Source organism: Cnephaeus nilssonii, assembly GCF_951640355.1.
Source record: "Cnephaeus nilssonii genome assembly, chromosome: 23".
Taxonomy (NCBI): Eukaryota; Metazoa; Chordata; class Mammalia; order Chiroptera; family Vespertilionidae; genus Cnephaeus; species Cnephaeus nilssonii.
In genome coordinates this window covers 19913079-19981722 of record NC_137094.1, presented here as the reverse complement: position 1 = coordinate 19981722, position 68644 = coordinate 19913079, and the positions used below count along the sequence as shown (strand labels likewise).

Genomic DNA, 68644 nt, shown 5'->3' with positions numbered 1-68644 from the left:
CCTTTACCCTGGCAGGCAGGCAGGTGCCGGCCGCCTCTACTGAGACAGCCAGGAGGTTGGAGGCTGCAGTCCTCGAGGCAGGCAGTTATACGTATTCCGCTCTTTTTTCGACAGTGGGTATCGTGCAGGCCGCCATAATTGAGGCAGCCAGTTCGTACAGCAAGGTGCTGAGTCCCATGAGACACAGCGTCCTCGCGAGAGGCCGCCATTATTGAGGAAGCCCGAACGCTGCAGGCCGACATTACTGACACCTTCTGTACGGCAGAGGCCCTCCCACCCCTCCCCGTGAAGGACACAGCCGGTGCGGGACACGGGGTTCCTATGCTGGCGCGCAGGCAGTTGCCGTCCGCCTGTACTGAGGCAGCCAGGGGTTTGGAGGCTGTCGTCCCCTTGGCAGAGAGTTATAGAAATGTGCTAATAGTAAGTACACCTCATTTTGTGATTCATCAGAATGTAATCATAGAGCAGGGTTATGCACTGCTTTTATAAGATAAATGTTTTCATTTTCTTTCAAGTAAGTTACTGATTATACTGTACACGTCTGTCTATAGAACCATATACTTATTCCACTGGACCTCAAAAGGAGGCTGTCAGGCAAAACCTGTCCTTTGCTGCCCTCTTGTGGCCTTTTCCGGAATAACACGCTGTGCCTCTGTCCCTGTTGCTGAAATTCCAGCTAAAACCCTGTGAACTCCACTGAAAATTCTACCCGGCGGGGGGGGGGGGGGGGGTGGGTGGGGGCGAGAAGGGTCACAAGATCAGAGAGGCGGGGCAGGGCGGCATGCATTCCGTCCCTGGATGGAGCAAAGTCACAGTTGTGGGTACTTCACCGCTTCCTGCTCCCTCTTTGCAAAGGGAGGCCTCGGCTGCTGCGCTGACATCATGAACCCTTTGGAAACCTAGAAGCCACCAATATTGAGGCAGCCAGTCCAAACAGAGAGGTGGTGAGACCCGCGAAATGCAGCGTGGATGCGAGAGGCCGCCTTAATGGACTCAAGCTATTCGCTGCAGGCCGCCATGACTGAGACCTTCCTTACGGCGCAGGCCCCCGCCATCCAGGCAGCCAGTACTGGGCACAGAGCCTTTACCCTGGCAGGCCGGCAGGTGCAGGCCTCCTCTACTCATGCAGCCAGGGGGTTGGAGGCGGCCGTACTTGTGGCAGGCAGTTTTACGGAGCCCGCTTGGGCTGCGGCATTGTGTACGGTACAGGCCGCCATTTTTGAGGAAGCTAGTCCGTGCAGCGAGGTGCAGGTCCTGCGAGACGCAGCGTGCTCGCCATTTGCCGCCTTAATAGACGCATGCCTGGGGCCTTTACCCTGGCAGGCAGGCAGGTGCAAGCGGCCTCTACTGAGGCTGCCAGCAGGTTGGAGGCCACAGGACTCGAGGAAGCCAGTTATTCGGAGTTTTATCGGGTTGCTGCTGAGGTACCCAGAAGGCCACCATTATTGAGATAGCCCGTCCCTATAGCGAGGTGCTAAATAACGCCAGACACAGCGTCCTCGTGAGAGGCCGCCATTATTGAGGCAGGCCGAATGCTGAAGGCCGACATTAGTGAGACCTGCGGCAACACAGAGCCCCCGGCTAACGAGACAGCCAGTACGGGGCACAGGGCCTTTACCCTGGCAGGCAGGCAGGTGCAGGCCTCCTCTTCTCAGGCATCCAAGAGGTTGGAGGCCGCTTTCCTGGAGGCAGGCTGAAAAACGGAGCCCGCTCAGGTTGTAGCAATGGGTACGGTGCAGGCCGCCATTATTCAGGCAGCCAGTCTGTACAGCGAGGTGCTGAGTACTGCGAGATACAGCGTCCTCACGAGAGGTTGCCATTATTGAGGCAGGCCGAATGCTGCAGGCCGACATTACTGAGACCTTTCATGCGGCAGAGGCTCCCGCTAACGACCCAGCTAGCAGAGGGCACGGGGCCTTTAACCTGGCAGGCAGGCAGGTGTAGGCCGCCTCTGACTGAGGCAGCTAGGAGGTTGGAGGCAGCTTTCCTGGAGGAAGGCAGAAAAACGGAGGCCGCTCAGGTTGCGGTAATGGGTACTGTGCAGGCCGCCATTATTGAGGCAGCCAGTCCGTACAACTAGGTACTGAGTACTGCAAGATGCAGCGCCCTCCCGAGATGCCGCTGTTATTGAGGCACGCCATACTCAGCATGCCGTCATTACTGAGACCTTCTGTAAGGCGGAGGCCCCGCCACCGCCCCTGCTAACCTTTTACCGGGTCACTAGTTATTGGTTTACTACTTACCAGTTGACTGGTTACCAGGTGACTGGTTACTGGTTACCAGGTTACTGGTTCCTAGTTACCAAGTTACTGTTGTGGCCATTCAAGAAATAACACTGTGTGCTCCTGTCCATGGTGCTGAAATTCCAGCTAATGCCCCGTGAACGCAACAAATAATTCTACCCCAAAACAAACAAACACCCAGAAAAAAAGAAAATCCCTCAAAATCATCAAGTCTGTCCAGGGCGGGAGTCATTCCTTCCCTGGATGGACTAAAGTTACTAGCCTGGATTTTGCACCCGTTCACAGCCCAGCCCTGCAAAGGGCTGCTGCACTGACATGGTGAACCTGTGCGTTCAGTAAGTCACTCCATACCCTAAAGGCAGCCATTTTTGAAGCACCCAGAACCGGTGAGGTCACTGTCCTCGAGGAATGCAATTACACGGAGCCCGATAGCATTGCAGCAGTGGGTACGGTGCAGGCCGTCATTATTGAGGCAGTCAATCCTTACAGCGAGGTGCTGAGTACCACGAGAGGCTGCCATTATTGAGGCAGGCCATAGCGGGCAGGCCGACATTACTGGGACATTCCGTACAGCAGAGGCCCCTGCTAACAAGGCAGCCAGAACTGGGCACGGGGCCTTTACCCTGGCAGGCAGGCAGGTGCCGGCCGCCTCTACTGAGACAGCCAGGAGGTTGGAGGCTGCAGTCCTCGAGGCAGGCAGTTATACGTATTCCGCTCTTTTTTCGACAGTGGGTATCGTGCAGGCCGCCATAATTGAGGCAGCCAGTTCGTACAGCAAGGTGCTGAGTCCCATGAGACACAGCGTCCTCGCGAGAGGCCGCCATTATTGAGGAAGCCCGAACGCTGCAGGCCGACATTACTGACACCTTCTGTACGGCAGAGGCCCTCCCACCCCTCCCCGTGAAGGACACAGCCGGTGCGGGACACGGGGTTCCTACGCTGGCGCGCAGGCAGTTGCCGTCCGCCTGTACTGAGGCAGCTAGGGGTTTGGAGGCTGTCGTCCCCTTGGCAGAGAGTTATAGAAATGTGCTAATAGTAAGTACACCTCATTTTGTGATTCATCAGAATGTAATCATAGAGCAGGGTTATGCACTGCTTTTATAAGATAAATGTTTTCATTTTCTTTCAAGTAAGTTACTGATTATACTGTACACGTCTGTCTATAGAACCATATACTTATTCCACTGGACCTCAAAAGGAGGCTGTCAGGCAAAACCTGTCCTTTGCTGCCCTCTTGTGGCCTTTTCCGGAATAACACGCTGTGCCTCTGTCCCTGTTGCTGAAATTCCAGCTAAAACCCTGTGAACTCCACTGAAAATTCTACCCGGCGGGGGGGGGGGGGGGGGGGGGGGCGAGAAGGGTCACAAGATCAGAGAGGCGGGGCAGGGCGGCATGCATTCCGTCCCTGGATGGAGCAAAGTCACAGTTGTGGGTACTTCACCGCTTCCTGCTCCCTCTTTGCAAAGGGAGGCCTCGGCTGCTGCGCTGACATCATGAACCCTTTGGAAACCTAGAAGCCACCAATATTGAGGCAGCCAGTCCAAACAGAGAGGTGGTGAGACCCGCGAAATGCAGCGTGGATGCGAGAGGCCGCCTTAATGGACTCAAGCTATTCGCTGCAGGCCGCCATGACTGAGACCTTCCTTACGGCGCAGGCCCCCGCCATCCAGGCAGCCAGTACTGGGCACAGAGCCTTTACCCTGGCAGGCCGGCAGGTGCAGGCCTCCTCTACTCATGCAGCCAGGGGGTTGGAGGCGGCCGTACTTGTGGCAGGCAGTTTTACGGAGCCCGCTTGGGCTGCGGCATTGTGTACGGTACAGGCCGCCATTTTTGAGGAAGCTAGTCCGTGCAGCGAGGTGCAGGTCCTGCGAGACGCAGCGTGCTCGCCATTTGCCGCCTTAATAGACGCATGCCTGGGGCCTTTACCCTGGCAGGCAGGCAGGTGCAAGCGGCCTCTACTGAGGCTGCCAGCAGGTTGGAGGCCACAGGACTCGAGGAAGCCAGTTATTCGGAGTTTTATCGGGTTGCTGCTGAGGTACCCAGAAGGCCACCATTATTGAGATAGCCCGTCCCTATAGCGAGGTGCTAAATAACGCCAGACACAGCGTCCTCGTGAGAGGCCGCCATTATTGAGGCAGGCCGAATGCTGAAGGCCGACATTAGTGAGACCTGCGGCAACACAGAGCCCCCGGCTAACGAGACAGCCAGTACGGGGCACAGGGCCTTTACCCTGGCAGGCAGGCAGGTGCAGGCCTCCTCTTCTCAGGCATCCAAGAGGTTGGAGGCCGCTTTCCTGGAGGCAGGCTGAAAAACGGAGCCCGCTCAGGTTGTAGCAATGGGTACGGTGCAGGCCGCCATTATTCAGGCAGCCAGTCTGTACAGCGAGGTGCTGAGTACTGCGAGATACAGCGTCCTCACGAGAGGTTGCCATTATTGAGGCAGGCCGAATGCTGCAGGCCGACATTACTGAGACCTTTCATGCGGCAGAGGCTCCCGCTAACGACCCAGCTAGCAGAGGGCACGGGGCCTTTAACCTGGCAGGCAGGCAGGTGTAGGCCGCCTCTGACTGAGGCAGCTAGGAGGTTGGAGGCAGCTTTCCTGGAGGAAGGCAGAAAAACGGAGGCCGCTCAGGTTGCGGTAATGGGTACTGTGCAGGCCGCCATTATTGAGGCAGCCAGTCCGTACAACTAGGTACTGAGTACTGCAAGATGCAGCGCCCTCCCGAGATGCCGCTGTAATTGAGGCACGCCATACTCAGCATGCCGTCATTACTGAGACCTTCTGTAAGGCGGAGGCCCCGCCACCGCCCCTGCTAACCTTTTACCGGGTCACTAGTTATTGGTTTACTACTTACCAGTTGACTGGTTACCAGGTGACTGGTTACTGGTTACCAGGTTACTGGTTCCTAGTTACCAAGTTACTGTTGTGGCCATTCAAGAAATAACACTGTGTGCTCCTGTCCATGGTGCTGAAATTCCAGCTAATGCCCCGTGAACGCAACAAATAATTCTACCCCAAAACAAACAAACACCCAGAAAAAAAGAAAATCCCTCAAAATCATCAAGTCTGTCCAGGGCGGGAGTCATTCCTTCCCTGGATGGACTAAAGTTACTAGCCTGGATTTTGCACCCGTTCACAGCCCAGCCCTGCAAAGGGCTGCTGCACTGACATGGTGAACCTGTGCGTTCAGTAAGTCACTCCATACCCTAAAGGCAGCCATTTTTGAAGCACCCAGAACCGGTGAGGTCACTGTCCTCGAGGAATGCAATTACACGGAGCCCGATAGCATTGCAGCAGTGGGTACGGTGCAGGCCGTCATTATTGAGGCAGTCAATCCTTACAGCGAGGTGCTGAGTACCACGAGAGGCTGCCATTATTGAGGCAGGCCATAGCGGGCAGGCCGACATTACTGGGACATTCCGTACAGCAGAGGCCCCTGCTAACAAGGCAGCCAGAACTGGGCACGGGGCCTTTACCCTGGCAGGCAGGCAGGTGCCGGCCGCCTCTACTGAGACAGCCAGGAGGTTGGAGGCTGCAGTCCTCGAGGCAGGCAGTTATACGTATTCCGCTCTTTTTTCGACAGTGGGTATCGTGCAGGCCGCCATAATTGAGGCAGCCAGTTCGTACAGCAAGGTGCTGAGTCCCATGAGACACAGCGTCCTCGCGAGAGGCCGCCATTATTGAGGAAGCCCGAACGCTGCAGGCCGACATTACTGACACCTTCTGTACGGCAGAGGCCCTCCCACCCCTCCCCGTGAAGGACACAGACGGTGCGGGACACGGGGTTCCTACGCTGGCGCGCAGGCAGTTGCCGTCCGCCTGTACTGAGGCAGCCAGGGGTTTGGAGGCTGACGTCCCCTTGGCAGAGAGTTATAGAAATGTGCTAATAGTAAGTACACCTCATTTTGTGATTTATCAGAATGTAATCATAGAGCAGGGTTATGCACTGCTTTTATAAGATAAATGTTTTCATTTTCTTTCAAGTAAGTTACTGATTATACTGTACACGTCTGTCTATAGAACCATATACTTATTCCACTGGACCTCAAAAGGAGGCTGTCAGGCAAAACCTGTCCTTTGCTGCCCTCTTGTGGCCTTTTCCGGAATAACACGCTGTGCCTCTGTCCCTGTTGCTGAAATTCCAGCTAAAACCCTGTGAACTCCACTGAAAATTCTACCCGGCGGGGGGGGGGGGGGGGGGGGGCGAGAAGGGTCACAAGATCAGAGAGGCGGGGCAGGGCGGCATGCATTCCGTCCCTGGATGGAGCAAAGTCACAGTTGTGGGTACTTCACCGCTTCCTGCTCCCTCTTTGCAAAGGGAGGCCTCGGCTGCTGCGCTGACATCATGAACCCTTTGGAAACCTAGAAGCCACCAATATTGAGGCAGCCAGTCCAAACAGAGAGGTGGTGAGACCCGCGAAATGCAGCGTGGATGCGAGAGGCCGCCTTAATGGACTCAAGCTATTCGCTGCAGGCCGCCATGACTGAGACCTTCCTTACGGCGCAGGCCCCCGCCATCCAGGCAGCCAGTACTGGGCACAGAGCCTTTACCCTGGCAGGCCGGCAGGTGCAGGCCTCCTCTACTCATGCAGCCAGGGGGTTGGAGGCGGCCGTACTTGTGGCAGGCAGTTTTACGGAGCCCGCTTGGGCTGCGGCATTGTGTACGGTACAGGCCGCCATTTTTGAGGAAGCTAGTCCGTGCAGCGAGGTGCAGGTCCTGCGAGACGCAGCGTGCTCGCCATTTGCCGCCTTAATAGACGCATGCCTGGGGCCTTTACCCTGGCAGGCAGGCAGGTGCAAGCGGCCTCTACTGAGGCTGCCAGCAGGTTGGAGGCCACAGGACTCGAGGAAGCCAGTTATTCGGAGTTTTATCGGGTTGCTGCTGTGGTACCCAGAAGGCCACCATTATTGAGATAGCCCGTCCCTATAGCGAGGTGCTAAATAACGCCAGACACAGCGTCCTCGTGAGAGGCCGCCATTATTGAGGCAGGCCGAATGCTGAAGGCCGACATTAGTGAGACCTGCGGCAACACAGAGCCCCCGGCTAACGAGACAGCCAGTACGGGGCACAGGGCCTTTACCCTGGCAGGCAGGCAGGTGCAGGCCTCCTCTTCTCAGGCATCCAAGAGGTTGGAGGCCGCTTTCCTGGAGGCAGGCTGAAAAACGGAGCCCGCTCAGGTTGTAGCAATGGGTACGGTGCAGGCCGCCATTATTCAGGCAGCCAGTCTGTACAGCGAGGTGCTGAGTACTGCGAGATACAGCGTCCTCACGAGAGGTTGCCATTATTGAGGCAGGCCGAATGCTGCAGGCCGACATTACTGAGACCTTTCATGCGGCAGAGGCTCCCGCTAACGACCCAGCTAGCAGAGGGCACGGGGCCTTTAACCTGGCAGGCAGGCAGGTGTAGGCCGCCTCTGACTGAGGCGGCTAGGAGGTTGGAGGCAGCTTTCCTGGAGGAAGGCAGAAAAACGGAGGCCGCTCAGGTTGCGGTAATGGGTACTGTGCAGGCTGCCATTATTGAGGCAGCCAGTCCGTACAACTAGGTACTGAGTACTGCAAGATGCAGCGCCCTCCCGAGATGCCGCTGTAATTGAGGCACGCCATACTCAGCATGCCGTCATTACTGAGACCTTCTGTAAGGCGGAGGCCCCGCCACCGCCCCTGCTAACCTTTTACCGGGTCACTAGTTATTGGTTTACTACTTACCAGTTGACTGGTTACCAGGTGACTGGTTACTGGTTACCAGGTTACTGGTTCCTAGTTACCAAGTTACTGTTGTGGCCATTCAAGAAATAACACTGTGTGCTTCTGTCCATGGTGCTGAAATTCCAGCTAATGCCCCGTGAACGCAACAAATAATTCTACCCCAAATCAAACTAACAAACACCCAGAAAGAAAAAAAAAACAACCGTCAAAATCATCAAGTCTGTCCAGGGCGGGAGTCATTCCTTCCCTGGATGGACTAAAGTTACTAGCCTGGGTTTTGCACCCGTTCACAGCCCAGCCCTGCAAAGAGCTGCTGCACTGACATGGTGAACCTCTGCGTTCAGTATGTCACTCCATACCCTAAAGGCAGTCATTTTTGAAGCACCCAGAACCGGTGAGGTCACTGTCCTCGAGGAATCCAGTTACACAGAGCCCGATAGCATTGCGGCAGTGGGTACGGTGCAGGCCGTCATTATTGAGGCATTCCGTCCTTACAGCGAGGTGCTGAGTACCACGAGAGGCTGCCATTATTGAGGCAGGCCATACCGGGCAGGCCGACATTACTGGGACCTTCCGTACAGCAGAGGCCCCTGCTAACAAGGCAGCCAGTACTGGGCACGGGGCCTTTACCCTGGCAGGCAGGCAGGTGCCGGCCGCCTCTACTGAGACAGCCAGGAGGTTGGAGGCTGCAGTCCTCGAGGCAGGCAGTTATACGTATTCCGCTCTTTTTTCGACAGTGGGTATCGTGCAGGCCGCCATAATTGAGGCAGCCAGTTCGTACAGCAAGGTGCTGAGTACCGTGAGACACAGCATCCTCGCGAGAGGCCGCCATTATTGAGGCAGGCCGAATGCTGCATGCCAACATTAATGAGATTTGCCGCACGACAGAGGCCCCCGCTAACGAGACAGCCAGTACGGGGCACGGGGCCTTTACCCTGGCAGGCAGGCAGCTGCAGGCCTCCTCTACTCAGGCCTCCAAGAGGTTGGAGGCCGCTTTCCTGGAAGAAGGCTGAAAAACGGAGCCCGCTCAGGTTGCAGCAATGGGTACGGTGCAGGCCGCCATTATTCAGGCAGCCAGTCTGTACAGCGAGGTGCTGAGTACTGCGAGATACAGCATCCTCACGAGAAGCAGCCATTATTAAGGGAGACAGAATGCTGCATGCCGACATTATTGAGGCCTTCCGTACCACAGAGGACCCGCTAATGAGACAGCCATTGGGGGCACGGGGCTTTTTCTCTGGCAGGCATGCAGGTGCAGGCCTCCTCTACTCCGGCAGCCAAGAGTTTTAAGGCCGCTTTCTTGGAGGCAGGCAGAAAAACGGAGCCCGCTCAGGTTGCAGCAATGGATACGGTGCAGGCCTCCATTATTGAGGCAGCCAGTTCGTACAGCGAGGTGCTGAGTACCGCAAGACGCAGAGTCCTCTCGAGATGCCGCCATTATTGAGGCAGTCCGTATGCAGTAGGCCGACATTACTGAGACCTTCAGTACAGCAGAGGCGCCTGCTAACAAGGCAGCCAGTACGGGGAACGGGGATTTTACCCTGGCAGGCAGGCAGATGCAGGCCTCCTCTACTAAGGCAGCCAAGAGATTGGAGGCCTTCCTGGAGGCAGCCAGAAGAATGGAGCCCGCTCAGGTTGCGGTAATGGGTACTGTGCAGGCCGCCATTATTCAGGCAGGCAGTCCGTACAGCGAGGTACTGAGAACTGTAAGATGCAGCGCCCACGGGAGATGCCGCTGTAATTGAGGCACGCCATACTCAGCATGCCGTCATTGCTGAGACCTTCTGTACGGCGAAGGCCCCGCCACCGCCCCTGCTAATGAGGCAGGCAGCTGCAGGCCGCCTTCACTGAGGCAGCCAGTATGTTGAAAGCCGACGTCCTCGAGGCACTGAGCTACACGCAGCCCGCAAGTATTGCGGCAGTGGGTACCCTGAAGGCCGTCATTATTGAGGCATCCCATTCCCTGGATGTCGCCATTTTTAAGGCAGCTGCTCTATTCAGCGAGGTGCTGCAGGATTGCAAGAAGCAGTGTCCTTGCGAGAGGCTGGCATTATGCACTAATGATGCAGGCGGCATTCAGGTCTCCTTTACTAAGGTTACTATTTATTAGTTTACAAGTTAATGGGATACTGGTTGCTCGTTACCGGGTTACTTGTTACTGGTTACTAGTTACCTGGTAACTAGGTAACGGATTACCAGGTAACTTGTTGCCAGGTCACTAGTTGCCAGGTTAGTAGTTACTAGGTTACCTTTTACCAGGTCACTAGTTATTGGTTTACTAGTTACCACTTGACTGGTTACCAGGTTACTGGTTCCTAGTTACCAAGTTACTGTTGTGGCCATTCAAGGAATAACACCGTGTGCTTCTGTCCATGGTGCTGAAAATCCCAGCTAATGCCCTGTGAACGCAACAAATAATTCTACCCCCAAACAAACACCCAGAAAAAGAAAATCCCTCAAAATCATCAAGTCTGTCCAGGGCGGGAGTCATTCCTTCCCTGGATGGACTAAAGTCACTAGCCTGGATTTTGCACCCGTTCATAGCCAAGCCCTGCAAAGGGCTGCTGCACTGACATGGTGAACGTGTGCGTTCACGATGTCAGTCCATACCCTAAAGGCAGCCATTTTTGAAGCACTCATAAACGGTGAGGTCACCGTCCTCGAGGAATCCAATTACACGGAGCCCGATAGCATTGCGGGAGTGGGTACGGTGCAGGCCGTCATTATTGAGGCAGTCAGTCCTTACAGCGAGGTGCTGAGTACCACGAGAGGCTGCCATTATTGAGGCAGGCCATACCGGGCAGGCCGACATTACTGGGACCTTCCGTACAGCAGAGGCCCCTGCTAACAAGGCAGCCAGTACTGGGCACGGGGCCTTTACCCTAGCAGGCAGGCAGGTGCCGGCCACCTCTAATGAAGCAGCCTGGAGGTTGGAGGCTGCAGTCCTCGAGGCATGCAGGTATACAAAGCCCGCTCTTGTTTCGGCAGTGGGTATCGTGCAGGCCGCCATAATTGAGGCAGCCAGTTCCCCGTAATAGCTGTGTCATTAGCAGTGGGCCTCTGCCGTAGGGAACGTCTCAGTAATGTCGGCCTGCAGCATTGGGCCTACCTCAATAATGCCGGCCTCTCGCGAGGACAGTGCTTCTCGTGGTACTCAACAACTTGCTGTACGAACTGGCTGCCTCAATTATGGCGGCCTGCACGATACCCACTGTCGAAAAAAGAGCGGAATACGTATAACTGCCTGCCTCGAGGACTGCAGCCTCCAACCTCCTGGCTGTCTCAGTAGAGGCGGCCTGCACCTGCCTGCCTGCAAGGGTAAAGGCCCCTTGCCTTGTACTGGCAGCCTTGTTAGCATGGGCCTCTGCTGTTCGGAAGGTCTCAGTAATGTCAGCCTGCAGCCTAAGGCCTGCCTCAATATAGGAGGCCTCTCGCAAGGATGCTGAGTCTCGAGGTACTCAGCACCTCGCTCTTCAGACTGGCTGCCTCAATATTGCCGGCCTGCTGGGTGCCACTGCCGCAACCCAAGAAAAGCCCATATAACTGGCTGCCTCAAGGCCTGTGCTCTCAAAACTCCTGGCAACCTCAATAGACGCTGCCTGCACCCGCCTGCCTGCCAGGGTAAAGACCCCGGGCCCAGTACTGGCTGCCTTGTTAGCAGGGGCCTCTGCTGTACGGAAGGTCTCAGTAATGTCGGCCTGCAGGGTATGGCCTGGCTCAATAATGGCGGCATCTCGTGGTACTCAACACCTCGCTGTAAGACTGGCTGCCTCAATAATGGCGGCCTACACAGTACCCGCTGCCGCAACCCAAGCAGGCTCCATATAACTTCCTGCCTCCAGGACTGCAGCCTCCAATCTCCTGGCTGCCTCAGTAGAGGCAGCCTGACCTACCTGCCTGCCAGGGTAAGGCCCTGTGCCCTGTACTGGCTGTCTCCTTAGCGAGGTGCCTCTGCCGTATGGAAGGTCTCAGTAATGTCGGCCTGCAGCATTCGGCCTGCCTCAATAATGGAGGACTCTCATGAGGACAGTGCTTCTAGGGTACTCAGCACTCTCTGTACAGACTGTCTGCCTCAATAATGGTGGCATGCACAATACCCACTTCTAAAACCAGAGTGGGCTCTGTTTAACTGCCTGCCTTGAGGCTGTGGACTACAACCTGCTGGCAGCCTCAGTATAGGATGGCTGCACCTGCCTGCCTGACAGGGTAAAGCCCCGTGCCCCATACCGGCTGCCTTGTCAGCAGAGGCCTCTGCTGTACGGAAGGTCTCAGTAATGTCAGACTGCAGCATACAGCCTGCCTCAATAATGGCGGCTTCTCGCGAGGACACTGCGTCTTGAGGTACTCAGCACCGCACTGCACAGACTGGCTGCCTCAATAATGGTGGCCTGGTGGGTACCACAGCAGAAACCTGATAAAACTCCATATAACTAGCTGTGTCGAGGCCTGTGGCCTCCAAACTCCTGGCAACCTCAGTAGAGTCAGCCTGTACCTGCCTGCCTGCCAGGGTAAAGGCCCGTGCCCCGTACTGGCTGCCTTGTTAGAGGGGGCCCTCTGCTATACGGATGTCTCAGTAATGTCGGCCTGCAGCATTCGGCCTGCCTCAATAATGGCGGTCTGCACGATACCCACTGCCACAGCCGAGCGGGCTCTGTAAAACTGCTTGCCATGAGGACGGCAGCCTCCCACCCCCTAGCTGCATGAGTAGAGAAGGCCTGCACCTGCCAGCCTGCCAGGGTAAAGGCTCTGTGCCCAGTACTAGCTGCCTGAATAGCGCGGGCCTGCGTCGTACGGAAGGTCTCAGTCATGGCGACCTGCAGCGAATACCTTGAGTCAATTAAGGCGGCCTCTCGCATCCACGCTGCATTTCGCGGGTCTCAGCACCTCTCTGTTCGGACTGGCTGCCTCAATATTGCTGGCTTCTAGGTTTCCAAAGGGTTCAGGATGTCAGCGCAGCGGCCGAGGCCTCCCTTTTCAGGGAGGGAGCAGGAAGCGGTAAAGAACCCACAACTGTGACTTTGGTCCTTCCAGGGACAGAATGAATGCCGCCCTGCCCAGCCTCTCTGATCTTGTCACCCTTTTTTCCTGGGTAGAATTTTTGGTCGAGTTCACAGGGCTTTACCTGAAATTTCAGCAACAGGGACAGAGGCACAGCGTGTTATTTCTTGAATGGCCACAGGAGGGCAGCAGAGGATAGTTTTTGCCTGACAGCTTCCTTTTGAGGTCCATGGTAATAAGTATATGGTTCCATAGACAGACTTGTACAGTGTAATCAGTAACTTACTTCAAAGAAAATGAAAGCGTTTATCTTATAAAACCAGTGTATAGCCCTGCTCTATGATTACATTGTGATAAATCACAAAAGAAGGAGTCCTTACTCTTAGCACATTTCTACAGGATTATTTTATCTTTCATTCTGAAAGAGACAGGCATAGGTATCGAGCAGAACCCCTTAAGTTACACGAACACGTTTTAAAATGACTGTATTGCAACTCCTAACTATTAACTAGAATATTTTAATCAGAAAAATACTTGTTTACAACTAATTTACTAGGATAAAAAAGTGCTCAGTAATAATAACTTTAATAACAAAGAAGTAACTTGAAAAAATATGGAGCAATATTGGAATTTACTAGGATCCTGAAAAGAGTGACTCATTTGGATGCTTCTCAAATACATAGTCATTCACATTTTGCAACACAAATTCACCTTTTACCCTTCAAATTCATCTTTAGCAAATCAAAGTCATCTTTTGCAAACCAAATTCTCTCTGTCCAATTGCAATTCACCTTTTCCACTTCTGACCCTGACCCTGACCCTGACCCCGACCCCGATCCCTCACCCTGAAACCCTAACATCAACCCTAGCCCTAGCCCCAGTCCCAGCCTTGGCCTCTGACCCATGAGTGCTCTCAAATTTATATTTTTAAAAGTGAGTAGAGGAAGCGCGAGGGGAAGGGAATGGGGTGCAGCCTGCCCAGCGGATCTTGCTGAGGGACTGGCCTGGTTGCAGGACCCGCGGTGGCAGCCGGCTGAGCAGCGCTCCCCAGGGAGCAATGGCGGCCCCTGTGTCCCTGCACACCATCTGGCATCGGACATCACGGGTCTCCAGCACGCCAGCCGCCCTCCTTAGGGCCCTCAAGATGGTCAAGGGCATATCAACCGCATGTTCGACAAGAACCTGCAGGACCTGATGCATGGCATCGGGGAGGACAAGCCCTCAATGACACTGGAGCCTCCCCAGAGACATGCCTCTCCTTTGGCCTCCATCTTCACAGCCAGCAGCACAGCCTCATCTATCTGTCCGATTCTGACCCTACTGCCTCCCCCTTATAAGGGCCACTGCAATCACCCTGGGACCTGTGGGGAATCCAGGGTGCTCCCCATCTCAGGAGATAGAAAAGGCTGGATATTCTCCCTGGAGCTTCTGGAAGGACCTGTCTTGTTACAGCAGCTGCAGGACACTTGGAGTCTCACCTCCTTCCCCCAATCAGCTCCAAACAGCCACTGCTCCTTTAGCCTAACCCCTCAAGTGTTGCAGCCACACACGCTGCTCCACAACACAACCCCTTGACCCTCTGAAACACATTAGCTTCCCTCCAGCTGCTCTTCTGCCACCATCTTGCTCACTATCCACCTCGAACAACACCAGCCCTGGGTTGTCCCCACTGAAACTGGAAAAGTCCATCACATCACTTATGAAATAAGTCATGGAGAGGTAACTGCAGCATAGGCAATAGAGACAGATGTGAACTAGACTTGTGGGGTAATCACGTTGTAAGGCATGTAAATGTTGAATCACTATGTTGTACACCGGAAAGTAATGCATTACTGTATGTCAATTAGAGTTAAAAATAAATTCAGAATAATAACAACAAAAGTGCATTCCATTAGTAGCTGGTGTTGCTCACTGGTTAGAACATTTGCTTGCCAGACATACACTCACCACTGTAGTTAACAATGGCACCAATGAGCATATTAGGCAGGGTGGGTGGGTCACCATAAGGGGAACCTCAGTGCAGCAGTCTACGGGGGCCTCCCTTTGCATAGCTGGGGCGAGAAGAGGTAAAGAACACAGAGCCGTGCCAGGGCCGGTTTAGCTCAGTGGATAGAGCGTCGGCCTTTGGACGGGGGGGGCGGGGGGTCCCGGGTTCGATTCTGGTCAGGGGCATGTGCCTTGGTTATGGGCACATCCCCGGTGGGGGGTGTGCGGGCGGCGGCTGATGGATGTTTCTCTCTCATCGATGTTTATAGCTCTCTGTCCCTCTCCCTTCCTCTCTGTAAACAATCAATGAAATATATTTTAGAAAAAGAACACAGAGCCGTGACTAGAGAATGATTGCTGCCCTGGACAGCTTCGATGATTTTGTGGGAGGGGCTTTATCTGGAATTGCAGGACCATGGACAGAGGCACAATGTGTTGTTCCTTGAATGGCCACAGGAGGGCAGCAGAGGATTATTTTTTGGGCAGGAATTGGCTGATAGCGTCCCTTAAGGCCTAACATAATAAATACATAGATCCATAGACATGTACAGTATAATCAGTAACTTAATTGAAGAAAAAATATATAAGCGTTTATCCCTTAAAACCAGTGTATAAGTCTGCTCTATTATTACATTCTGAAAAACCACAAAATAAAGGGTGCTTAGTCTTAGCATGTACCTACAGGATTATTTTATCTTTCATTCTGAAAGAGACAGGCATAGGTATTGAGCAGAACCCTTTGAATTACAAGAGCAGGTTCCAAAACCAAAGTATTAACTAGAATGTCTTATTCAGGAAAAAATGTGTTTACAACTAATTTACTAGGAGAAGAAAGTACTCAATCTTAATACCCTAATGTCACTGCAGTAACTTGAAAAAATATGAAGCAATATTGGAATTTACTAAGATCTTGGAAAGGGAGACTCATTTGGATGCTGCTGAAATACATCCAAATTCTCCATTTCCAAAGCAAATTCACCTTTTCCACTTCTGACCCTGGCCATGACCCAGACCATAACCCCTCACGTTCACCCTCACCCTAAAACCCTAACCCCAACTCCATCCCTAGTCTCAGCCCCAGCCTTGACCTCGGACTCTTGACCGCCCCTCCGATTTATATTTCTTAAAGTGAATAGAATTCATAGCTAGTGTTGCTCAGTGGTTAGAGCACAACTTGCCAGACATACGCTCACTCACTACTCTCTGGTTAAAAGAGGCACCAAGGAACATTTGGCAGGATGGTGGGTCACCTTAAAGGGAACCTCAGTGCAGCAGTCTCCGGGGCCTCCCTTTGCAGGGCTAAGGTGGGAAAACTTGAAGAACCCAGAGCCGTGACTTCGGTGAATCCAGGGACGGAATGATTGCCGCCATGGACAGCCTCGAGGATTTTGTGTTTTTTTCTTTTTTTTCTGAGTAGAATTTTTGGTCTTGTTCACAGGGCTTTAGCTGTAATTTCAGCACCATGCACAGAGGCACAATGTGCTATTCCTTAAATGGCCACAGGAGGGCGGCAGAGGATTATTTTTGTGCAGGAATTGGCTAACCGCGTCTTTTGAGGGCTGGAGTAGTAAGTATATAGAACCATAGATGTGTACAGTATAATCAGTTACTTACTTGAAGGAAAATATAAGCGTTTATCCTATAAAACCACTGTGTAAGTCTGCTCTATGTTTACATTCAAACAAATCACAAAATAGGGGATGCTTGGCCTTAGCACATTTCTACAGGTATTTTATCTTTCATTCTGAAAGAGACAGAAACAGAGATCAAGCAGAACCCTTTGAGTTACAAGAACACGTTTTGAAACCACTGTGTTTCAACACCAAAGCATTAACTAGAATCTTATGTTCAGGAAAAATGTGTTTACAACTTATTTCCTAGGAGAAAAAAATACTCAGTAATAATAACCTAACGTCACAGAAGTAACTTGAAAAAATATGAAGCAATATTGGAATTTACTAAGATCCTGGAAGGGGTGACTCATTTTGATGTTGCTGAAATTCAATCAGACAAATTCACCTTTTGCGACCCAAATTCATCTTTTGCAAACAAATTCAGCATTTCCAAAACAAGTTCACTTTTTAAAGTTAAAAGTCCCCTTTAGCAAAGCAAATACACCGTTTGCAAAGCAAATTCCCCCTTTGAAAAACAAATTCAACTTTTGCAAAGCAAATTCTTCATTTCCACAGCAAATTAACCTTTTCTAGTTCTGACCCTGAACCCAACCCCAACCCTGACCATGAGCCCTCACCTTAAAACTAACACCGAACCCAGCCCTAGCCTTGAACTCTGACCCTTGACCACGCTCAAACTTATACTTTTAAAAGTGAATAGAATCCGTAGCTGATGTTGCTCACTGGTTAGAGCATTGGCTTGCCAGACATATCTCCAATCCATAGTTTTAAAAAATGGCACCAATGAACATAGTAGCCAGGGTGGACCAGTCACCTTAAGGGGAATCTCATTGCAGCAGTCTCCCAGGCCTTCATTTGCAGGGCTGGGGCGGAAAGAGGTGAAGAACCCACAACCGTGACTTCGGTACATCCAGGGATGGAATGATTGCCACCCTGGCCAGCCTCGCTGATTTTCTGACGGTTTTTTTTCTGGGCACAATTTTTGGTGGCGTTCAAAGGGCTTTAGTTGGAATTTCATCGCCAGGGACAGAGGAACACTATGTTATTCCTTATATGGCCACAGGAGGGCGGCAGAGGATTATTTTTGCGCAGGAATTGGCTGACAGCGTCTTTTGAGGGCTAGAGTAATCCTCTCTAATAAAATGGTAATATGCAAATTAACCATCACTCCGCTACATAAGACACGCCCACCAGCCAAGCCACGCCCATCAGCCAATCCGGGCGAGTATGCAAATTAACCCCATCCAAGATGGCTCCAGCCACAGAGAGCAAGGTTTCTCAGGTAACAGAGTAAGCCAAGCTTTCCATAGCCATTGCAGGCCTAAGCCTCCACTCAAGCTACAAAGTTTCAATTACAGAAGGTAAACAAATTCAAACAAATGGCGGCAGAATGGAGCTTGAGAGAGCAGGCCAGGGCTGCCGGCGGCAACAGGGGAAGCAAAGCTTTCCGCACACCCTGGCCGGGCTCACCCGCTTAAGGCTACAAAGTTTCAATTGTAGAAGGTGAATTAACTGCCACAGAAATGGCTGCCGCCCTGGAGGGAGCAGCAGGCTTGGCTCCACTCCAGGCTACAAAGTTTCAATTGTAGAAGCAAAATAAATTCCAGATACCAGGGCCTCCCCTTGGGTTGCCAGGGGGCGTGGCCAGCCTGCAAACCACCACAGGCCCCTCGCTCAGGCCGCCCCATGCCCCAAGGGAACCCCACCCTGATCCGGGACACCCTTCAGGGCAAACCAGCTGGCCCCCACCCGTGCACCAGGCCTCTATCCTATCTAATAAAAGAGTAATATACAGATTGATCATCACTGCAACACACAATATAGCTGCCCCCATGTGGTCAAAGATCCTGCCCCCATGTGGACACAAGATGGCCACCACAAGATGGCCAACAGGAGAGGGCAGTTGGGAGGCACCCGGCCTGCAAGGGAGGGCAGTTGTGAGGGACCAGGCTTGCAAGGGAGGGCAGTTGGAGGTGATCAGCCCTGCAGGAGAGGGCAGTTAGGAGTGACCAGGCTGGCAGAGGAGGGAAGTTGGGGGCAAACAGGCTGGCAGGGGAGCAGTTAAGCATCAACCAGGCTGGCAGCGGAGTGGTTAGGGGGTGATCAGGCTGGCAGGCAGAAGCAGTTAGGGGCAATCAGGAAGGCAGGCAGGCAAGCAGTTGGGAGCCAGCAGTCCTGGATTGTGAGAGGGATGTCCGACTGCCCATTTAGGCCCGATCCTGGGCCTAAACGGGCAGTCGGACATCCCTCCAGGAGTCCCAGATTGGAGAGGGTACAGGCTGGGCTGAGGGACAACCCCCTGCTGTGCACGAATTTTGTGCACTGGGCTTCTAGTAAGTATATAGAACCATAGATGTGTACAGTATAATCAGTTACTTACTTGAAGGAAAATATAAGTGTTTATCCTATAAAACCACTGTGTAAGTCTGCTCTATGTTTACATTCAAACAAATCACAAAATAAGGGATGCTTGGCCTTAGCACTTTTCTACAGGTTTGTTTTATCTTTCATTCTGAAAGAGACAGAAACAAAGATCAAGCAGAACCCTTTGAGTTACAAGAACACGTTTTGAAACCACCGTGTTTCAACACCAAAGCATTAACTAGAATCTTATGTTCAGGAAAAATGTGTTTACAACTTATTTCCTAGGAGAAAAAAAATAGTAATAATAACCTAATGTCACAGAAGTAATTTGAAAAAATATGAAGCAATATTGGAATTTACTAAGATCCTGGAAGGGGTGACTCATTTTGATGTTGCTGAAATTCAGTTAGACAAATTCACCTTTTGCAAAGCAAATTCATCTTTTTTTAGGTATTTTTAAAATTTTATTTTTATTGGTTTCAGAGATGGAGAGAGAGATAGAAACATCAATGATGAGAGAGAATCATGGATCGGCTGCCTCCTGCACGCCCTGTACTTGGGATCAAGCACGCAACCCAAGCATGTGACCTTGACCAGAATTGAAACTGAGGCCTTCCAGTCTGTAGTCCTATGCTCTATCTACTAAATCAAGCTAGGGCTCAGCTTGATTTTTTTTTTTATTTTGTTTTGGGATTATTTCTAACTACTGATTCAATGCCTTTTAGAGGTTCCACACTACACTGAATTTCTGATTTCTCCTTAAGTAGGTTGGATCTGAAACTCTTTACCCCTCCCCACACCAAAGATCCTCCCCCTCCCCCCCTTACTCACCAGTGGGTCCCAGGGTGATGGCGACAGCACTAAAATTTTCTTCTATTTTACTCTGAACTCAGAATGTGGGTTCCCTCTTTTCAGATAAAGTTGGGGAGCTTGGTTGTCTCTCCCCTCCATCTGTCCTTCTCAAGTGGCCCTGAAGAAGGCTGGCTCAGGCTGTAAACCTGCAATTTTCCCAGAGGTTGCTGGAGTCCACCGAGGTTGTCTAATGTCCATTGGACAGTTATGAGCCTCCTGCAAAAGTTGTTCATCTAGAACCACCATCCTCACCTCCTTCCACAAAGTCCCCCAGGGATGTCCAGGCCCAGTACACTAACCCCTACACTTGCTCCTTCTTCCTTCCTCTTCCCTGACCCCCCAACCCACCAGGCAAGGCTAAAGCTTCAGAATGCCACTCTCCCAACATTGTAAGATTCTGTCCCAGGAGAGCATGGCTGAGGGAGCAGCACCCACAGATGCAGAGTGGAAAGCCATGGCCAAGCATTGTGGACGGAGCTGCCTCTGAGAGGTCGGTGAGGGTATTTTATCAGGAGTGGGGAGCAGCTAGCAGATGCCTAGGCACACCCCCCCCACCCCCACCCCCATACTTACGCTGTCCAAGCAACTACTGTCCCTCAGCACCTTAACCAGAGGCCACCTGGTCTCCCGTGCTCATCCCACTATCCCTTCCTGAGCATCAGACCCAGTTCCCCATCTTCAGAGCTTAGTGAAAAGAGGCAATAGCCAGATTCCTCCAATACTTCATTCATTCAGGCAACAAGTGTTTTCCAAACGTGTCCTGGGAGAGAAGTATTCCTTCCAAGGCCCATTGTTACATTTCCTTGGGGTCATGTCTCATTTTGTTCACCATGGAGTGGGGAGGAGAGAACATATGCCATTCCTAGCATTCCTCTCCACGGCCTCCCACAGACGGCAGGTGAGACCTTGGAACGGCCCTCCCGCAGTGGGTTCTTGCCATTCCCAGCTGTTGTCCAGGCCAATAATAACTGATGTGGCCAAGCACCCAGGCCCAGCCTTAGCCATGGACACCCTCCCAGTCCTTGCACCCCCACAACCTCCTTCATTCCTTGGAGACCACAGTCCAAGAAGAAGCACTCAGGGGCCACCTGAAAGGGGAGACATTGTAAGGAAAGGGGCAGAAGGACCCAGTGCCCACACCTCCGCCTTCATGAGGACCTGCCCTTGGCCTTCCTCAGAGGCAGAGCAGCCACGGCACTGAGGGGCCGGACCTACAGGCCGGTTGGCTGTGTTCCCTGAACTCCTTCCTGGCATATATTTGAGATCCTCAAGCTGTAGCAATGGTTCCCATAACCTTAAGTGGGCTCCCGTGAGCATGGAAATATCCACCCCACCCATTTTTAAAGTATGTTTTTATTGATTTCAGAGAGGAAGGGAGAAGGAGAGAGAGACATAGAAACATCAATGATGGAAACAATCATGGATCAGCTGTCTCCTGCCACCCACACTGGGGATCAAGCCAGCAACCTGGGCCTGTGCCCTGATTGGAAATTGAACCGTGACACCGTGACCCCCTGCTTCATAGGTTGACACGGACTAGACAACCTAATAGCCATGGGCTGCCACCACCTGCCACTGACTGCCCCTTCCCAGGAAAAAGGACAACAAGGGAGGGCCTGAGCTTGCATCTGCCTTAGGTGTCACCCCCTCACCCTGCTCCCCTAACCACAGGCTTCCTCTCAGTAGAAGCCTTGAGCTGACTATGGGGCTCGCTCCCTCCTGTCTGCCCTGCTCATCTTCAGGGGCAGCCAGAGCCAAGTCCAGCCAGTGGCTGCGCACGACGTCCAGGCTGAGTCCAGAGAATCCCTGCAGTGACTCAGAGGTGTCTGGCCTTGGACGGCTTCCCCATCTCCACTCCCCACCGGTGGGAAGATCTCCAGAGCACCAGGCCCCACATGCCTGGAGACAATCTCTTTCTAATCCTTGGATCCAGTAGCAGGAGCCATAGTCTATTAAGAGACAGTGATCTCGTGGAAAAAAATAGTCATCTGAGGGCCAAACAGCGATGTCAAGTCACTCAGTATAAGTGTGGGTGCTGCTGAGGCTTCCAGTCAACTGCAAGCGGTGGAGGAATCACTACGCACCCGATGTTTAAAGGAAGACAAAACCATCCTTTATTTATTGGCTGAGTCTGTGGATGGAGATAAATGAGAGGTGACCCACACTCAAGGCTTCATCTTCTCAAATGTATTGAGTCTACAAGGGGAGATAAGACATGCCACACGGCCTTGAGATTCGAGAGGAAGTGCGCCGTGAGCCGTGAAAAGCCAGAAACTAGACATTTCCAAAGGACGGGCAGCCACCTCTGGCTGAAGGGTCGGCGAGGGCTTTCACACCGAGGGGCCAGTACTGAGGAGGAGCCTTGAATGCGGTCATACCTTCCTTAGAGACCTAGGCAGAGCACAACCCAGGAAGGACGGAGCCAGGATGCCCAGGGCACGCTCACACGAACCAGGCATGGGGCACGCCATCAGGCGGAGGAGAGGCAGGGGCCCGACGGACCAGGTTCCTGGACTGAGTGGAGCCACGTGGGCACCGAGACCCAGGCCACAGAGTGAGCACGTTAGCCCCGCCCGCTGCCCTGAGCGCTGTCCCTGAGGTGAGGGCCTCGCCTGCAGTCCCCTGGGACTGACCTCGTTTCTCTCTCACAAACTCGGGGAGACAGATCCCTCTCTCTTCTCCAAGAGTGTGCAATGCAAGCTGGTCACCACACACACGCTTTCCCAACAGCAGGAAATGAGGCAAACTGTTTTGAGACAGCATTCTGCCTTGATGGAGGGCAAGCTCCGGGCTATGGTCGTTTTCCTGTCAAGTTTATCTTGTTTTTGAAAACAGTTTCGTTCCTAAGGGTGCTGGCCGGTTGGGGAACGGGTGGGACCTGGGTGCCTGGGAGGGGGTGGAAATGAGGAATGATGAGAGCCGTGTGGAGGGCAGGGGAGAGAGGGTTGGACTCAAGGGAACTCAGAGAGTCTTGAAAAGGATGCCAGACCTTGAATTGTTCCCCGGCTCTGCCTCTCTTCTCCCCATTGTTAACGTAAGAAACATCCAAACCTCAAAAAATATTTTTAAGAATTTATTTGAGTCAAACTGAAGACACTTACCAAGAAGATCTCAGAGAAGGACACTTCTGCAGGCCTTTTTGCATTTGCCAGACGAGGGCTGGATTACAAGGTAGTTAACAAGATTATGTGCTCGATTGACGGTGCTTCTGCTTATTTTTTTTCCTTCTTGTTCTTGTTCTTCATCTTCTTCTTCTTTTTAATTTTTTATTTACGGCTTATTACAAAGGTGAGTTAACGTAGATGTAAAAAAAAGAAGAAGAAGAAGAAGAAGGAAAAAAAAGCCCTAGCCGGTTTCACTCAGTGGATATAGCGCCGGCCTGCAAACTGAAAGATCCCAGGTTCGATTCCAGTCAAGGGCACATGCCCCGGTTGTGGGCTTGATCCCCAGTGTGGGGCATGCAGGAGGCAGCTGATCCATGATTCTCTCTCATCATGGATGTTTCTATCTCTCTCTCCCTCTTCCTTCCTCTCTGAAATCAATAAAAAATTTTTTTTTAAAAAAGTGGAACAATGGACAGGGTTTGGTTAAGGATAAGATAAGCCTCTTAGTCGTAGAGAAGTTGTATGCCTGGCTTCAGTTGATCCGAGCCTATGAGGTAATTTAGCGTGGAAACAGGAGGTGTTTCCTAACCCTGCATCCTATTATGAAAAGCTCTGTGTGCCTGCTGCTCTGTAAGAGCCCAATTGGAGAGTACAGAAAGTCCATCCCCGGTGAACCAAATGGGCGAAGAACAGTGACCATCGATGGTCAGTGTGTCAACCAAACAAGTCAGAGGCCTCAAAGTGGAGAGCGCTGACCCTTCAGTATTCACAGAGGGTGACTCGGGCCCACTGCCAGTCCAGACGAGAACGTGTTCCCGGTTTGCAGGGAGCAGATGGGAGACGAGAAGGAGACTCACAAGAGAGGCTGGGAGACTCGTGTGGCGAACTCTGATTAGGACCAAATGTTCTTGTGCAAGGAAAGGCCTGGGTTGAGAAGCCCTCTGACCCATTCCGGCACGGGCTGTTCTGAACTTTTCACTCACTGCCTATTAATTACTTTAAAGCCGGCAAAGAATGAGCCTGTCCTGGATCTTTGGCCAAACAATGTACCCACAAACAGGGCCAAGCCATGCGGAGCCTTGGTCAGAAGTTTGGGTCTTATGCTAAGAGTGATGAGGGTCAAGAGGGATTGAGACCGAGTGACGTCATTGGGCCGGGCCTTGACAAGCTTGGGAGAGAGGAGCAGCGGCTGTGAAAATCAGGAGGGATGTCCTGCTCCTGGGGATCAGGAGCCTGTACTGCTCCCTGGTGCCTCCTGCAGCCCCAGGCTCCCAACATGTCCTCTTCAGCTCCTTCCGGGGGGCATTTCCCGACTTTTCCTTCGGATCCAGCACATCCCTTGCTGAAAGGCCTCCACTCTCAGGCCAAGCTGCGGGACACAGCGTGGGGAGAGGAACGCGGAGGGGAGGAGTAGGCGAGGCAGGCTGCTGCTGGGCTCCCTGAGAACACACAGGGCAGCCTTGTTTGGGGCGCAGTGGGTTACACAACAGTTTCCACCTGGCCGAGAGCCTGGACGGATTACAGACGCTGCCAGGAAAGCCTGGTCACTGCTGCTGGAGGAGCTGGGGCGGGGGCTGCAGAGGCCGGGAGCGGAGGCTGGAAATGAGGCTGGGCGGCGGGAGCCCCGTCACCCTGTTGGCTCTTTGGCTGGCAGGTGCCTCATGAAGACCTGGCCCGAGTTTTCAAAACTGCGGGTTTCTCAATCCCCCTTGGGCCCACGGTGCTCCTCCCCACCACTCCCCAGCCTGCTGGTTCCTTCACTGCCAGTCAGTTCCCATAAATGGGATGGTTTGGGGCACAGGGGAGTGGAGGGGACAGGTATAAAAGGAAGTGTGAGGCCCCAGCTGGGCACAGGAGCACAGCAAGAGGCCACACCATGCCCCTCTCTGCTGCGGCCAGGACGGGTCTGAGGGTGGCTCAGACAGGTCTCTGGGCTGACCACGGGTCTGGGTTGTGGGTGTTCAGGCTAAGGGCCCAGACAGCCTACAGAGCCACTGCACGGAGGGGCCTGGACCCGCTGTGGGGGGGCAGAGGCCGAGGAGGGAGAGGAAGCAGAGCCAGGGGAGGGGGAGAGGAGGGGAGGAGGGGAGGAAGTGGAGGGGGCGAGGAGGGGAGGAAGGGGCTCTCAGAAGCAGGACTGACCCTGGATCTCCCACAGGCTTTGTGGTCCTGCTGGCGGTGCAGAGCTGTAAGTAACCCCCTTGGGTCCCAGGAGGCGGGGGTGGTGAGGGGAGTGGTGAGGAAGGATTGGCAGATTAACGTTTGTTAAAGGGAGGTGATGGTTATCTTGATGTTTATTTTACTAGTGTCTACTTTTCTGTATATTTGAAATTTTTCAAAATACAACTATTTCAAAGGCTCGGGTTCAGTGAGGCCTGGGGGAGCCCAGTGGCAGCATGGCTGGGAGATGCCCGCAGTCCTGCCTCCAGGACCAGGAGGGCAGAAACGCTTCCTTGGCAGCAGGAGGACTCGGGAGCCCTGCCCTGGGGCCCAGCTTGGGGGAAGGGCTGAGGGGCCTGGGGGCTGACAAGCCAGGACGCCCAGAGGAGGCCAGAGAAGAGGTGGCCAGAGCCTCTCAGGTCAAGGACCCCCTTGGGGCCTGCCAGGTCCACCCTAGAGGCCGGGGTCTCCTCCAGGAACCCTTCCCGACCTTGACCTCGCTCCTCGTTCTCAGCCTGGGGGCTCCCAGAGGCAGAGGCCGGAGCCGCCCCTTCGTTCACATTCTAACTTGGCTCACAACTCTGCCCTGAGGGCTGAGCTCAGGGCTCAGCGAGAGGGTGCCTGGCGGAACCCTGGCCTAGGTCCCACCCGAGTTTCCATAGGTGCCGCCTACAAGCTGGTCTGCTACTACACCAGCTGGTCCCAGTACCGAGAGGGCGCCGCGAGCTGCTTCCCAGACGCCATAGACCCCTTCCTCTGCACCCACGTCATCTACAGCTTCGCCAACATCAGCAACGACGAGCTCGACACCTGGGAGTGGAACGATGTGACGCTGTACGACACGCTGAACGCACTCAAGACCAGGTTGGGCCAGGGAGGGGGAGGATGGAGGAGGGTGGCTGGTCCAGGGCAGGACACCTCTGCTCCAGCGCATCACCCCCAGCACCCGCCTCTGGGTAGATCATCCGAGGCCTTAGCTTACATGGGAGGCGGTGACGAGGGCGGGTGCTGGGCAGTATTTGGGGTGCTGATGGAGGAGGCTGGAGAAAAGGGCACCACTGAGCTCTGAGAAAGGAGGCCTCCGTCACTGTCACTGAGGGCATCTCTCCGGGGCATGGACCGTGTTGGGGCTCCATTTTCCCATATCCTGGAGGTGGGGGGGGGGCGGTTAGGCAGCCCACCTGAGTCTTAGAAACCGAATCTCAAGGCTCGAAGGACCTTGGAAGCCAATCTGGGGCCACGCGGTGTCTGGGCACTTCTGCCACCTGCCTCCCGCCTCCTCCTGCCCCACAGGAACCCCAACCTGAAGACCCTCTTGTCCGTGGGAGGATGGAACTTCGGTTCTCAAAGGTAGGACCCCTCCCCAGACGAAGATGGACTAGGAGTGCGGAGGCATGAGGGTCACAGGACCCCAGACTAACGGTTAGGCACAGGGGCCAAAATGGCCGTCAGGGCCCCACCTCATGTACAACCAAGAAACCGGAGCCCACAGAGCCAGAGGGACTTGCCAAGAGTCGCACAGCAGCTGACAGTGGATCTTATCTTTCCTTTTTACCAGCTCAGACCTGAGGCTGGACGGAGGGGGGTGGAAAGAATGGGAAACGGGAGGAGAGCCTGGGCGGACTTCCCGGGGTGGGTGGCGTGGGAGCAGGGCGTGCAGAGCGGGTGGGCCACGGCCACAGCAGCTCCCATTTAGTGGGTGGTTACTAAGTGTCAGGCACACTTTCAGGCCATTTCACATGCAATCCTCACAGTGGCACCAGGATACTATATTTATGCCCATTTTACAGATGAGCTCACTGAGACCCAGGTTATAACCTGTGCGAGTGGCTTGGCTAGTGGGTGATGGAGCCGCCCTTGGAAACCACGGGTGGCTGACTCCAAAGCACATGGCGAGAAGTGGGTCCCGCCGTGGCTGTGTCTCCTGGGGCTGTGGGCTCAGGCTCCTGCTCCTCGGGGTACAGAAACCCCCCAGAGGGGACCATGCCCAGCGTCTCAGCACTAAGCACTCTTCTTCGGTGATTTCGTTCCTAGATTTTCTAAAATAGCCTCCAACGCCCAGAGTCGCAGGACTTTCATCAAGTCGGTGCCACCGTTCCTTCGGACCCACGGCTTTGACGGGCTGGACCTGGCCTGGCTCTACCCTGGACGAAGGGACAAGCGGCATCTCACCTCTCTGGTCAAGGTGTGGTCGGGTCCGGGACGGGGCAGGGAGGCGGGCGGGACCAGGAGGGGTGGACAGAGCTGTCTCCCACCGATGTCCTGTGAGGGCGGGGAAGAGGGACTGAGGCCTCCATGCTTCAGGGTCCTGGGACCTGACCCCAGAGGAGGACCCGCAGGCCTGTGCCCAGAGACCCCGCAGAGCAGGAAGACACCGTGACCACAGTGGGGGCGGAGTGGGGTCAGGAAACAAGCACCCATGTGTCATGCCCACTTAGTGGGTGCCACTGTGCACAGTCCTATGACGGGCGGCACACAGGCACATCCCGGGAGGGCAGCCCAAGCATCTCCAGGGACCGGGGAGCAGCCGTCCAGACAGATCGCCCGCAGCACCAGGCACGCTCACTCTGGTCCCGGGTGCCTGCTGGGACAGTGCAGACCAGAGGGCAGATTCCGCCACCGTCCCCTGGAGTCCAGCTGGGAGCTCACGGTCCCTCCAGGGCAGGGGGCACTGGGTGACGGGGTGGGGGTGGGCACGAGATGAGCCCAGGAGGAGGTGGGTAGGCCTGGGCACAGGACCGCTGAGGTGCCACCCGTGGTTCCCCGGGGCCCTCAGGGGGCCGTGAGGTGCTCAGAGCTGGCCTCCCACCAGGGCTCTCTCCCACCCCCGGGGCCCCTTTCACCTGCTGCCTCCCTCCCGCCAGGAAATGAAGGCCGAGTTTGTCAAGGAAGCCCCTAAGGAAGCCCAGCCGCTGCTCCTCAGCGCCGCGGTGTCCGCCGGGAAGGTGGCCCTGGACAGAGGCTACGACATCTCCCAGCTGGCCCAGTGAGTCCCACCACTGTCCTCCGTGAGAGCCACAGGCAGCCAGGAGGCCACGCTCCCACTCTGTGTCTGTCTCCCCCTCCGTCATGGGAATAAGAACACCCGTCTTCCTTTGCACTTGGGTCTGTACCGACGGTGGAGAGAGTGGCTAGGAAGGAGTTTGTGGGAAAGGAAGCAGGAAGAGCTTACACACCAACCAGCCGCCCGCCCGGCGCTGTCCGCACGAGGCTGAGAGCTCCTCCCTGAGCGGGCTTTTCCCTTCCAAGCAGCCAGGGCACCTGAGAGGCTCACACAGGCGGGTCCCCCTGCTCCTCCGCCTGCCCCCCGACCCCCCAAGTGAGGAGCAGACACAGCCATGGGCCTGATGGCCGGTGGGGCTAGGCCTGGGCCTCAGGAAGCCAGGAGTGAAGGACGAGGGCTTCCCTATGACATCAGAATCCTCTGCCACCGTAGGGAGGCGGAGACTCGGAGCCCAAATGGACCATGAGGAGGGTAGGGCTCGGGCATTCGCTCCCAACACCTGACGCTCAGGCCCACGAGTCTACCTGCTGCCTCACCTGTGTGTGGGGTCCAGGTCCGGTGCCCTCTGTCCTGCTGTCTGTTGATGACATTTTGAAAAAAATATATTTTTATTGATTTCAGAGAGGAAGGGAGAGGGAGAGAGAGAGAGAAACATCAATGAGGAGAGAGAATCATGGATTGGCTGCCTCCTGCACGCCAAACACTGGGGGTTGAGCCCGCAACCCAGGCATGTGCCCTGACCAGAAATCAAACCTTGACCTCCTGGGTCACAGGTCAACACTCAAGCAGTGAGTCACACAGGCCGGGCAGTTGATGACACTTTTAATCTGCTCTCAGAACAATGAGCATATGAGCTGGAGGGGTCCGGTCTGGGAGCCTGGACAGCGGGTCATGGGCAGGACTGGGTTTGGGTGGACGGCTTGTCTCTCTAGTCTGCTCTGCTCAGATCTCACAGGGCTGGCAGCTTCTCTGGTTCCCACCTCGCTCTCCCTCTGCTCCCACAGACACCTGGACTTCATCAGCCTCATGACCTACGACTTCCATGGAGCCTGGCGCCAGAGCACGGGCCACCACAGCCCCCTGTTCCGCGGCCAGGAGGTCGCCAGTTCTGACAGATACAGCAACGTTGTGAGTGCGGGAGGATCCTGCTAGGCAGGGGCGACGGGCCCAGGTCATAGATGTGGGGACTGAGGCCCAGGGGCCACGCGTCCCCACAGTCTGAGAACAGAGGCCGCCACCCCTCTGTGGAGAAGCCAGACCTCAACTGACGTTCCGGGGGCTGCGTGCAGGCCGAGGGGGGACAAGGGGATGGCTGGGGCTGGGGCTGAGGAGGCCGGCCGGGTCTAGACCTGCCTTCTGCGCCCGTGGAGCTGAGCCCGCCGCCCAGTTCACAGCTGACATTCCTCCCTGTGCTCAGGCGGCTTTTGAGACCCGAGCTGTGCAGTGCCCTTTAGACTGAGGTTATGGGTCCCTGCGAGGAAGGGGAGCCCCAGACGTATGTAGGACAGACTGACGGCTCCACTGTCCCCACTCCACCCCCCCACCCCCTTAGGACTACGCCGTGAGCTACGCACTCAGGCTGCGGGTCCCAGCCGAGAAGCTGCTCATGGGCATCCCCACCTTCGGGAGGAGCTTCACGCTGGCCTCTTCGCAGATCGGAGTGGGCGCCCCCTGCTCAGGGCCCGGGCTGCCCGGCCAGTTCACCAAGGAGGACGGGACCCTCGCTTACTATGAGGTGTGACTCGGGAGAAGGGAGTTCCTGGGGAAGGTGAGCCGCCCACCCCCCCTTCTGCTCTTCCATTGTCCCAGGAGACCAGCGTCCAGGCTGAGGGCAGTCAGGCCCACACAGTCTTCCTCTGGCCACCAGCCCCAGGTGCTTTGGTTTCTGGCCGCCTCCCTCTGCTGCTCGTAGCCGGCAGCTCGGGGACATGGGCCTCTGTTGCGCACATGCGAGCAGGAAGCCAGACGTCTGCCCGAAGGCGCACGTGCCTGCGGGGCTGAGAGAGGCTGGAGGAGTCGCAACCTGTGCCCTGCAGCCCCTCACCCTGACTGTCCTCTGCTCAGATCTGTGACTTCCTTCGTGGAGCAACCGTGCATCAACTCCTTGACCAGCGGGTCCCCTACGCCACCAAGGGCAACCAGTGGGTGGGGTACGATGACCGGGAGAGCGTCAGAATCAAGGTAGGTCTCGCAGGCCACGGCCCAGGAGGAAGAGAGTGAGGAGGCCCAGTGTGCCTTGCTGGAGGGCGATGGGGAGGGACCAGGATAGCAGGTCCCCCCTACACACCTCGGGCAGGAACCCAGCGCTGCCCCCTGGGCCTCCCCGCCAGGTGCAGTACCTGAAGAATCGGCGGCTGGCCGGAGCCATGGTGTGGGCCCTGGACCTGGACGACTTCACGGGCACCTTCTGTGGCCAGAACCTGAAGTTCCCTCTCACCAGCGCCATCAAGGAAGCCCTGGCCGCCGCTTAGCGCTCTCTGTCCAGCACACACTGGGCAGGCACTGCGCCCAGGGTCTTGCTGCTCAGGAGCTGGTCACCTGCCCCCTGCACCTCAGTCTCCTTCCCGGGCCCTGCAGAGGGGACAGCTCTGAGCTCTGGGCTCAGCTTTGTGGACATGCAGGGGCGGTGCGGGGGGGGGGGGGGGGTGGGCAGTGAGGGCTGGATCCCCACAGTGTCGGGCAGGGACAGCGCACACGCTGAGGAGTGAAAACGCTGCTCCCTCCCCGGCCTGCTCGGCAGAGGCCACCACGAGCGAGCTCCTCCCCCCAGCACGGACGCCAAGCAGGAAGCAGTGACCACACAAGTCACAGCCTCTGCACGGCCCGGCTTCCAGCCTTCACCAGGATTGTCCCCGTGCCTCCCTCCCAGCTCCCCGCTGCTCAATAAAGCTCACGGCATCCGTATTGGCACTGTCTCTGAGGCCCACGCGCTCACCTCTCCCCTCTCGTCTGGTTCCTCTCTCCCAAGCTTGGGGCCCTGAGCTTGGAGAAGGGGTGGCCAGCGTGGACACTGCTGGGGCCTTGGGAGTCCCCAAAGGAGGCCGCCTCTTCAAACCCGCCTGCCGTGGCTTCACCCGGCAGGGCTGGGAGCGTCACTGACACTCACTGTCATCCAGACCTCGACTCGGCTCCTGGTGAGGGAACCCTGTGTCTGTAAGGCCGGCAGGAAGGAGAAAGGGGGACGCCCAATCCTAACCCTTCTCTGCCAGGGGAGCGGGCGGGTGCAGAGCTCTGACAACTCTCCAGCTGGAAGGAGACACCCAGGTTGCATCACGCGTCCTCCCTACGTCCCAGGTCTGGATCCAGCCATGGTCCTGCCATTCCCAAGGGCTCACTGCCATGGAAGGGCCTTCCTATCGCCACAGCAACCCCGTCCCCTCATCCCTCTCTGGGGACACACTGGGCCCTCAATCCAGCAGGGCTCCTCAGCCAGGCTGGCCTGGGACATGGGGTGGGCAGGAGGGGACGTGTGGGGTGATGTGCTGTGTAGCCAGAGAAAGTCCTCGAGGATTCATTGGGGGAGGCCCTGCTGTCTGGACTCTGTGACTTGGCCAGTGGTTTGTGACGCTAGTTTGAGGCGTGGGGAAGGAAATACCTATTGGCTGCATTGAAATCTGAACCAGCTGGAGCTGGACAGATGCAACTGGTCTCAAGGTCACAGCTCAGCCAAAGGCAAAGAAGGTGGGGACCTGGCCAGAGCCTCGGGGTACGTGACATTTCCCCGCTGGCCAGTGGGGCCAAGCCTTCCCTAATGCCTGAAAGAAATACAGGCCATGCATGCTTTCGCATGTATGGTATAACCCACCACACAAGGGTCTTTGAAACCCGGGGCTGTGAGCCCTCCAGGACAGCCACCCCCTCAGCCCTGCCCCCTGGGGCCAGCCTCCCGCCGACTGGGACACGCCCGGCAGGGTGATTCAGGGTCCTGCCGTTAGTCACGTTCACTTATAGCTGCAGACTCAGTGCAGGGATGGGGCTCGGTCTCCAGGGCCCACCCCCTGCCCGGCAGGACCCTGAGTCACCTGGCACAGGCCCCGCACGCCACTCCCCAACAAGGACAGCCAGGGGTGAGAGCAGCCACACGCTGGGCCTCACCCGGGGACGCAGAAGACTGTGCCTGCGGCTGAGGACCTGCATCAGTTACATGTGTGCTTAATTTTACATGGTGGGGCATACCGTACATGCTAAAGCATGCCTGGCCTGTATTCCTTTCATTTAAAGAATTGCTACATAGTGAAGACTTGTGTAGCCACCACCCAGGACAGGAAATGAGACCTCAGTAATGCTCCTGAAACTCCGCTCGGGCAGCCACATCCTGGCTTCCTCGTGGTCTCGCCACCGGGGGACGCCCCTGGAGCAGAGAGCCTGTCGCCGTCTGCGTTTGCATGTCATGTGGGTGGGATGACACCCTTGGGCTTTGTGGGTGCGGACTCACTCTGTCACCTACGCACCCCACTGCTGGGCCAGCTCTCTGCCGAGGTGCCCGCTGTGGCGCATGATCCTGTGGGGACGTTTCCTGCAGGGTTGTCTCCCGAGAGCCTCGGGGTGGCACCGAGGGGCATGGAGTGTGTGATTTTTGCACTGTGCTCGGTCCCATCTCACGTCCCAGTGATTCCTCCGCCCACACGCCCAGGGATTCCTCCGCCCACACGCCCAGCAGCAGTGGGAGCTCGTGTCTCGTCTCCCTGACACCCAGTGTCCGGATCATTAGATGGTCACCAATCTGACATGTTCGTGGATGAATGAACCAGGGAATGGAAACACGTACCTGCCTCATTTCCTCCCCTGCCAATGCCACGCCAGGCCCTGCTTTGAAGCGTCTAGAAGGTTCCAAGGGCGGGCTTCCTCCATGGTCCTTCCCACGCCTGCCTTACTGACATGAACCCACCCCAGGGCTGGGGGTCTGTCAGCTGCGCTGTGATAGGGGGGGCAGCGGAGGCCCCAAGAGGGTCCTGCCAGCACCTCAGAGAGGCAGTAACAGGGGCCCTGGACGCCCTTCCTGGGATCCCGTTGCTGAGAGGCCCACCTTGGCACCCCAACTCCTCCCTCTCTAGGGCCCTCGGCTGCACACCACACAAGGGAGACCCCCGGGCAGGGAGGGCAGGGGCACGGCTCCCCGGGGAGGCTATTTCGGGCGGTCTGGGCCCCAGCCCCGGGCTCCGGAGCCTGGGCACACGTGACCCCCGGGAGGCCAAGGTGGCCTGAGCTGGGTTCACCCTCCAGATGGACGCTCATTGCCACCGCCCTGACCCCTGGCACAGGCCACTGCCAGCGTCCTGTCTCACCCATCTGTGCCTTCCTCCCATCTGGGCACCAGCACCCCGGCTGCTGGGAGCCAACCCGGGTGATGGACGACACAGTGCCCTCTCAAGGGACCCTCCGTTCCTCCCCCAGAGCTATTCCTGGCCTGGGCGCCTCCCCACTCCCAGCCCCCACCTGGCCTGACCCCACAGCTGGGAGCCATCTGGCTGGGGGTGGGGCAGCCTGCCTATATAAGCCTGGCCCTAGGTGTCCCAGCACCCTGGAGGCCAGACCCTCCACGCTGACCTCGGCACTCTCAGCCTGACCACAGCCAGCCCGGCAATGACAGCGACCTCGCAGGCCCCTGACTATGGTCCGGAGGAGGCCGCCTCCGAGGTGCCCAAGGTGCCCACGGGGCCCTCAGGAGAAGGGGCAGCGTCGGCGCCCACGGGCGAGGAACAGGCTCCCACGGCAACCCCTGAGGCTCCTGCCCCCGCGGCCCCGGAGGCCCCTGACCATGGTCCGGAGGAGCCCGCCTCCGAGATGCCCACGGGGCCCACGGGGCCCTCTGGACAAGGGGCAGCACCGGAGCCCACGGGGGAGGAGCAGGCTCCCACGGCGACCCCTGAGGCTCCTGCCCCCGAAGCCACTAAGCCTGCACCTCGAAGTGAAGGTAACCCAAGGAGGGAGGCAGGCATGGCCGAGGATAGGGGGCTCTGAGCCACCCACCTGACCTTTCCCCTCTTCTCCCGCAGACGTGCCCAGTGCCCCCCTGCAGCTGACCATCGAGGACGTGAGCGACAGCTCGGTGACCGTGAGCTGGGAGCCTCCAGAGAGGCTGGGGAGTCAGGGCCTCCAAGGCTACATGCTGGAGCTTCGCAAGGAGGGAGGTGAGCTCTGGGCGAAGCCTGCGTGCACCAGGGAGTGGGCTTGGGGGCCGCGAGCCCCAGACTCCACTCAGTGCAGGGAGAGGCGAAGTGGCAGGGGGGTCGGCATGTCCCCAGGAAGCGCTTGTCCCCCAGCTCCAGGGAGCCCCTGAGTGGCAGCACACAGGATGGGGACGGGGGCACTGCTCTGCGGAGAAGGGAGGGAGGGGCCGCCTCTCTGAAGACCCCGCGGGGGGAGGGCAAGCAGGAGGCAGAGCAGAGGAGCTGGGGGTGGAGGGAGAGTTGGAGATGGTGAGGAGAAATGGGACACGTTCCTGTTTCCACCTCCACGGCAGCCACGTTCGGCCTGGCCTCGGTCTCTGACCCCACCTTGCTGTGCGACTTAGCCACTGTGCCCACCCTCTGAGCCGGAGAACCCCCTCTGGCCACTCACCCCGGCTCCTCCATCAGGTGTCCTCAACGCCACAGACACGAGGGGCCGGGAACGGGAGGAAGGGGGACGAGGCCCAGCTCCTCGGCGGGAAGGGTGCCCATGGCCATCCCTCCTCAGCCTCGGAATGGGTGCCCGTGAACGCCCGGCCCATGATGGTGACCCAGCAGACCGTGCGGAACCTGGCCCCGGGAGACAAGTTCTTCCTGCGCGTGGCCGCCATGAGCCTTGCAGGGGCAGGCCCCCCCGCGACGCTGGACCAGCCCATCCACATCCGGGAGATCATCGGTGAGGCCTTGCGTCCCATGCCCAGCCCGTCCCAGGCACTCATGGGATGGATGGAGAAATTGGGGCCGATGGGCAGAGGGGACAGGCAGTCATTCCCGTCCCTATCACGCGGGCGCAAGCCACGTGCTGCCGCCATCTTGCCTTTAGACAGTTCCAGGTTCCCAGCAGCAATGACCCTCTGAAGGTCCAGGAGCCCATTTCTCTGAGGGCCCATCGCCCAAGCCTTGGGAAAAGGGTTTCCTGACCCAAGGATGAAGGCTCAGGCTCCCCACGTCACCTGCCTCAGGTCCCAATGCTAGACTCCTTCTGCCGTCCTCCTGTCTAGTCTTCCCCCGAGAGCCAGGAAAGCTCACCCCTGCTCATCCCTGCTCATTCCTCTGGCCTGGGCTCCAGGGCTCCCATGGGGTCCAGGTCTCTGGTGGGAGGAAGACAGGGCCCTCAAACGGCCCATGACGATTTCTCCATCCCCAGAGGGAACACCACCCTGGGGACCCAGCTGTTTCCCTTGCTAAGATTTCTATTTGTGGGGTGCACCAGCCTCAAGCCTACCCCTGTTCCCTGCCAGAGCCGGTCAGGTTTCAGTCTGTTCACGGCCGTGAGTCATTCCTTCGGATCCAAGGTCTCTGGGGACAGCCCAGGGCGCAGTGAGGAGAGACAAGGCCAGCAGGTGACTGAGGCCTCCTCACCTCCGTCCTTGCTCCGCGCCTCCAGCCTCAGAGGGGGACCCACAGGTCTGAGCAAGGCCTCCAGAAACGGGGCTTTTCACGGCCACAGGAGGGTCAGGTTTGGGTTCAAGGAGATAATCTCAGCTCCAGGGCCCGGGAGATGTAACCACGGCAACTTAGAATCCTTGGCTGTCAAGCTGGGCCCCAGCGTCAGGGACTCAGGAGACCCAGCCTCCGGGGCAGCCCCTCCCAGAACCTGACTCCACACAGGACCTCTCCTGCCTCCAGGGAGCAGAAATGTTCGCCCTGGTTTGCAGAACCCAAGGGTGCTCCCAGCCTTTGACTCTGCAGCGCAGACACAGAGACCGGTAGGGAGGGCCCGGGGCCTGTCCTGGGGCCCCAGGGAGCTCGGCTCTCGCCCGAAGCCCAGCGCTGACAGCCAGCCTCGGCCCCTGCTACTCCGCTAGAATTCCTCTGGCAGCCGAGAAGGGGATTTCCTGGAGAGAAGAGGGGAGAGACTGTGAACAAACAGGGACCAGCCAGCCCTCCTGGTGGGCAGGGCAGGGCGGGGGCCTGTCCAGGTTCCTCAGCTGCTCAGCTGTCCCTCCTGGGCCACCTGCAGCTGCCAAGCATTCCACCCCGAAGCTCCCAGAGCCAAGTGCCCACACAGCTAATCCTCGGAGACACAGTGTTCCTTCTCCCTGTCTCCTCCCTCCGCCCTGAGAGCCACCAACTGCTGCCACCTGTCCACCCAGAAGCCTCAGCCACCATCCACCCCCGCCCGGGGCAGCGGCTTGGCTGCACTGCTCCCCTGGGAATGCCTGTGGTGCAGGAATGCCCGTGGTGCAGGAATGCCCGTGGTGCGGGAATGCCCGTGGTGTGGGAATGCCCGCGGTGCGGGAATGCCCGTGGTGCCAAGCTGCACCTGGTTGGGAGTTGGTAAGGACCCTGGTGTCCTGTCCTCGCCAGATTCCAGAGAGGCTTCCCGAAAGAGAGACTGGACGGTGTGTGCGTGTGTGTGTGTGTGGGGGGGGGGGCAGAGAAGAAGGGAATTGTCTGCTCTGGCGTCTTTTAGGAAGGAGACCTCCTAACCCTCCACGTGACCAGGAGGCAGAGCACGGGCACTTGGGTCTCTTGGAAGGTCATGTGCTCTTGGGGGGGAGGGGGCTGGGTTCGGGAGCCTAGGCTGTGCCCCCTTTCTGGAATGCAGGCCGGTGGGTGAGGATCCCCGACATCTGGACCCAGGAATCTGGGGCTGCAGGAGAATCCCAGCCAGCAGGGCCCAGGAGCCTAGGGAATCCGGATGCTTCTCCACCCACACCATGGAGGCCCTGCCCTCCTGGGACTTTCTGGCTTAGTTCCCCCAGGGCTTTAGGGGGGTTGGGGCCCCTCGATTTCAGGAGCAAGCTTCATTCATCCCACAAGATGGCCCCACAACACACCCAAGAGCCCTCCTGCCCAGCCCACAGGCCTCGCCAATCAGCAGCCCGCTGCTGTGTGAGCTGACTCTCACTTTGATGCAGAGGCCCCCAAGATCCGTGTGCCCCGCCACCTGCGTCAGACCTACACCCGCCAGGTGGGAGAGATGGTCAACCTGCAGATTCCCTTCCAGGTTCGTGTGTGTGGAGATCAGGGTACCAGCTTGGGTGGAGATCAGGGCCCCTCTGGGGTGGTCAGAAGAGCCCAGGAGATGTCAGGATCTCTGTGGGGGTCTGCCTGGGACTCCCAGATGCCCCCCTCCTGCACCTTGTCCAAGATGAGGCAGCTCTGCTGCCCCTGCTGGGAGGACTGGTGGGGAAAGCTCCCTGCACACAGCTCCAGAGACCCCAGCATGGGGTGGCTGTAGGGTGCTGGCACCTCCCTGCACACCCTGAGGGCTCCTCCCTCCCAGGGGAATCCCAAGCCTCAAGTCTCGTGGACCCACAATGGCCAAGCTTTGGACAGCAAGAGAGTGAGCGTGCGCACCGGAGACCAGGACTCCATCCTCTTCATCCGCTCGGCCCAGCGTTCAGACTCAGGCTGCTACGAGCTCACTGTGCGGCTGGAAACCCTGGAGGCCCGGGCGGCCATCAACATCCTGGTCATTGGTATGGGGCGGGGGAGGCAGCGTGCCTCGCCGTGGCCTAGACACCCCCACCTCCTACACCGCAGCTGACGCTCATGGGGTCAGGCCAGGGGAGTGCGATAGGAGCAAGATCCTGGGGGTGGGGGTTGTCCGGCCAGCCCAGCCCTCCCCCTCACTCCCCCTGACACTGGTCCTGCAGAGAAGCCCAACCCGCCCAGCAGCATCCGGCTCGTGGATGTCTGGGGCTGCAATGTGGCCCTCGAATGGACGCCGCCCCAGGACACCGGCAACACTGAGCTCCTGGGCTACACGGTGCAGAAGGCGGACAAGAAGACACAGGTGAGGCTCTGGGCCACCGGGGTGGGAGGTGTGAGTGGGCGAGGGAGGAAGTGGACGAGGTAGGGGGGGGCCAGCCCACTGAGATCGGGGACTGAGTCCAGGTCCGCCCGCCACCAGCCTGACTCCCCCCGAGGCTTTTGGCAAGATCCCTGTCCTCTCTGGGCCTCGTTCCCCCCCCCCCCCTAGTGAAGACTGCGGGGGGAAGAGGGGGGGAGGATGCTCTCTGAGGACCCCAGAGAGGTCACCCGAATGACCCAGAATGACCCAGAGGCCCCTCCTCCCAAGTGAAAGTCCCTCAGGCCCAAGGTAGATGCTGCAGCCTCCCAGGGGAGTAGCAGCAGGGTGAGCAGGGAGGGGGCAGTGGGTGGGCTCTGATGACAGGGCCGGGTCCCCGCAGCAATGGTTCACCGTGCTGGAGCGCTACCACCCGACCACCTGCACCGTCTCCGACCTCATCATGGGCAACTCGTACTCCTTCCGGGTCTTTTCGGAAAACCTATGTGGACTCAGTGACTCGCCCGCTGTCACCAAGGAGCTGGCTCACATCCGGAAGACAGGTAGGTCTGGGCCTGGATGGGAAGCAAGCCAGTCCTAGCAAGGCTGACTCTCTCCCCGCTCCACCTCCACCTCCACCTTTTCCTGGGTGTCAGCTGCCCTCTCTGAGGACTTCTCATGGATGCTGCTCCACACACAGCCATGCACGCACACACATATCCATGCACAGCTATGCACACACACCCCCATGTACAGCTATGCACACACACACAGAGCTATGCACACACATCCATGAACAGCTATGCACACATCCATGCACAGCTGTGCACACACACATCCATGCACAGCTATGCACACACATATCCATGCACAGCTATGCACACACATCCATGCACAGCAATGCACACACACATCCATGCACAGCTATGCACACACACATCCATGCACAGCTATGCACACACATCCATGCACAGCCATGCACATCTATGCACACACATCCATGCACAGCCATGCACACACATCCATGCACACACGTCCATGCACAGCTATGAACACATATGTACACACACACAACTGCAAAGGGATGGATGTGGTGGACTGAATTAACAAAGACATCAGAGTAGTCCCCTGCAAATAAGAAGTGTCCCTTAGGAGACGGAGACTGTATTTATTCCAAAGATGCCATGTGTCTGCGGACACCATAGTGGCCACGGGGCCTCACGTGCACTGTCCCAAAGGAACCAGTATGAGGGCAGTGGAGACAGTGGACTCTGGCAAGTTTGCTGATAACACAGACCTCCCAACCCTAATACAACTCCACGTGGATGGACAGGAGACACTCAGCCTTTACTCTCTCCACACGGGGAAAGACCCCTCACGCCGAATGTTAAATCCCAGGCCTTTTCTCCGCCACCCTGCGTGCTCCAAGGCCCTCCCCCTCACGGAGTCTGTGTGGGCTCCGGAAGGCACACTCTTGTTATCAGCAGCCTAAGCTGCACAGAACTAGGAAGACATTTTTGTTTGAAAAAGAAAAGCCGGTTATTTCTCCAAAGAAAAACAGAAATCAAATGTAGTAGCTCCAGGTTGCTGGCCTCCACTATCAGCCAAGATCATCTCCTCTCTCTGGCTCTCCTGCCCACCCTCTCTCAGCTCCTCTTGCGGAGCCGCCGGGTCTCAGCTGTGCTCTGCCCCTGGGAGACATTCTGTCCCTACGTCCCCGCACACTGGCCAGGAGCCTGGGGCCCGCCACGGAGCTACAGGGAGGGGCAGGACGGCATGGATTGTCATCGTCCTCTGGACGCTAAGATCGTCCTCCAGGCCGTCAGCGCCACAGTCCTCAGAAGAGCCTAGATGGGAGCTGTGGCGCTCATCTGGGGAAAGGGGCTGAGGTCCATCCTACGGGATCTCCTCCTATAATCTCAAATCTACCCCATTTTCTCCCGTGAACCCAGATATTGTTGCCAAACTTAAAGAGTTTGTTGAGAGAGACTTCTCAGAAGCCCCTTCCTTCACCCAGCCCCTGGCTGATCACACCACCACCTCCGGCTACAGCACCCAGCTCTCCTGCAGTGTCCGAGCGTCACCCAAGGTGAGGGGCAGGCCCGGCTGTGCCTTGGGGAGCGGGGGAGGACAAGCAGGGCGGTGGGGCTGAGGAATCTGAGCAGGCATCTCCGCCAAAGCCTGAGGATGGCCTGGGAGAGCCCGTCCCAGCCCACAGCCTTCCCGCCCCCCTGTGACCATGCTCCCCAGCCCAAGATCATCTGGATGAAGAACAACATGAACATCCAGGGGGACCCCAAATACCGCACCTTCTCTGAGCAAGGCGTCTACACCCTGGAGATCCGGAAACCCAGCCCCTTTGACTCCGGGGTCTACACCTGCAAGGCCGTCAACATGCTGGGGGAGGCGTCTGTGGACTGCCGGCTGGAGGTCAAAGGTGAGGGTTGGAGGAGGGTCTCTCCCTAGGGACCTGCCATGGGAAGAACAGGAGATGCACCTCTGTTCATATCCGGCGGGACTAGCGGAGGCTGCGCCCTGAAAACCCACAGGACCGGGCAGGGCGATCGCGCTGGGGCTGCCGGGATGTTCCACGCTCGGGAGGGTGGCCCGATGTGGTAGAGGAGGAGCAGTGTCCACCTGGGAGGTAGCCTTGAGCTGCTCTGGTTTCTCCACCCCCAACCTGGTCCCCAGAGGACCCCCAGCTCTAACCTGTGGGATCTCTTCCAGCCTTAGCCACACACTGAAGAGCGCCGAGGCGGCTGTGATGGAGACACAGGTAAATGGCTGACCTGCTCCCTGGGCTGGATCTGGGCAAAGGCGGGCAGGTGAGCAGGGGAGGGGCAGTCAGTGTGGGCACAGGTCTGCAGTCACACACAGTCCAGAGACGGGGCAGCCGGCAGGCAGGGCAATGCTGGTGGGGCCTGGGGGCAGGGATTTGGTGGACGGTCCGGTCCTGGCTCTGAGTGACCTGGGGCTGGACCTGTTTCTTGTCAGAAAAGTGGGGCCAGCAGCGCGTTCCCACCTCCTCTGCGAGGTGGTTCTCAGGTGCTGGACAGGGAGGAAGTGCAGAGCCCAGACGCGAGGAGGGAGAGAGGGCCTGCTTCCCCTGCCCTCCTCACCCCTCGGCCGGTTTGCCAGGACCAGGGTCATGGAGCGTGTTCTCTGCCAGGTGCTGTGGGCCTGAGGGGTCAGGGCCGCCAGGCCCATATCCGGCGCCAGGAGTCTCCAGACCCCTCTCTGATGTGACGACGGACAGCTCTGCTCCCTGGCCCAGCCTCACCTCCCTCCGCCCGAGGCTGCAGCCCAGTGCCCAGGAGCGGGCCTGGCAGGCCCCGGGACGGGCTTACTGGGCACAAGGGCCCTGGACGGTGCCAAGATGGCTGTGCCCTGCAAGGCGTTGCATGCTGGGCAGGAAACAGCAAATAAAGGTGCACGTGTGCTATCGGGGCCTCTGTGACCGTGATGATCATCTCCTGGGGGAGGTGCCGGGTCCCTGCAAAGTGGTGGGTGCGTCTCCATTAGGAGGTCTCCGCATGTGCCCCACGCGGAAGGTCCGGCGGGAGGGGATGCGGGAGTCAGGGGGTGTTTCTTGACATGACATGTTTCAGGATCTGGCTCTCACGGTCAGGGCTTGCCAGCCCCAGACAATAGCTGTAAGAACACACGCCCCCTCACTGGAACTGAGGGGCTCCACGCTGTCCGGCTCCCACGCCTTGACCTCCCCACTGAGTCCTCTCTGCGAGGCTGTCTGGCGCCCTCGGGTGTGTCCAGCAGTGGCTCTCCATGCGGGTTCACAGTCTTTATTAGTCAGGTGCCCCCCGGGAGCAGGGCACAGCACCTCTGAGAGAGGCGAGGCCTGGAATCAAGGCCTGGAGTCACTATTCACACAGAATCCTGCCCCTCCACCCTCTGCACCCAGCTCTGGGCTTGGCGGGGCAGGGGTGGGGGTGGGGGGCCTTCCCCAGAAAACCCTGAAATCCCCGGCTCCGCAGCAGAGCCCACAGCCCCTGGAAACCGGACTAGATGCCAGGGGTCCTGGGGCAGTTAAAGGCCAGCAGGGCCTTCCCGCCTCCTCGCTCAGGGGCTGGCTCCTCTGTCTGCTCCAGCCTGTCATACCCCATCCCAGGAGTGCCCAGCCACCCTGGTCCACCCTCAGCAGGCAGGCACAATGCTCTCTAGAGCTGACGGTCTCCATCAGGCCCAGAAGCAGCAGGGAAGCGTGCTGCCTGGGAGAGCCCAGGCCTGTCTGGGGGCAGGGGGACCTGCTGGGCTGGTGCCCAGAGGACAGGAGATCACACTCCAGGCTCCTCCTGGGACGCTCAGTGCTGCCACCTGCAGGCTGGGTGCGGCCCACCCCACCACTCCACACTGGCTGCTGGGCTCCAAGCCCCCACCAGGCTCCAAAGGCTGGTGCGGAATAAAGCAGATGTTGGAAATGATGTCTGGACTGGCTCTGTCTACCTCCCTCTCAAGTATAGCCTTGGGCTGCTCAGGGCAAGGGGGCAGGCGCCGTGGCACCCAGCGTGGCCGGGAGGCTGGGGCTGTGGGAGGTAGGGACTGAGGCTCCTTCGTGGCTGCCCCTCCCTGGCTCGGGCCCCCTCCTCCTTCAGAGAAAGCAAGGCCAAGACGTGTGGTTTCTCTTCTTCACCCATCTTGGAGGGGGTGCCCTCCCTTCTGAAGCCTGGTCCCAGGCGGCATGGTCCCAGCCGCTGGGGCGAGAGCGCCCCCGCCTGCAGGAGCGGAGATGGCCTCCCCGCCACGGGCCCTTTGCCTGAAGCAGGGGCTGCCCGTGGGACAGGCAGGCAGGTGGGTGGCTCAAGCCACTTCCCTCCCTCCCTCCCTCAGGTTACCTGGTTTGTCCCCGTGGACGGCCCCACACCCCAGCCCGGGCCGGGGAAGGCCCGTGGAGACAGTTAGCCGGTGGGGAGTGCGGGCCGCGCTGAGGTGCCCTGGCCGTGGGCAGGCAGAGTCTAGTCGTCCGGCCGCTCTTCCGGGGGGTCCTTGTCCGCGGGGGGTGCGGGCTGGCAGCGGAAATGGTCGTTCCAGATCTTGAGGAAGGTGACCCGGAACTTGTGGATGCGGAAGGCGTAGACGATGGGGTTCATGGCGGAGTTGCCGTGCGTGAGGAAGATGGCGATGTAGGTGAGGAGGCTGGGCTTTTGGCAGCTCGGGCAGAAGAGGGTGATGCAGTTCAGGATGTGCAGGGGCAGCCAGCTGAGCGCGAAGAGGAGGAGGATGAGCGCCAGCGACTTGGCGATCTTCAGCTCCTTCCCGTAGTACTTGTGCGGGTCGCCCGCGGAGGCCGACACCTTCTTGCTGAGCTGCCTGCGGATCAGGTAGAACACCTCCAGGTAGACCAGCGCCATGAGCAGCAGCGGGGGCAGCACCCACACGAAGAAGTTGAAGTAGACCATGTACTCCATGCTGATGACCTTCTCAAACTCGCACTTGATCACGGGCTCCCCGGCGCTGCCGTTGGCCGCCCAGGCCCGCTGCACCGCACCCAGGTTGTTCCAGCCAAACATGGGCGTCAGGCCCACCACGAGGGAGAGGATCCAGCAGCCGGCGATGGCCACCGCGGCCCTCCGGGGCGTCACCACCGTCTTGTACCTGGGAGGGGGGGCAGAGTGTGAGTCCCCCTGAGGCTCCCCAGCCCCGCCCCCCAGAAGGGGCCACCCCGCCAGGGCCCAGGGAGCGGGGAGTGTTTGTCTTTGGCTAAAGTGCCAGTCTCTCAGGATCTGAGATTGGGGCACGCACTGGCTCACGCTCTTGGTTAATGATAGAAATTATAACAGAAAGCAGAAGATGCTCTTTAGGAGTTTTAATAAAATCACTAACGTGAAATCGCTGTGTGCTGGGCGTGTCCCCTGGTGGCCTCATCCCTGTTTCCTGACCGCCCTCGTGGGGGGAAAGCGCCCTCGTGGGGGGAAAGCAACGGCAGGTGAAGAAGCGGAGGTTCACAGCGTCCTGCGACCTGCGCCCCCCAGCTCATGTCCCCACCGGCCACACACCCACTGCTGCACAAGCCCCTCCCCTGTGCTGGCAACACTCACGAAGCATCCACACCCTCCTCTGGGCTGGTCCACTCACAAGCCAGCCCCCCACCCCGTCCTCCCCCCATCGCCCCCGTCCTCCCCCCACCCTTGTGCCCAGTTCCTCCTCCCGCCCCTCCCCTCCCCGTCACTGCACAGGGCTTGGCCCCTCGGGAATTGCTCTCAGGAGAGAAAGCTGTGTTCCTGTGCATCTGCTCATGTTCAGCAAGCTCTGCGTGCTGTGGGTCCCGGGCACTGCTCTGCGCGGGGAGGGAGACGAGGCCCCGCCTCCCTCAGCTCACCTTTGGGAGAGGACACAGATAACACAACAGTAAGGAGACAGGCAACAAGGCAGCTGCAGGCGTGGCCTGTCCGTGAAAGGAAATACACGGGACGATGTCAAGGGACTGAGCTTCCACATGTCATGATACACGGATGCTGCAAACATGTGGATGAATCAGAATCTAACCACCCCACACCCCCACTGAGGCCGAGGGTGTCCATGTCCCCACTTCCCGTTAAGCACGCCCAGCCAGCAGCCAGCGTGTCCTCTGGCCACACACGGCCGTGGAGAGGGAGCCAAAGGCCGCGCCTCTGGCTCCGTGCAAGGAGCCGGCTCAGCACAGCCTCTGTGGTCATTTTCCAAAGCGGCTGCCAAGCCAGCGGGTGGCTGCCTGCTGAGCCTGTAAACAGCTCCTGAGGCCCATGGGTGTGAGGGGCCTCTCTCCACTGCTTCTCGGTCCCGGGCCTGTGGCTCTCTCGCCTTCGCAGCGATGACGCCCAAGGCCCTTCCTCCTGGGCCTTTCCAAGCACCACGGCCCACTGTCTGCGAAGGCCTCACGGGAAGGGGAGGGCGGTCTGGGGGTGGGAGGAGTCTGCAAAGCGAGGTAGACAGGACCCTCATTTCTCATCTCCTTATCTTCCCAGTGGGGACCCTGAGGACCCCAGGTGACTCCCCCATCCTCCCCTCCCCTGGGATCATGCGTCCTGTGTCCCCACAGCACAGCCCTGAGAGCTGCCCCACGGACCGCACCTACCGGGGGTTCTCTTCACCTGGACCTTTGCTCTGCTGCAGCCGAAGCCGTTCCCTCCGCAGGGACCCCAGCAGGAAGGCCGGCCTGGGGCATGTGCTGCAAGGAGCCTAAGCCTGCCCCCCAGTCTGCAAGCTACACATCGAGTCTTCCTCGAGTGTCTCCCATGTCCCCAGCAGCCTGGCCATGAGTCCATGGGCCAGACCAAAGCAGCAGGTCATTCCGCAAAGAGAGAAGAAGGCGAGGGACACAGAGATCGGCCACCCTCAGCTGCAGAAGGAAGGGTGCCGGGCACCACCACATCTGCAGGGTTTAGAGCGCATTTATTGTCCACAAGGCCTTTTACACTCACGCCTCGGGGAACCCCGTAGCATCCTGGGGGAACCCCAATTTGAGATTCAAGACCCAGAAGCAGGCAATCATATGCCATGGCTCCTGGCTCCAAGACCAGCTCCTTCAGGGCGACAGGCTGGCTGGGCGGTTTGGATGCAGGATGATTGGCAGATCGAGAGGGTCCCTTTCCTACAAGTTTAAACATAGGAACGTCTGGACCCTGTTCAAAGAGGGGCCTCCCAGAGATGGGGGTGGGCCGTGAGGACCCACCGAGAGAGGAGGTGGTGCTGACTGTCCAGGTGGGAGGCGGCGGGGAGGCAACTCCTCCTGAGAGAGGGCCCCCCTCCCCTCCCTTCCTGACTTCCTGGACCCCTGGGTCACCTCGTTCCTGGGCTCCTCCAGGGCCAGGTCCCAGCAGACCCTGCAGCCAGGGTATCAGTTCTCATCTGTTTTCCTTGCTATTTTCTCCGTGTGGGAAAGGGCCGGACCCAGGACCTTGGCTGAGGTGGGGCAGGCTCTCACAGGAAGGGCTGCCCCCCGCCCCCAGGCTAGGGAGCAACCCCCCTCTCCTTCACGTGGGAAAGAAAAGCGGAGGCTGCAAGTCCTGCGTGCACGTGGGGTGAGGCATGGGATGTGCCTCCAACACTCGGGGTGTCCCTCCCAAATCGGGGTGCAAGGCCTGGCCACCTCGGGGTGCTGGGAACTCGCCCTCAGGAGTGATGGCTGCCTCCGGCGTGAGGGGTAGCCACAGGAGGCAGTGACACTCCAAGTGGGGCCCTGTCCACAGGCGGCTCCTTGAAGTTACCATAAAGGGACCGGCCACCTCCAACCCCTCAGGGCCTGAGACCCACAGGGGGAGCCTGTGCTCAGGCTGAGCACTGCCCTCTCTGTGATTCTTAGAAGCAGAGACAACACCAGCTCCATGGCACCAATCAATCCATTAGCATCTGTCTGAAGACCACAACGTGGAAGGACAGTGGGCGGGGGGGGGGGGGGGGGGGGGGGCGGGGGCGGCGGAGACAGACAGACTCTCAGAGGGAGGGCAGAGCCTGAAGGAAAGGCGGGGAGCGAGCCTGGCTGGAGGGGAACGTCGTTCCCACTGCAGCTGGTGCCAGAGCGAGTGAACGGCTCAGAAGTGGGGCGAGAGGCCAAGGCTACACGCCCTGCATCCAGAGGGGGCTCCAGGAACAGTGACTGGTGAGGGGGTGGGGCCGGGGGGGGGAGCGGGGCCGCAGGTGTGATCAGGGGTGGTCACTCAGGGCTGCGTGGGTCACGGTCAAGGTTCTGGGGTTTGTTCTAAGCCTCACAGCCCCTTTGCTGGACCCAGGACTGAGGAGCGGAGCGGCTGGAGCATGCTGGTCCTGAAGCCCTGCTCTGCAGCCCAGGGTCTGAGCCCCGATGGTGGCATTTCCCAGCCCCTGAGCCAGGTGGGTCCTCGGGAGGCACGGCAGTGCCCGCAGGGAGGGGCAGAACCCAGGACAGTTCCTCCTTCTCTGTCCCCGAGGCCACCACGCTTGCCAGGCAGCAGCTGCGTCTCCTCCTTGGCTCCGCCTCCCACAGGGAGGCCACCACATTCCAGCCCTGGGGTCCCAGACCCGCCTCCCCCTGCGCCTGCAGCCCAGGGGGGGCGGGGGGGGGGGTGTGCGGGTGCTGCTGGTGGTGCTGACCTCTGCAACCTGGCTGCCCCTGCCTGGCTTCGGTGCTTCATCACGGGTGCGGCCAATTTCTGGCCCTAAAGGACTTCTGTTGGAAACACCTACATGACCCCCGTGTTCCTGGTCAGACCCCAAAGGTTCGACCCTGGAGCGGGAGAGCTGAGTGTAGTCACCACAAAGGACTCCCTGCCAGCGAGGACGGCAGCCTCTTCACAGATGGTGCTGACTCAGAGGAGAGAGAATCGTACAGGAGGTCGGGAAAGGCACGGCATGTGAGGCCAGGGGTGAGGACGCGTCCAGCCAACGGCTGAAACCGGGGCAGGGCCCCCAAGGCCTGGCCGCCCTCTGCTTCCCTGTCGCCGGCTCCCTCACGGGGCCCACGGCTGGGAGGTGGACCAGGGGGTCAGCACCCTCTGCCGCCCTGAGGCTTGGGGGCACCGGCCGAACCCTGTCTGGCGTCTGAGGAGGCGGCTGGTGCACGGCTCTGTCCTCTCCCCCTGCCTCCCTCCTCAGCAGGGAATCAGCCACTTGTAACTCAAAACTTGGATCTCAAGACCAGGAAGTAAGGCTTTCAGACCATTTAAACTACTTCCTGCCGAGAAAGTCTTCCTCCCCAAGGAGCACAGGAAACCAGATACAATCACGGGCAATCGGAGGCGCTGGGCACACGCCAGGGGCCACGTCTTTAGCATTAACTTTGCCCAGAGGAGTCTGGGTGGAGGGCCCAGGAGGGGCTGGGCGTCTGGGTCCCGAGATCCGGCTGAGACTCTCTCTGCCTGGGCCCCGTGGCATCACCCGGCATCTGGGAGCGTCTGCGTCACACACCCCACAGGGCCCCTCCCGAGCCCCGGGCCAGGCCCGCCTGCAGCGCTCGGGGGAGGGGGGCTCCTTGGAGGAAGGGGGCAGAATGTGTCCTAGGTTCTCAGTGCCATGGGCCTTGGAAGCCACTCCTGGTCACTTGGGAGGACAAACCACCCACGGCTGGCGGCGTCTCCGTGGGTGCCTCCCACCCCTTCCCCATTCAGCTCCCAGCCCTTTCCTGCCTCTGGGCGTCTGGGAGGAGCAGAAGGAGGAGAGCTCCTGCCCCAGAGAGCCCTGTCTCATGGAGGCACCGCCCCCAGCAAAGGGAGCTCCCAGGGGAGGGGCCAGCAGGTGCTGAAGCATCTAAGGCCACACCCCACCTCAGAGGTCGCACAGGGACCGACCTCATGGGTGCCTTGTCCCTGGTGCTCCCCCTCGGACAACGAGGGGGTTGGGTTTGATAAGAAGTTCTGACCCAGAGGAGTCCACAGGGAGTGGGTGCTGGGAGGAGGTTCCTGACCCCTGAGGCCAGGTGCAGGCCCCACATCCAGTTCTTGGGGAGGAGGGCGTCTGACCCCGCGGTTACCCCGGGAAACTGTGCCCTGACCTCAGCACTCCAGCCACTTCCTGCTCAGAGACGTGGCTCTCCAGCCCCACGTAAAGCCAGGATGCTCCCACCTGCTGTGGTGACTTTCCGACTCGCCAGGTGGGATGGAAAAATCCATCCTCTGCACAGGGGTCAGTGAGCTGTGAGAGGCTGTGCAGCCAGGCTGCCCGGGGCGTCCGCAGACCCAGGAGGTAGCATTCCTTCCCAGTGACGTGGGAGGCCTGGCGTCATGGGGAAGGAGCGACCCTGGTCACCCACAGGAGGGGGCCGAGTCCCACAGCCCGGCTGGCACGCAGGAGAGAGCTGAACTGTTCAGCGTCTCATCTCATCGTCCAGGCTGGAGAGCGCAGAGCGGGACCCACACTGCCCAGCGAGGGGGGCTGCACCTGAAGCAGCCAGGTCAGGACCCCGAGCCGCCTCCTGCGGGGAACACTCTGCTAGCGGCAGGAGCCCAGGGTCCAGGTCAGGCCGGGAGGGAGGGAGCTGGCCTTGGTGAAACCCCTCCCCTTGGCGGCCACTGTGTCCTCAGTGGGACGATGTGGGACTGAAGGCCAGGCCAGCTGGGCACCCGCAGAAGAGAGGGAGGAAGAGAGAACCAGCGTGGGTAGGAGGAGTCGGGCACATTCAGTTCCCCGGAAGGGCGCCCCCCTAAGGATGCCGCGCTCTAGCGACTCGCCCAAGGAGGGGAAGATGGGGCGCCACGGGATGGAGAGAGAAATAAACATTCGCTGAGGACTCTGATCTGCGTTCAAATCCCTCCCCCTCACCCCCATCTAAGAGCTGGTGCCTCCAGCTGGTCTCAGTTCCTTGTCCTGGGGCCCAATAGGGTGAGAGGCTTGCTTGGCCGGCTCACTGGCCACGCGGCGGAGCAGTGACTGAGCCAGGCCCCCCTAGGTGAGCAGTAGCAGCTGGTGCCATTGTGTTCACACCACACACACACACACACACACACACACACACACATACACACGCACACCTCCCGAAACAAAAAGATACTTGTTTCACTTTGGGAGGCTGTTTACATGGCTTCAGGATCCACTTTGTATCCAACTCCCCGCCCAGCTCCGCCTCAGGACAGAACCCACTGTGTTCCTGGTCTGTCCCACTGGTGTCTGAGTCCAACAGGGACTGGGTGGGAGTGGGAGCTGGCCCAGCACCTCCCCCTGCCCCCTGCTCCCTGGGGCGCACTTTTACATCAGGAAGTCCACCCTGGGGTCTAGTTTCAGTGGCTCCTGCTGCACCACAGCCCGGGCACAGCGGGAGAGCACAGCTGTCCCCCACGTCTCTGGTGCTCTCTCCTCCTGTGTACACACAGGCACTCACTGAGCCGCACCTGCAGGGCGGTGACGAGGTCTCAGCCAGGACCAACCAGGAGCCAGCGCTCCTCAGCCAGCTGCGCACAGAGGAGCCCCTGTTGCCCCTGGCTCTCCCCCTCCACCCTGCCCCTCCAGCTGCGGGGCTGGGCAGGAGGGCCTGGTGCAGTGGGAGGTGGGAGGTGGGAGGTGGGAGGTGGGAGGTGGGAGGTGGGAGGTGGGAGGTGGGAGGTGGGAGGTGGGAGGCACCGGCCGGCCCAGGTGGATGCAGGGCTGGAGCGGATCCCCTGAGAATCAATCAGTCCAATTCTCTGTTTTCCTCCCTGAGCGTTTAACTGCAAATATCCGGAGGGTGGGAACCAGGCCCGGTTCCATGTGGGTTCCTAGCACCTGCCACCATCCCTGGCACACAGCGGGCATCCAGTAACGCTGGGGAAGGAGAGCAGATTCCTGCACAATGCTCCGTTAAAACCAGAGAACGCAGAAGAAGAGGGGGCTGGGGAAGAAACAGAACGAGCCCAATGAATGGAAAACAGTTACAAACGTGAGAGAGATGAACTCAACGGCAGCAATCCTCACTTTCGGGGTGAGAGAAGCAGGAGGGGGGTCGAGGCTTCCTGCTTCTCTCCATCCTTCCTGTCCCCCCCCCCCCCCACACACACACACACAGACACACACAGACAGGGGGCCTTTGCAGAAGCCAGGATTTCTAGTCCGCGCTCCTGCCTCCTCCCCCATCCAACACATTAGGCCACGTAATTAGGAGATTCTAGCAGGACTCCAACCTCGGGTCCTCCTGCTGCAGGACCAGCCCTCTGTTCTGCCGCCCTGGTGCGGGGACGGCCTGTTCTCCGGGGCTGTGGCCTGTCCCTGAATGGAGCGGCGGGAGCCTGGCAGCGGCCTGGCAGCGTCCCAGAGCCGGCTTCTGAGGGGAGATGAAGCGGCTCATTCTGTCCGTTCTCCCACCTCAGCAAAGCCCTGCAGAGCACTGAATGGGCCAGGACCCTGGATGGGACCTCAATGACAGTGGGGGCGGGGGCAGGGGGAGAGGGCGGAGAGGGGGAGAGGCGGGAGGGGAAGGGGGAGAGGGAGCTTATTAAATCAGAGCCTTTTTTCCACCCACCATTCAGGAAAGCTTGAAAGCACAGTGCTCAGAGCTGGAAAAAGAACATCAGTCTGCGGGCAGCAATGGGCCTTGGGGACTGAACAGGCCGGAGCCGCGGGCAGCCTCGAGCCACAGTGCCTTCCCTCCCCCACGGAAACCAATCCCCACAACGTGGGCCATTCGGAAGGTCCTGGTCCACCAGGACCAGCTCTCAGGCCCCCGAAAACCAGATACCACACCTGTCCCTCCCCGACCCTGACCCTGACCCCTGACCCCTGACCTCCATGGCTTCCCGCTTCCCCAACAGAGGCCGCACTAGAGGGACAAGGTCTGACTCAGACTCCAGTTGCCGTCAGCGAATCCGCCGCCTCTCAGAACCCATTTCCTCGGCTGTGACATGGAGTGAGTGACGTCTGTCGCCACCGCCCCGGTCTCCATGGTCACGGGGACCGAGCTTCCCAGCATCTCCTTCCCTCCTCGGTCCACTCTCCAGGTGACTCGTCCAAGGTCACACAGCTGGGGGCTGAACGCGGAACTGCAGCTGGGTCAGAGCCTGCAAGGCCCTGTTCAGGCCCTGAACCCCCGAGGCCGAGGCGTGGGAAAGTGAGGACAGAGCCTCCTCATCCCGCATTCCCACCGAGCTTCCCGGGCCCCTGGCACGCGGAGCTGGCTCGCAAGAAGCCCGGCCCAACCTGGTCTGCGGAGGAGCCCAGGAGGAAAGGCATCGTCTTGGATCATGTAGGAAACAGGACCGCGAACCCCCTGCCATGGAGAGCATCCCCAGCACACGCAGAGAAAAAGGCGGGACCAGGTGGGAGACGGAGCGGGCAGAGGCTCCCCTCACGGGCCGCAGGGCACACAGCACTCATAGGGCTTCTGTTGGTGCCATTTCACAGATGGGAAAACCGAGGCCCGGGACGGGTCAGGGAGAGCCCGAGCCACAGCAGGCTGGGCTGGTGTTGGGCTGGAGACTGGCCCGTGCCCTGCAGCGTGCCTCTCTCTGCCTGTGGTGCAGAGGGGCCTCCCTGAGCCCAGCTCCACCTCTCACCTCCGAGCGCCTGTGGGTTATTTCTGCTGCCAGGATGCCAGCAACACCCAGATTTAGCTTCCCTGCCCCTGTGACCCAGGCAGCGTGAAGAGGAGCACTCGCAGGCCCTGGGTCCAGAGAGGAAGCAGTCGGGGCCGACAGGAAACCACGCCAGCCTGCGCCCACCAGCAGCCTCGGTCCTGGCTTCACCCTCTCGGCTCGGCCGGTGCCATCTCCCTCGTTGCCTGGTCTCAGCGGGGACACTCCCTGGGGACAGTGGCTGGGGGAGCGGTTACCACACAGCGTCCACTTCGGGGTCTGCCAGCAGGCGCTCAGATCCCATTTTCCTGCTTACTCTCTTATTTTCAAGTTCCTTGATCGCCCTGCGCCTCACTGTCTGCATCTGTGAAATGGTGTGCACACCAGCCTCACAAAAGTAAATAAAATTAAATTTGCTGCAAAGAAGACTTCCAAGCCTCTACAGTCCCGCGAGGCACATGTTAGTCTTTCCGGTTTACAGATGAAGAAACTGAGGCTTAGAGAGTTGGCCGAGGTGCGAGCAGAGCTGAGGCTGGGAGGCCAGCGGGCAGTAGCACCCCCATGCCCTGGTGCTGAGCACCCTAAGGAATTGGGCCGTGGCTGCGGCCCCCTGGCCGATGAGGAGCTTGTCCAGTGGGCCAGGGCCAGACCGGGCCCTGAGCTCGGGGCTCTGGGTTCCCCGTCCCGAGTTCCCCTCTTTACTGGCGGATTGCGGGATCTCTTCTCTCCCAGCCTCCCCCAGCTGGGAGGGGCTCCCCTCCTCTTGAGTCGCCTCAAAGATGTTTCCCTTGAACATTTTTCTTCCTGTCTTGACTGCAAACTGAGTTCAGACTCGGGCCACACTCTGACGGGACAAGGGGGGCTGGAGAAGGTCCCCTCCCGGCTGATGCAACTTCAGCAGTGGGGGCGGCGCACCCCTAGGCAGACCCTCGAGGCCCTGGACCAGCCCCGGTGCCTCCCCACCTCGTGGGTCGGGGAGTTATTGTGGGTGCAGAGCCTCCATTCCGCTGGCTGCCCGCTGCCCACTGCCCCCTGATCACCAAGCCTCACGCTCATCGTCCAGCAGCTGCAGTGGGTGGGAGACAGAGAGGAGGCGGGTCAGCTCCAGGCGTGGGCACGCCCACTCCTAACTGCACACTCCCACACTCGGCCTGCAGCTCAATGCCAAGCAATCAGGCCAGGCCTTGGGCAGCTCTGAACTGCAGGCCAGAGACCAGATGGGGGAGGAGGAGGGGGGGAAGGGTCAGGGTACCTAACCCTCCTCCCCCACGCACCCAGAGCCAGCTCACCCCTGAACAATGAAGCTATTCTTCCTTCCCATTCCGAGAGCGCTGCCTTACAGACAAATATTTGCAGTAGGGATTGGAATTAAGCCCATTTTATAGATGTGGAAACTGAGACCCAAACGGGTAAGTGATTTACCCAAGTTCACTCAGCATTAAATGCTGGAATCAAGGCTCGAATACGGGTCTTTTCATTCAGTTCAACTATTCATTTGACAGTTCTGGTTACACTTAGCAGGTATGTGGCTGTTAGCCTCAGCTTTCTCAGAAAATGTGGGAAATAGTGATATGTTATATCTATATCTATATCTATATCTATCTATATCTATATCTATATATGGCTAATATGTAAAGTGTCCCCTCGGGAGTTCAACCAGGAGACTGGGAGTTCAATTGCTCACTATGATGTGTGCTGACCACCAGGGGGTGGCGCGGAACATGGTGGGTGACCAGCGGCGAAGAGACGCTGAGGGAGCGAGGGAAGGAGGAGGAGGGGAGGTGGGGAGACAGGGAACCTGATTGGCCCTGATCGCTGGCCAGGCCTAGGGACCCTAACCTTGCACGAATTTCGTGCACCGGGCCTCTAGTTGTTAATATAAAATGCTCTTGGTACCTCTTATAAAATTGTGCAAGAATGTAAATAAGAGAATCCATACCAAGTATTCAGCACAGAGCCCAGCAAACACTAGGTGCTTAAGAGGCAATCTACTACCATTCACTAAGTGACTCGCTGGGCCAGTTATCAGATACCATGAATGGGCAGAAACTATCCTGGGCACCATGGGCACAGAGATGATTGTCTGGGACCACAACCTCAAGTTGCGCACCGGCCAGTGAGGGAGATTTGACAAGGGCTGTGTTACAGGGGAGCATATGGACCTGTGGGAACAGGAAGGCAAACTAGGAAGGCCTCCTGGAGGAGGTGTCGTCTGAGCTGAGTATTAAAGGAAGAGTAGGAACTAGACAGACAAGAGAAGGGAACAGCTTTCTGGGGTGTTTATGTGAGTGGTCTTATCCTTCTCTCAACTCCAAGGCCCGGCAGGTCCGGAAGAGATGGCCAGGGAGGGGGCAGGAAAGTGTTTTGAGCACAGGTAGAAGGCATGGTGGGCGCTGTGTGCCTGGGGTGGGCCAGGCCTGCTCAGGCCTCCTGCGGGGGCAGCTGGTGAATGATCAGCCTGGGGGCCTGTGCCCTGGAGGACAGGGCTGGTGTCACCAGAAGACACTTGCTGACTTGAACATGTAAACCATGTTCCTGCCTCAGGGAGATTAATGGTGGGGGTGGGGCACATGCAGGAAGGAGCAGAGCTTGGCTGGGACTCACATCTGGGCCTGGGAGAAGGAGGGGTTGGGGTTTTTTTATTTCTAAAAATAAGAGTAAAGATAGAACCCCTCCACACACACAGGTGTGAATGTGTGAACACACCTCCCCCTCTCCCACTAATTGCCTGAAGCCACTGTGACCTCTGGCAGTGATTAAGGGGGGGCGGGGGTGTCCTGCCTTCCGGGCCCTGGCTCCTGGCTCAGTCCACTCATCAGCCCCAGGCCTGGGACTGCCAGCAGCTCTGAATGGAGTCTGTGTTCCTTTCAGCCGCTGTCATCACGGGGGCCCTGGGAGACCGTGGGGGGGCGGGCACGGTGGCGGGTGGGTGTTTACTCTGCAGAGGACAGGCCCGTGCGGTGTGCCTGTTGAGTCCCCACACACTCAGGACGTTTTCCTCCCCCCGCCCCCACCCTGGGCGACTTGTGGAGCGGGTGCACAGGGGCCTTGCTTCTGCCCCCTCAGAGGTCAGGGCCTGGAGCTGCCCAGCATATGGCCTCGGAGACAAGGAGGGTTGCGGAGGGCTAGTCACAACCTTCCCCCCAGAATCAGGAGGTGCTGGGGGTCAGGAGGCCAGGATGCAGCCCTAACGTGCCAGGTGAGCTGCATGAGACCTTACCGCTCTGCGCCCAGCCCCAAACTCTCTGATCTCTCAGGAATGTCTTCATGAAACAGCCCTCACCCCCCAGGACCTGCCTTTGCCCCGTGGGTGGATAGGACATGCCCAGGTAGCATCTCCCAGGGTACCCCACCCCCCAGGAAGGTTTTCCTCCCGTGAACGTTCTCCCATTCCTCCCAACAGGCACGGATTCAGCCACCCACTGAGGCGTGCGTGAGGCACAGGAGCACAGTGAGCAAGACCGGGGAGACAGGGGAGAGCCACACCTGCCCTCACGTGCTTGCAGCTCATTCTGACACGGACCTGAGCCCAGTGGATTGCTGAGGCCACGGCATCACGCGGTTAACGTGAAACAAGCTCCGGAGAAGTTGGCACAGCAACAGCCCCATCACTGAGCGCCGGGGCCTGCCAGGCCCTTCACATCTCAGCTGAAAGCCTCCCGACCGCCGTGAGGACCTGGGCACCGAGTCTCGTCCTAAATGGAGCCTGGCCGGAGGGAAGAACCCCCGGCTCGGCCTCCTGAGAAGTGATGGCAGCCGGAGCAGCCGGAGGCTCCGGAACGCCGGCTGGACCTTCGAGAGGCCCCTTCCTGGAGCCGGGCAAGTGGGGCCCGTCTGCTGGACCACAGGAAGGGGCAGAAGCTGGGGTGAGCGAGAGGGGACCCCCGGGACCTGGCAAAGCTGCACTGGAGTCTCGAGGATGCGGGTCTCCCCTAGCTCCTTCCTCACCCTCCGTGTTCCCGGGGTCCCAGCACCATCGCCCCCCCCCCCACCCCGCGATTCCTTCTCCCACTTGGCACGTCGCTCCAGTGCCAGGCGGGTCTACCGCTCACACGCTGTGGTTTTCCTGTCCTCTCCACCTCCCCAGCCTCCACCGCCCACGTCGTCCCTGCCCGCTGCCGGCAGCACCACCCTGCATCCACCCAACAGCCCTACTTGGTGGGGACATGCTCTGCTTTTCCTGCATCACCGGCTCTCACTCGCTAATAGTTTGTTCGGGACTTTTGACCTTTTACATAGGAAATTGGTTTTCTGTCATTCCCTGCTTAAAGCACTTCTGAGGCTTCTTAGTGCACTTAGAAGAAAATGTGAACTCTTGACCCTGAGCCTCAGCCCCACCCCCCACCTCAGTCCTCGCCCCATGAGCCTCTCGGGACACTCACTGCCCCCGGGAACCTGGAGAAGCCACAGAGAATCCAGGTGACCCCTCTCTCGAATTCTTCTCGGTTGTCCCGGCAGCTCCTGCCCATGGGCTCCAGGTTCCACGAAGGCAGTGACCTCACACCCGTCACAGAATCCGTCACCTCCGAATCCGTGACGGAACGAGCGCTCAGTGCCGCGGGCGTCTCCAGGGACTTCAGGGGCCGGTTCTGCTGCCCCCAATTCCACAGCCTCCTGACTCAGTCCCTGTCCCACTTCCGAGGGAATTATTTCACACCCATGACTCTCCATCGGCCTCCCGCATCCTCCCTCTCCATCATGACTTTGCTTCCCCCTTCACCTCCCAGCACTGGCATCCACACTCTGCCTCCTGCCCTGGAAGCATGCACCCTGACCAGGAATCAGACCGTGACCTCCTGCTTCATAGGTTGATGCTCATCCACTGAGCCATGCCGGCCGGGCGGCCTTTTCAATCACAATCAGCATCCTCCCATCACTCTCCCCCTCCACCCACCACTGATTAGCACATCTCAGCGCGGTTCCTTGCCAAGGGTCATTGCTGAGAGCTTCCTGCCGAGCCTTTTGGGTCAGAGGCTGGGAGCAAGTCAGCACTGGGGGGAGGGCGGTGACCTTGGACACCTGGAGGAGTGACCTTGAACACCCCAGAACCCTCGGCCTCTGCTTCCTCCTCGCTGGTGAGAGGCTGGACATCAGGGATTCCTAAGCTCCTCTTGTGTCTCCCGCTCCAGGCCTCTGACTCATCCGTCCTCACTCAGAGAGGCTGAGAGCAGGTGCCCAGACGACAGAGCAATCCTTCTGGGACGTGAGGCCGCAGACCGCAGCCTGCGGGCCCCAGCCCAGGAGCACTTTACTGTCAGGAGAAGCCCCAGCTGGTCGGGGAGGAGGCCATGCTGCTGGCTAAAAGCGAACACACCCTAATCTACCAGATTCCTTTCCCGCCAGAGCCGGGGCCAGCGGGCTGGCTTCCCCCACGCCTGGCTCTGCTTCCCGGTCAGCAGCCCAGCCGGCAGGCTTCCAGCTATGGACAGAGGCAAGGGCTAGAGGGGCTCCCCTGCCCACTGGAGTGAAGGTGAGGAGGGAGGGAGAGAGAAGGGAGGGAGCGCATGGGCTGAGCCGGTGGGGGGGGGGGCAGGGGACACTGGCAAAGACCAGCGGAGAGCCATCACCCCGCTGACAGCCGTGAGGAAACTCCTCTGTGAACCCTGCAGCCTCTCGGGGCTGATTCACGACGCACAGGGCCTCGCGGGTTGCAGACGTCTGGTGGACAGGGCAGAGCTAAATCCTGTCTCCCCCAACCAGACGTTTGCACAAATTTCTGAACCTCCCTGAGCCTCAGACCTCAATTTATCTGAAAAAAAAAAAAGTGTCGGTAGAATAGGAATTTACAATAACATCTGCTACTGAGAGGCTATGAGCATTACGTCAGATAAAGCAGATAGAAACACAGCCTCGTGCTGGTTCTTAACACTCAGAGCTGAAAACACAACTCGACCGTCCCAGGATCTCAAAACAGCACAGCCAGGAGCGAGAACAAGGAAGAGCCACCGAGAGCTGGAAGGACCCCTGACATCCCGCGTCCAGCCCTCTGTCTAACAGGCGCGGGGAAAGGCTCAGAGAGGCTGAACACCTTATCCAGGTTGCACAGCTAGTTAGCAACACAGCAAGGTTCAAACGCAGGTCGTTCTGACTCCCAAACGCCCACCACCTCTCACCCCACCCCACCCGTCTGGGTCTCCTGCCCACAGACAGGGTTTGCTCAGGGAGCCCTGTGGGCACCCCTCCCGCAGCCAGCCCCCGGGGTAGGCGCCACCAAGAAACCCCGCGGGGAATGCCCAGAAGCACAGCTGAGGGGACAGGCCGCAGCCCCCCAGCACGTGAGGCGTCATGCAAATGACATGCAGAGTACATGCTAATGACCACAGGTTATTGATGAATCCACCCCTTGAGGTTTGTTTTTGTTGTGTTTGGGGGGGACTGGATCGCAGCACTGGCTGTGAACCCCTTTTCCCTCTTGTGTCTCTGCCAAGTGGAAGGAAACAGCATTTCTGGTTGACTGGCCAGACCAGGCCTGGCTTGGTCAGGGTTCCTCCTTGGTGCCCAGAGCCCATTCACCTCTGGCTGGCTCACCAGGGCAGGGGGCTAGGTGGGACCCTGGCTGAGAGGTGACTCAGGCAGACCAGCAGGGAGCAGGGACAGGCAAGTCCCTGGAGTGGCCCCTCCCCGCGGCCCGGCCTCCAGGACCCCAGCTTGGGGCCGGCCCCCGCAGGAGACAGGTTCCTCGCCGTGGGCACCGGCGCGGCGGCCTGAGCGATGGGCAGCCGGGTCAGGGCTGCACGGGAGAAGCACAGAGGTCCAGCCCCAGCAGAAGGGAGAGTTAGAGCGTCCGCACCCAGAGGGCCTGCTGGAGGCTCAGCCGCGTGAGCCCTGCACTCATCTGGTTCAGTCCCCGTTTCCTGAGGGCCCGTCCTGTGCAGACCCCGAGCCCGGCTTTCTGCAGAAACAGCAGACAGACGGAACGCTGACGACCCACCAAGGAGAAAAGGCAAGTGCAGACGTGACCTCACGGCACCTTGGCACCCCCTGAAAACGGGGGGGGGGGGGACTACTGTGTAACAGTACGAGTGGGGGGGCAGAGCTTCCCTACTCAGCCCCTCAGAGCCCCATGTTAACAGTGACACAACGACAAACAAAACACCCCGTGCAGCTGGCGCACCACGGTCAGGCACAGCGCTACGAGCTTCCTATCCTGCCAGGCATCGTGGGAAGAAAGTAAAATGCGAGCGGCCCCTTTTATAGATGAGGAAACCAAGGCTTAGCGACGGCAGTGAGTGCTTGTCTGGGGTCACAGCTGGAGACTCCCAGGAGGGCTGCACGCAGGTCCATACGCTCAGCCCCCTGCAGCCGCAGCCTCCACGCCAGGAGCAGCCTCGGCCCAAGAGCACAGCCCCTCAGGCCCCCGGCTCCTCACAGGCCAGAGCACAGAAGCTGCCCCGAGGGAGGGGCAGGCCTGCAGCCACCGCCACCCCCGGGCAAGTGGGGCACATTCCGCCGCCACATCGGGACCAGGCCTTTGATCACCCGCACACCCACTCCAGACAGTTTCCGAGCCGCTTCCCTGCTGTGGGGACACCATGTGCTCGGCTCAGAGGCCCCGCCACCCTGATGGGCAGGACCAGCCTCCCTGCGCAGCCCACTGCCACCCGGGACCACGGAGCACAAAGGCCCTTCAGAGCCCGCCGGTGGGGTTCTGGGGCATGGTCCCTGCCTCTCCCCTGAGCAGCGGTCTCTGCCCCACCTCCCCGGGAAGCTGGGGGCTTGTGTGAGGTACCGGGGAGTTAGGGGTCAGGGGAACCAGGCTCACTCCCCACGGCAGCAGGACCCTCTGGGTGTCGGTGTGCCCTTTACCAGCTCCACTGGCGCTTCCCAACAGGATCGTGGTGAGAACAGGGAAAATGCTGCATGAAAAAAAGCTCCGAAAAGTTCCACGAATGTAACGCCAGCGGGAGGTACGTGGGCGGCTGGGCCTGCCTGGGCAGACAGCCAAGTGAGGCCAGAGGCCCCGCGCCCCAGATAGGGCTCCTCGGCGCTGACCTGACGGGACTGAGAGGGGCCGCGCGGGGCGTCCCCACAGGGCCCCTGGCAGGGCGCCCAGGCTCCCCTGGCACTTGGTGGCCCAGGCACTGCCTGGTGACGAGACCGTGGCCTGGAAGTCCTGGGCACGGAGCCCCACGTGGACTCGACACCCACGTGACCACGGCCACCGTCAGGCCACCCACCCGGTGCTGCTGGACACAACGCGTGGGTCCCTCCGCTGTGACCGCAGAGACCTGCAGGGGTTTGGGACAAGGACGTCAAGAGAAGGGGCCTGTTTCTCTCTCCTCCTGCCTGCAGCCGAGATCCCGGCAGAGGGAGTGGGGCAGAGGGACTCTGACTGCTCGGCTCCCAGGGCAGCCCGGAGGGTGGAGCCGGCGGGCACAGAGATGAGTGCCTCCGGGAAGGCTGCCCTGCCTGGCTCCTGGCGGGCACCCTCCGCACAAGACGACCCACCCCAGCAGCCTGCTCCCCTTTTGCTCCCCTGGGACTGGTGGGCTCAGCTCGCCCACCCAGCGCTCACCTTGACTGCCCTGGTGGCCCCTCCGAACCCCACCCGGGCTGGACAGCTGGCCGTGCCCTGAGAACAGCAGCAGCTTGGCTCGGGGCTCCTGGGCCCTGCCCGGGCCCCATCCTCCAGCCACCGGCATCCTCCTGCTCCCACCACAGCTCGGCCCAGCACCCAGAGCGGAGGGCAGCAGGCGCCTGGGGACTGCACACCTGGCCCAGAGGGCTCTGGTTCACGGGGGCCTGTGTCCACCTTCTGTCCTCTCGGCCCTCACACCGCCCAGCACGGGCGTGGCCAGCACCCTCCACGGCCGGGGACTCACCGGAGCGGGATCTTGACGCGCAGGTAGCGGTCCACGGCGATGGCCAGCAGGGCCAGGATGGAGCTCTGGGTGAGGATGAGCACGGGGCAGGCGACCATGAGGCAGGTGTGGAAGTAGGTCTGCGGCCCGATGTTGATGAGGATGGCGAGCGGGATGACCAGTGCGCCCACGGCCACGTCAGCCACCGCCAGCGAGGCGATGAAGTAGAAGGTGGCGTCCCGCAGCGCCTGGTTCACCCGCACGGCCCAGATCACCAGCACGTTCCCCGGCACAGACACCAGGGCGATGAGCACCTCGATGCCGATGTAGGCGGCCTGGAAGGCCGTGACGGGCGGCATGGCGGGCAGAGGCCGGGCACATCGGCGAGGGGCACCTGTGGTCAGGAAGCTGGGGTGGGGAGGCTGCGGGCGGCAGGGGGCACAGGGGACGGGGCCCCGGGAGTCCCTCCCCTTGGAGCTGTGCCCACTTGGCACGACGGTGCCCGCCGGGGCTGGTGAGACCCCTGGCCCTCTCTCTGCCTAGTCTCTGTCCCTCCCCTGACCACCCCAGGTTTCATTCAGCAACTTGGGCAGCAGCGCTCACTCCTCCCGCCCCACTGCACACGCCCCGCCAGGTCCCCACGCCTGGCTTTGCCCACCGATGCCCCAGACCAGGGTGCCAGGAGCTCACCAGCCTGCCTGCTGGCCGCCAGGGGGGCCCAGAGGTAGTGTCCAAAGTTGGGGGCACCTGCTGCCGCCCAGAGCGGGGGACAAGGGCGCACGGGGCTGGGCTGGGCTCCGGGCACCACGCCGGCAGCTCATGTCCTCGCTCCGCTGCAGCGCCCAGCCTCGCCAGCATCACATGGTGCACGGAGGCTCTGCCCGGCTGCTTTTAAAGAGGCAGCGCCCTGCCCTCACCTGGGACGGGGGTCTGGGGTCTGAGTCTGGCACTGGCAGGGCGGGGGTCCCTTTCCCCGCGTGCGCCAGCCCGCCCGCACCGGAGACGTGGGCACCAGCTCCCAGCGGTGCCCTGGCCCCGCTCCAGCTCTGCAGGACCGCGCCCGCCCACCCGCCCTGGAAGGGGGCTCCCTAGTCGCCTGCTTCGCCCTCTCCCGAACCCTCCGGAGCCCGATGCGGAGGCAGCACAGACCTGCCCAAGGTCACGGAAGCCAAGCCGGCAGCCCTCAGCCACCTGAGCGGTCCAAGCCCCCCAGCCAGGCTCTCAGCCACCACCAGCGCGGGGCGCGCAGGGAACCCCGGCCAGCCCGCCAGGCCCAGGTCCAGGTCCAGTCCAGGTCTAGTCCAGGTACAGTCCAGGTCCAGGTCGGGTGAAGCGGCGCGGACTTGGCTCAGGCGCCAGGGCACGGGGCTGAGTGACAACAGGGCTCGGCACACTGGAGGGGCGGGGGCGGCACCTCGGGGCCCCTCCCTCCTCGCCCTCCCCCTCCTCTCTCACCCCCTCCGCTCAACAAAGGAAGTGATTCTGGGTGAGAAACGCCGGGAAAACGTGAGCTTTCCCTGCGCCCCCCACCCCCGAGTGAATCCAGCCTCCAGGCGTCTGCTCCCCTCTGGATGCAGGATGCCGGAGGCGCCCCTACACCAGCTGCCCAGCGCCCCACATCCACCTCACCGACTGCCCCTCCCGCTCCTCAGTCCTGAACCTGCTCCCCCGAGCCAGCCGGCAGCGCCCATCCTCCGTGCCTCACTCTGCACTCCCTCCTGAGTCCTTACATCCTTTCTCCGTCTCTCAGCAAATTCCCTTTCACAGACGGGGTGCCCAGGCTCAGGAAGCCACCTCGCTGCTCCCCAGGTCATCTCCATCACACCACCCCTCTCCTGCCCCTCCTGTCCCCTCTCCCTCTCAGCACAGCCCAACTGGTGGGAGCCCAGCCAGGGAAGCAAGGTCCACCTTCCCCACCTGGGTCCCCTCTGGCTGCCTCCTGCTCAGGTTCAGGTCAGGTGGCCCACGCTGTCCACTGAGGACTCCCGACCCCCCAGCTCAGGGCTGACCAAAATGCAGAACAGAGATCCCAACCTGAAGGCTTGGAGGTGCTGGGGGGGATCTTCCAGTTCTCCTCAGACACAGGGAGTCTGTGAACTTCCCTGGAGCCTCGTTGGAGAAGCTGGGAAGTGTAACTCTTCCCCAGGCTGCACAGACTCCCTGAGCACTCCCAGGGGCACCGTGTTCGAATCACTCCCCTGTGGCAGCGAAAGCCTTTGTGCCCCCACCCCCGCCCCAGGCCCTCACCTGGCACAGCCTGCCCCAGGCCCCAGGCGGATGACACAGTTAAAGACTCAGCATTTCCCTAGCCCATGTGGCTCAGTGGATAGAGCGTCGGCCTGCCGACTGAAGGGTCCCAGGTTCGATTCCGGTCAAGGGCATGTACCTTGTTTGCGGGCACATCCCCAGGGGGTGTGCAAGAGGCAGCTGATCGATGTTTCTAACTCTCTATCCCTCTCCCTTCCTCTCTGTAAAAAATCAATAAAATATATTTTTAAAAAATAAATAAATAAAGACTCAACCTTTCCCTAGCTGATGTGGCTCAGTGGATAGAGCGTCGGCCTGCAGACCAAAGGGTCCCGGGTTCGATTCCTGTCAAGGGCATGTACCTCAGTTGCAGGCTCCTCCCTGGCCCGGGCCCTGGTCAGGACGCCTGCAAGAGGCAACCAATCGATGTTTCTCTCACATCGATGTTTCTCTCTGTCTTTCCCTCTCTCTTCCATTCTCTATAAAAATCAGTGGAATAATATCCTTGGGTGAGGATTAAAAAATGATAATAAAATAAAATAATTTTTAAAAAAGACTCGGCCTCTCCCAGCACCTGCAGCTCTTCATCAGGCAGCGCCCCCCCCCCGTCTCCCCCCCCCCCACTTTGCTCCCAGCCTGGGGCACCAGCCATGGATCTGGGCTTCTCTGACCCTGGAGGCAGCCTCTGGCGGATCCACCTGCCACCACAACACCTGGAGGACCTGGTCGCTCACCATGGCACGGACTCGGCACGGCCCAGTTCGTCCTGGCCAGTCCACTCACCTCCTTGCCAGACCCCACCCACCAAGGGCACAAGGGCAGAGGGGCAATCAAGGCAGGGAAAAACGGGACTTCCTCATGCCCCTTCCTCCTTCCACCCCATCCACACTCCCCTTCCTCCTTCCTACCCATCCACACTCCTCTTCCTCCTTCCTCCCCATCCACACTCCCCCTTCCTCCTTCCTCCCCATCCACACTCCCCCTTCCTCCCCATCCACACTCCCCTTCCTCCTTCCTCCCCATCCACACTCCCCCTTCCTCCCCATCCACACTCCCCCTTCCTCCTTCCACCCCATCCACACTCCCCCTTCCTCCTTCCACCCCATCCACACTCCCCTTCCCCCTTCCTCCCCATCCACACTCCCCCTTCCTCCTTCCACCCCATCCACACTCCCCCTTCCTCCTTCCACCCCATCCACACTCCCCTTCCCCCTTCCTCCCCATCCACACTCCCCCTTCCTCCTTCCACCCCATCCACACTCCCCCTTCCTCCCCATCCACACTCGCCCTTCCTCCTTCCACCCCATCCACACTCCCCTTCCTCCTTCCTCCCCATCCACACTCCCCCTTCCTCCTTCCTCCCCATCCACACTCCCCCTTCCTCCTTCTACCCCATCCACACTCCCCTTCCTCCTTCCTACCCATCCACACTCCCCCTTCCTCCTTCCACCCCATCCACACTCCCCCTTCCTCCTTCCACCCCATCCACACTCCCCCTTCTTCCTTCCTCCCCATCCACACTCCCCCTTCCTCCTTCCTCCCCATCCACACTCCCCCTTCCTCCTTCCTCCCCATCCACACTCCCCCTTCCTCCTTCCACCCCATCCACACTCCCCTTCCTCCTTCCACCCCATCCACACTCCCCTTCCTCCTTCCTACCCATCCAGCACTCCCCCTTCCTCCTTCCACCCCATCCACACTCCCCCTTCCTCCTTCCTACCCATCCACACTCCCCCTTCCTCCTTCCACCCCATCCACACTCCCCCTTCCTCCTTCCTACCCATCCACACTCCCCCTTCCTCCTTCCACCCCATCCACACTCCCCCTTCCTCCTTCCTACCCATCCAGCATTCCTCTTGCTCCTCAATAAAAAGAAATATGCTCACCAGCTTCTGCGTGTGCTGAGGGGAGAGGAGGCCATGGAGACGTGGGCGGCGGGTTGCGGGGGAGGGGGGTTGGTTCCAGATTCGATTCAGAGCACCCCGCCACGTTTCACTGGGGTATAACTTCTATGGCATAAAGTTCAGCCATTTAAAGTGTGCAACTCAATGGCTTTTAGTACAGTTACAGAATTGTGCAACTATCACCCTAATTTAATTTAGGACATTTTCACCAACCCCGAAACCTTCCAGCTGTTACCAGTTCTTTCCAACCCTGCCCATTCCCTCTCAGACCCTGGAAATCACTGAGCCACGTTCTGTCTCGAAGGATTTGCCTAATCTGGACGTTTCTCATACATGGAGTCGTGACACCGTGCAGGACGACAACAACTGAAGAATGAAGTCTATCCACGCTCTGTTGTTCAGAGCTCTGTACCCCAACATTGTGGCTGCTGAGGTATAGTTATGTACCCATTTTGCAGAGTAGGAAACTGAGACTCAGGGCGGGATGTGGGTCTGCTGAGCGTTCGGATGCATCCAGAGCCAGGAGCAACTGCCCCGTACGGGCGGTGCCTGGGGCTCGGGGTCCCCCTGCTGGCCAGATGGAAGCCCAGACGTGGGGCGAGCAGGCTGCTCCCTGCCCGCTGGGCGCTGGTCCTGTGCTGGTGGGAGGAACCAAGTCCGTGTAAAGCTTTAGGGAGAGAGCCACTGCGCCCCACCTCGGAGGGTCTGGGAGCTGAAGACCCCCTAGGAATGTCCAGCAAACCTCTCCGCCAAAGAACGGGGAGACGGTCCTGCCACCCAGCCCAAGGCCACGTCTCCGAAACCAGGCCCCAGCGCTGAGATGGCTCCTGCGTGGAGAAATCTCCAGAGAAAAGGGTTTTCAGCTCCCACTGACCTGACTGCCCTCGGTTCTGACTCTGAGAAAGTCGGGCCCAGACCCACCCGGGGGACTGCGGGGCGTTTCGCTAATTCAGTCCTCCTCAGAGGTTGTGAATTTGGGCTCTAGAGTCAAATAATTTGGGCGTCAAATGTCCCTCTGTCCCTTCTCAAGTGTCTGATGAAGGCGCCTCAGTTTCCTCACCTGTGGAATGGGAGGCGTGATATTCTCTAAGGGCTGATGGGAGGACGGAGTGCTGGGCTCTAAAGTCCACGTTGCTTTTCTACTCGTCACTTCCCTTAGAGAAGAACGGGCGAGGGCTCAGGGCACATAGGAAAATTCTGGACAGAAAAGGGAGCCTGTCCTGTCATCCCTCACCTCCCTGAGCTCCTACCCCTGTCTGCCAGGGGAGGGTGGCAGCTGCTTTTGTCCCCTGCCTGGGCCCTGACCCAGCCAAAAGCCTGGCACAGCTGTTGGAATGGCCCAGATGCCTGGGGTTTAGGGTTAGGCCCAGGACAGTGGGGGTTGGGGGAGACAGGGAGGGGGGGCCCACAAGGAGCATCTCCTAGGTCTCCTTATGTCTCGCAGGTCAGCTGCCCCAGCCTGGGGTGGGGGGCAGGAGGAGTTCCCCCTCTTTCCTGCCCTGGTCTCCTGCCCTCTGGTGCCTTCTTCCTGAAGCTGAACCCACCCCTCCCCACCCCATCCACATGCCGCCAGCTGTCACTGGCCTGGGCCGGGCACTCCGCCTGCCGCACACCCGTGAATCGTGAATCGCCGGCATTCACGCTCTGGGCCCAGCTCCACCTGTTCCCCTCGGACCGAGCAGCAGGGCTGTGTGGCCGCATCTGTTGTCCTCCATCCAGCTCTCATCTCAGTGCGAGTCAAACCCAGCTTCACCTGCAGGAGGGTGGGGACGGCTGAGGGTGGGGACGGCTGAGTCGGGCCTTGTCCTTCCCACCCAGGCCCACCAGCACCTCGCAAACAACCTGCCTTCCAGGTTGAAAAAGACAAAGAGCGCACCCTTCCCCAAAGGGCGTGTGCGTGCTTCCTCGCGCCCTCTTTCTACCTGTCATCACTCGGGGCCGGCGGTGAACCGAGGGCCCGTCCGTGGGCAATGTCAACAGAACGACCGGCGCTTTTTAAATCCATGTTTGTTGTGCAGCGACCTGTGAGCACCGGAGGGGGGCCTGGTGGCAGCTCCTCCGGAGAGGAAGGCGTGTCCTGGGCACCTAGGCTGTGTGTCGCCAGGCGGGCAGCGTGACGCAATGCCACAGCCGGGGGCGTAGCGGGCAGAGTCATTTTCTCACGGTTCTGGAGGCTGCACGTCCGAGGTCAGGGCCCAACGTGGTCCGGTTCGGCGAGGACGCTCCTCTGGCTTGGCGGACGGCCGCTTTCTTGCTCAGCTCACATGGCCTTTCCTTGGTGCAAGCAGGTGGAGGGAGAGCTCTCTGGGGTCTCTCTCTCTCTCTCTCTCTCTCTCTCTCTCTCTCTCTCTCTTTTTTTTATTGATTTCAGAGAGGAAGGGAGAGGGAGAGAGAGAGAGAAAAACATCCATGATGAGAGAGAATCATTGATCAACTGCCTCCTGCACGCCCCCTACTGGGGATGGAGCCCACAACCTGGGCATGTGCCCTGACAGGGAATCTAACTGTGACCTCCTGGCTCAACCACGGAGCCACGCCAGCCTGGCTGTGGGCTTGCTTAGCTCCGGGGACTCAGAAAACCGGGCCTTCCAAGCCCTGTGTCTTGGGGCCTGCCCCTGCCCCTCAGGTTCTCCGTGAGGGCTCCACCCACCTTTTAGCTGCTGGCCCTGCCCTCCGCCAGGCCTGGGGAGGGAGCGCACTACCTCGTGCACTTCCTCTAAGTGGGCACTTCCTTCCAAGAGAGCTGTCCCCAGAGGTTCCCTTCACATCCGCAGTGATGGAGCCGGGGGGAGGAGGCACAAGGGGAAGAGCTTTAAGTTCTAAGGCAGAGAAAATAGAATTTCTGCCGAGCAGAGGGAGATGGGGAGGGAGGGAGGGGGGGGGGGATGGAGACAGGATCCAGGAAGCTTCTACTTTGGTCTCGGCATCGAGGTTTCACAGGATGAGGCCAGGAGGGGGGGGGCGGGGGGGGGGATTGGTATTTATAACTCAAAACAGACCGTGCTGAAATCCCTCAAGTGCCAGGGGCTTGGCTGACAATGGACGGGGGGTGGGGGTTGGGGGGTGGGGTTTAGGGACTGAGACCTCCTCTAGGACTCGCAGATGCTGGGGTGGGGGGTCACCATTGAAAGGCTCAGAGCCCTGCCCACCAGGCTGGGCGGGAAGTCCTCAGAGAACCCCAGGGACAATAACATCCTCTGATGGTAACTGCTGCCTGGGTACCAGGCCCCGAGCTACATGCATTACTCTCCCCATCTGCAGAATGAGAAACTGAGGCTTGGAGGGCAAGTAACCAGCCTGAAGCCTCACAGCTGTAAGTGGCGAAGCCCTCTGCCTGGCACCTGCTTGTGTGGTGGGAGGAGAGGCCCAGGTCTAGGCATCCCCACTGTCAGCTCAGCCCTCAGCCACCGAACCCTCGAACCCTCGACCGTGAGCATTGATGGGGGTGGGGAGGGGACAGGGAGCTACCAACCCAGGAGAGGTGCTGGGGGAGTGTGTGTGTGTGCGCATGTGTGTGTGCACGTGTGTGTGTGTGGCTGAGTGTGTGTGTATGACTGTGAGTGTGTGTGTGACTGAGTGTGTATGCATGTGTGTGTGCACGTATGGGTGGGTACATGTGTGAGTGTGTGTGTGACTGTGAGTGTGTGTGGCTGTGAGTGTGTGTGGCTGTGAGTGTGTGTGTATGACTGTGAGTGTGTGTGTGACTGAGTGTGTATGCATGTGTGTGCACGTATGGGTACATGTGTGAGTGTGTGCACTGTGTGTATGACTGTGAGTGTGTGTGTGACT

The 68644-nt window shown here is 59.1% G+C and overlaps 3 protein-coding genes across 8 annotated transcripts; 2 read left to right on the top strand and 1 right to left on the bottom strand.

Moving 5' to 3' along the window:
• Window positions 1-23803: 23803 nt before the first annotated feature.
• On the top strand, window positions 23804-30522 carry CHI3L1 (chitinase 3 like 1; the record flags this gene model as incomplete). Of its 2 annotated transcripts, none has more annotated exons than XM_079763830.1 (10): window positions 23804-24541; window positions 25046-25075; window positions 25710-25911; window positions 26341-26397; window positions 27082-27232; window positions 27912-28033; window positions 29056-29179; window positions 29604-29786; window positions 30116-30232; window positions 30382-30522. In XM_079763830.1, the coding sequence occupies exons 1-10, from the start codon at window positions 24490-24492 to the stop codon at window positions 30520-30522; spliced, it is 1179 nt and encodes a 392-aa protein (XP_079619956.1). In that variant the 5' UTR covers window positions 23804-24489. The 2 variants fall into 2 exon arrangements, with proteins under 2 accessions (XP_079619956.1, XP_079619955.1); XM_079763829.1 differs by having other exon boundaries at window positions 23804-24812.
• A 2163-nt stretch (window positions 30523-32685) lies between these two features.
• MYBPH (myosin binding protein H) lies at window positions 32686-41749 on the top strand. The gene is made up of 9 exons (XM_079763837.1): window positions 32686-33965; window positions 34048-34182; window positions 34730-34897; window positions 37086-37174; window positions 37454-37649; window positions 37827-37966; window positions 38364-38523; window positions 39913-40049; window positions 40211-41749. Exons 1-9 carry the CDS (start codon window positions 33635-33637, stop codon window positions 40424-40426), a joined length of 1572 nt encoding a protein of 523 aa, XP_079619963.1. The 5' UTR covers window positions 32686-33634; the 3' UTR covers window positions 40427-41749.
• ADORA1 (adenosine A1 receptor) lies at window positions 40294-62114 on the bottom strand. 5 transcript variants are annotated; one of them, XM_079763832.1, is made up of 5 exons: window positions 61854-62114; window positions 60726-61098; window positions 42811-43570; window positions 40670-40719; window positions 40294-40430 (listed from the first exon to the last, which is right to left on the bottom strand). In XM_079763832.1, exons 2-3 carry the CDS (start codon window positions 61061-61063, stop codon window positions 42931-42933), a joined length of 978 nt encoding a protein of 325 aa, XP_079619958.1. In that variant the 5' UTR covers window positions 61064-61098; window positions 61854-62114; the 3' UTR covers window positions 40294-40430; window positions 40670-40719; window positions 42811-42930. The 5 variants fall into 5 exon arrangements, with proteins under 5 accessions (XP_079619958.1, XP_079619957.1, XP_079619959.1 ...); XM_079763831.1 differs by lacking the exon at window positions 40670-40719 and having other exon boundaries at window positions 40326-40430; XM_079763833.1 differs by lacking the exons at window positions 40670-40719; window positions 61854-62114 and adding an exon at window positions 61395-61807 and having other exon boundaries at window positions 40326-40430.
• Window positions 62115-68644: the final 6530 nt, after the last annotated feature.

What these genes read in the sequence shown, in the direction of transcription:
- MYBPH (XM_079763837.1), top strand. Translation starts at nt 33,635, where the DNA reads ATGACAGCGACCTCGCAGGCCCCTGACTATGGTCCGGAGGAGGCCGCC. An exon ending in GGAGCTTCGCAAGGAGGGAG is followed by an intron (nt 34,183 to 34,729) that starts GTGAGCTCTGGG and finishes ATCCCTCCTCAG; the next exon opens with CCTCGGAATGGGTGCCCGTG. An exon ending in GTGTCCGAGCGTCACCCAAG is followed by an intron (nt 40,050 to 40,210) that starts GTGAGGGGCAGG and finishes CATGCTCCCCAG; the next exon opens with CCCAAGATCATCTGGATGAA.
- ADORA1 (XM_079763832.1), bottom strand. Translation starts at nt 61,063, where the DNA reads ATGCCGCCCGTCACGGCCTTCCAGGCCGCCTACATCGGCATCGAGGTG. An exon ending in CGCGTCAAGATCCCGCTCCG is followed by an intron (nt 43,571 to 60,725) that starts GTGAGTCCCCGG and finishes CCCCCCTCCCAG; the next exon opens with GTACAAGACGGTGGTGACGC.